Source organism: Podarcis muralis, chromosome 1 (assembly GCF_964188315.1).
Source record: "Podarcis muralis chromosome 1, rPodMur119.hap1.1, whole genome shotgun sequence".
Classification (NCBI taxonomy): domain Eukaryota; kingdom Metazoa; phylum Chordata; class Lepidosauria; order Squamata; family Lacertidae; genus Podarcis; species Podarcis muralis.
In genome coordinates, this window is record NC_135655.1 from 112700556 (window position 1) to 112761503 (window position 60948).

Consider the following 60948-nt stretch of genomic DNA (forward strand, 5'->3'; position numbering starts at 1 on the left):
TGCACTTTGCAGTGAATTTTAATGGTCCCGTTCGACTCCCTGCTGGATGAAACCAAAGACCCATCTAGTCCAGCATTCTGTTCCCACAATGGCCAACCACAATGCCATATAGTGACATAAGATACTGATTTCTATTGAGTCAAACCATTGGCCCATCTAACTCAGTACTGTCTACACTGACCAGCAGCACCTCCTCTGAGCTTCAGGCAGGGTTCTTTAATCTGGGGATTCCAGGAATTGAAGCTGAGACCTTCTACAAGCAATAGAGATTATCTACCAATATGCTGGGACGCGGGTGGCGCTATGGGTAAAAGCCTCAGCGCCTAGCGCTTGCCGATCGAAAGGTCGGTGGTTCGAATCCCCGCGGCGGGGTGTGCTCCCGTTGCTCGGTCCCAGCGCCTGCCAACCTAGCAGTTCGAAAGCACCCCCGGGTGCAAGTAGATAAATAGGGACCATTTACTAGAGGGAAGGTAAACGGCGTTTCCGTGTGTGGCTCTGGCTCGCCAGAGCAGCGATGTCACGCTGGCCACGTGACCCGGAAGCGCTGGCCCCCAGCCTCTTGAGTGAGATGGGCGCACAACCCGAGTCTGGCAAGACTGGCCCGTACGGGCAGGGGTACCTTTACCTTACCAATATGCTGTCCAGCTTGTGTTCCACTGCAACTGTCATTCAGAGGCAATACATATGCCATCAATGACTGGTAGCCACTGATAGCCTTATCCTCTGTAGCTTTGCTTTCAGACTGTATAGCAGGGTCTTTTGGAAGTGAATGAATATACAGACAGGGAACAGACATGACACAGCTGAGACTGCTTTGCAGACATCTGATTTGTGGGGAGCAGGTCTGGTGGCCACCTTTGTCAGGGTTGTAGGTTTGAGCCCCACGTTGGGCAAAATATTCCTGTACTGCAGGGGATTGAACTAGATGGCCCTCATGGTTCCTTTTCAACTCTACTGTACAATTCTTTGAATCCTGGCAGGACAGAATGAGCAGAAAGCCAACAGGTAAAGTTTTCCCCATTCTCCATGCCCTTTCCAGATGAAAATACAGCTATTTCAACTATAGTTGGTAGAACCTGAAGTGCAACCTTCACCGTCCTGACATAATTTGGGCTCAAACTATCAGCTTGGATTTCTCTTGAACTGAGGCAAGCTCATTCAAATCTGAAAACAGCTGTGTTGCGTCAAAAATATTGCTTCCTCCGCCCTCATTGATCATGTAATATTTCAGCTGTCAAAACATTTAACTCCAAGCCACCAAGTGAATCATCAAAACAGACAGGACATTAACTAGACAGTCATGTGAGGTTAGAGACCAAAAATGGTTAACTGCCTTTACCTGAATCTTCATGCTCATCCCCATAGTGCAATGCTCCCTAGTTTAAAGGCAGCAAATGCAGATAATGTTTAGAGTTCTCCAAAATTGCTCTGCAAGAAATATTCCTTTTTCTTGCCCCATGCTGCGAACAGGTGTCCACAGATATAGGGCCATATGGCCATCAGTGAAGCAATTTCATTTCCCAATAAGGATTCCCTGCTTGGTGTGTGGGTGAGAGAGAAACATACAGTGTTACCAAGCTGTCCAACCCAACATCAGAGAAAAAAGGAACAAACAATCTCATGAAAAAACCGTAAGGACATAACAGTAGCCCAGGGTGGTATGTTGTGACTGATTGTGAATCTTCCTTTCAAGAACTGATCATAGTTTATATGGGGTTTTCAATCCAGCCACTGATGAGTTTAGTCAATGGGAAGGAAGCATAAGTAGCTATAATTAGCTTTACCATGAGTTATCTAGAAAGAAAAATAAATTATCATTTGCAAGTAGGTCACCAAGCACCAGCTATAACCATGATTTTTACATGACAACATTGTTCATCCTCCAAGTTCCTAAATTCTCAGGGATGCAGGACCCACCAAACTGCACTGGCTCTATTCAAATACAGTATCTTGAGGTTGCCTCATGCAAATCTGGCTCACTGAACACCCTAAAAGCTGGACAGTCAGTATTCATCCCAAACAAAGGTGCAGCGCTAAACTGGTACAGACAAACCGGGATTGTTCTAATCTTCTTAAGTTGCTGCTGCATAGGGGTCCATGGCTGCCCGCACCAAAGCAGAACAAGCTCCTTACATAAGAACCAGCACAATACAACCATTTCTCCTGCAGCATTGTCATCATCACAATACTTGGTAGAGACTGACCAATAGTCTTCTTACACTATCACATGAGACCTTTATGCCTCATCACTGCTTGTTCATAAGCTCCCATTTAATTCAACAAAACTGAACCCATTATGCGGAATTATTGATATTTGTTAATTCATTTACAGTCTTTATCGCATTCCCTGTCACTGCCCTCTGGCATATGCGACTTCCCATTTCACAGAGAGCTGTAACTTCCCTGCTAGAATAGCTGTAACTTGCCTGCTAGAATAGAAGGTTGTTATTCAGCCAGCCAATGCTATTTTAAAATTGCATAGAAGCACTCTCTTCCTTTTAAAATTGCACAAGTCAATTCTGCCTTCAATTACATCAGCATAAATCAGGGGTGAGAGCATTATCCTGATAAGTCAGAACTACTCTGGTATAAAATCAGCAGAAAGGTCAGAAACATTGGGATTAAATGACACAAAGGATTGAAGATAAAATGGGAACCTGTTTTAATTCCAGGGCACCATTTCAAAAGCAAGCTATTAACCATCTAACTGCAGCTCCACCAGCCTGTGGGAGTGACCTGATGTTTCATTAAGGACGAGCAAAGTCATTTTGTTTCATTTCAAATTTACTTTAAGTAAACTTACTTAAAGCATCACAGTTAAAAACCAAGACACAAACTAGCAGAATGGTACATTTTATGTTACAGAATGGTGTTTGCCTTTCAATCTGTTCCGAAAACATCTGGCTCTGAGTAAAATTATGTCCTTCTGTCAGAATATTTGATTTGACGTGACACAGTACCAGGTGGTAGGGCCAAACTCATGTTAATACAACATGATTTAAATAGGTTAACATGGCAAATTCTATATTAATGCATTGCTGTTATCCCCTGAAGAAGCATGTATCATACATCAGAGCACACTGTTTTCATATCAAATAAACACAGCACTGGACTTCGCAACGTTGTAGAAAATCCAAGAAGCAGCAAGTGTGTTGAGCTTCCTGTTCCTCTGGATCTTTATTTTGTCTGAAACAGAATTATCACATGTTCCCCATACCTGGAATATGGTCATCTCCTATGACAATTCTATATAAATCAAGATGGAGGTGCAGAGGAACAGGAAGCACAATACACTTGCACTTCCTGTTCCTTCTGAAACACCATCTCACTGAAAACGACTGAAGCTCAAGGCCAACTGTACCACACAGAGAGCTCCAGTTTCCCTGGTTGCCTTGCGTGCTAAGGTCACCTAGGTAAGTGGAAGGCAAATGCTCTCATCTGGATACTAGATAATGGAGCTGTCAACATGACTAGTTAAATGAGCAGCACTGAGTTTTTTTAATACTGCAAGCCATTTTAAAGGTCTTCAAGTGGAACAGTAGACTATAAATAAAGAATATTAGTATAAAGAATATTCTCTGCCCACAGGAATCCATGAGCAGGTACCAACTTCATAAAGAATAAAACATGTCAGAAAAAAAATGTAAAGTTAGTTATGAATAACTACGAGGTTATACAGTTGACCGGAACATACAGCATGCAGATGGCCATCCCCATACTAAGAAGCTGATTTATTAATTTACATTATATCCCACCTTTTCCCTCAAACTGAGATTCAAGACAAATACACCTTGTCTCTATCGCACAAACATCTAAATCAGAGATGGGGAGCTTGTGGTCCTCCAGACATTGTTGGACTCCCATAATCCATGACCATTGGATGTGTTGCTTGTAGCTGATGGTCACAGGTTGCCCATCTCTGATCTCAGAGTGTGCATCTGACTAATATGGCACCATACGGTGCACATCTTGCAATTTCTCACAATGCAGGTGCTGAGATATATTTTTAATTATCCATAGCATATTGTGGAATCATTAGGTTTTATACAAAGCAGAACTAAGTAGACCTTGCATTGTGCAAGCAGAAAGATTTCTGTTTGCATAATGGAGTATTTACCTGCTCTCTTCATGGCACATCACCCTAAATCTGTCCTGGGGATTCCCCCAACCCTCTGGAGCAGATTTGGGGATGTGGGGGACACATCATTCTGCTCACACAAATATTTTGCTGAATATCACCCACTATATTATTCTGGTATATTTTTCAGCCTGAAGAAGAAACACCCGTTTGATTTTTAAAATCAACGGAGGTAAGGTTTTTACATAGGAAAAGAATACAAAATACAGCAGAAATAATAGGACCTTTAGCAAATAGCAAAAGTGGAGAAGGTGGCTTTTGGCTTTCATCCTTGGTTTGTCCTTGAAAGATCAGTCGCTATGGCTGAGCAGAATTTTTGTGTAGGTTTTAGAAAAACAAATCCAGAGCTTATTAAAATATGTGGATAAGCTAAACTTGTACATTTCTAGGTGCTGGGAAATGTTTTGCCACTGCTGACTTCAGTAAAGTGAACTGGGCTTGTACTGGTAAATATGAGGTCAGAGAAATACAACTAAAGGACAGGCACATTTATGCATTCTGCTGTCACAAAATAATTTTGCAAATGAATCTTTCTTCTAAGTCAGATTTCTATAGACAGTTTCTACAGATGCTTTCTGTATATACCCACAGCATATTTGGTCTCGCCTTTCAGAAAGAAACTGCAAAGGGTAGCATTCTTGCAGTGAAAGAGCCTGCTGCTTCATCAGCAAAACGGGTTATAGCTATAGCATCTAAGCAGACGGTTGTTATATTTCCTCCTATGAGATAGGTGTTAAAACAGCGCTTCTGCCAGACTGTTGAATTGGGGCAATTTCATCAACAACTCACTGTGTTTAAATAAAAATGCTAATTAGCAACCCCAGCATATTCACCACAAACGAGTTGTTTGAAAAGCAGCTCATTGAAAGGATAATTATCATTCTTTTATTATCATTCTTGTTATTTCTGTTGTTATCTGCATTTCAGATTAGACGTGGGGCTTTTTGGGCTACGGGTCCTCCCCCTCCCGTCGAGTCTGGTTGCAAAATGTTCAGATGGCAACCTTTTTTTTTTTTTTACTTTAAAATATGAAATATAAATGGAACAAAAATAAAGTCTTAACACTGACTTAACATACTTTCGAAGCCCAGCGCTTTGCCATGTTTACCATTGTCTCTGAGGCAAAGTCACAGGCTGCTAACCTAAGAATTATGCTTAAATAGGAATTGACGCTTAAATGAGAATAAGCCCTGTAGAACATATCATGGGTCTTAAGTCTGGGGTTGCCACACCTGTGGGCACAATGGCACCCTCGCGGATTCGTACAACTTGACAGGTGCAACGCCCCAAGGAATGCTGGGAAACGTGGCCGACGCCGCCGGCAAAGGATGCCGGGAACTGTAGCTTCATTAAGAGCCGCTCGAGGAGATCCACCTTCGCTGTTAACAGCCGACTTGGTGACGTCAGCGCCCGCCTCCTCCCCCCTCCCCAAAGGTTCCCGCGCGGGGCCGGAATATCTCCTCATAAAACGGGTACCGCTCTAACTAAACGTTCATAGATAGATAAATAGATAGCTAGATATAGATATCCCAAGAGGAGGAGAAAGAAGCCCAACGGCTCCTCCCCGCCTCACCCGCGCGCCCGGAAGTCTCGCTCGGGCCAGGCCCGCGAGGCAGCGGAAGTGACGTCGTGGCCATATTATGGGCGCATGTTATGGCGGAACCCGTGAGGCAGAGGTAGGTTTTAAGGAAGGGGAGCGGGGCGGGAGGGAGGATAGACTTCTCCTCTCACACCCCTCCCTTTAGAATCTTCGGTTCTGCTCCGTTCCATCCCCCTCCCTCCGATTTATCGCGGGGAGGGGGGGGAAGGATGGCGCGTTCCTCTCGGCCGCCGCTCTTCCTGGCCTTCGATTGGGTAAGGGCGGAAGGCCCGGCTCCTTCGCTTCTCCTCCGACTCCTGGCGGGGCGGCTCTTCTACGACACGCGTGTGGGCCCGCGTTCACACGTGAACGTGCCCAACGAGGCCGGGTCCTGGCGCCTTGTGGGGATTGCCAGCTGGCTGCCTTGTCACCCTGCCACAATGCCCTGTGGGGTTGTGTCAGCCGGCTTCTCTCCCTTCATTGGCAAAAACCAGCTGCCAACTCGTGCTCCCCTTACTGGCGGGCTCGCACACCCCTCCCCATCTCCCCTTTTGGGGACGGTGGGGTTTGGTGGCCTGCCAGCATCTGGATGGTTATGGGGCCCCCCACTTGAGGTACACACCTTTGTATTTCCACATATGTCACCACCAGCCCCACCTCGGGAAACCTAGAGTTCATATATATATAACTTTGCTGATTTTACTGGAGGCTTTTGCAGCTGCTTATTCTTTTGCAGGATCTATATGCCACTTGATCAACAAAACAAATCAATGTTTTATTGCACTTGTTATTTCAGGCTGTATGTTGCCCTAGGCTGCTGCTGTTGCTTCTTTTTTCACAGAAGGGCGGCTTGTAAATGGACCAAAGATGTACAGCTTTAGTTCTAGTCCTGATGTTAACAACCGCCCTGTTTTAGAGATACCTGTAGCATATGGCGATGGTGGCTGACAAGTGGTGTAATCTGCATCTTTGTTGTCTTACTTTCCTGTAGGTTAATTACACCCGATAATTGTTCAGATACTTAACTTACAAAACTACAAAGTGATGGTACTGTACTAGCTTCAAAAAGACACTAACCAAATTCATTTGTTGTACAAACCAGGTGATTTAATCTTTGTTAATAGAAATATTAGCTTGTTCAGGTCTGCTTTATTTTCAAAGTGCTCTTATTTCAGAAAGTCGCATCTTTTTTCCCCTTTCTAGATGAGCTATTTTTTTCTGGAAGAATAACAGGATTTCCCCATATTGATTTTTGTACATTGACATTAGTAATTCGGAGCTTGAAGTGGATTGACAGAAAAAATGAAGAGTGGAGTAACACAGATAAATGTAAGTATTTTAAAGAGTATGCTCTATGCTGGCTCCAGGATTTGGGGGCATTCTCAGACAAGACACTTTTCAGTGAGTCCACATCACCTAGTCTGCATGGTGGTGCTGTGGTCTAAACCACTAAGCCTCTTGGACTTGCTGATCAGAAGGTTGGCGGTTCGAATCCATGTGACGAGGTGAGCTCCAGTTGCTCTGTCCCAGCTTAAGCACACCAGTGCAAATAGATAAATAGGTACCGCTGTGGTGGGAAGGTAAACAGCATTTCCGTGCGCTCTGGCTTCCGTCATGGAGTCCCATTGCACCAGAAGCGGTTTAGTCATGCTGGCCACATGATCCGGAAAGTTGTCTGTGGACGAACGCCAGCTCCCTCTGCCTAAAGCGAGATGAGCACTGCACCTCATAGTCAAATTCAACTGGAGTTAACTGTCCAGGGGTCCTTTACTTTTACCTTTTTAGCTGGTCATGGTAACTCCTGCTTTCCAGAGATAGATGGCAGAGGAACCATAGTAGTAACATATATTGGTCGTTAGCTTCCATGTAAAATAGGAAAAGTTGTTCTGTACCAGGTCAGAACATGCAGTAAAGAATTGTCCATGTTGATTGGCAGCTTTCTCAACCCAACATGGATACCAGAATTGAACCTGGCGGACCTTTTGCATCCAAAGCATGTGCTCTGCGAATGAGCTGTGACTCTTTCCTTATAGAAGAGCTACATGTATATGTGGTCAATACACATTCTACTTTCACACATAGTGGTGTGAATATTTTCCCCATCACTCTGTAGGTAAGCAGGCATCAGTGAAACAGTTTGAGCCTATGAAAGCATGTATCGTATGAACAAAAGCTAGCCATTAAGTGTCTTATCTCTTTGTCGCTCTTTGTGTAATATAAAAATGACATTTTGCATGTCTAATATGGATATAGCATTTTGTGGATGGTATACAGATACAGGGGTAAGAGGGTTTCACAAATAATGGCCTTTCTCCCCTGTTCTGTTAAAGGACTCATTTTCCCAATTGGATGCCACCTTTTCTGTTTGGGACTTAGTGAATTGTGAGAATTGAGTTGATATCAAATACTGACAAATACCAGGGTGTGAAGGGGAATAGGGCAGTACTCAGTGAAGTAGTTCTGTTCCTTCAAGGACTTCTGACTGTGCAACAGAATCTCTCTTCCCTCTCCACTCCCTGTTCTGTTCTGAGAAACTACTTGGTTGGATGCTGTCCTTTGGTGATATACAGAAACAGCTTGCATAAAATGCTGGTGGCAGCACAGCTGGAGTTGCTGTGTCCTGCATTGCACCACTTTTTAAGAAAATACGGTGGCTAGAATCCAATAAGCCTTCTATCTGAGTGAAAAGGGCTTTTTCTTATAATGGAAGGAGTTGCCTTTTTTAATTTTCAAACTGAAGCCCATTGTCTGGCAGCAAATCCCCCTTCAGAACATTCATCGGTTGTGTGGAGCAGCTTTATTGGAGTGTGCAAGGAAAAGTTTTGTTAAGTGACTGGAAGTTGCATACACATTCATTTAGTTTCTATGTAAACTAAGGCTTTTACTTTAATGGGACCAGTACTTTGGAATTCTCTCCCATCAACATAAGTTGTGCACCTATAATTTGATATTTCATCTAATGAATGAAATGGTTTTGTTTCTCCAAGCATCTTTAAGAGAAGAGGGTTTGAAAATACTGTTAGAAATAAATGAAATACTGTTCTTAGCATTCTGGCTGGTACTTCTCATCCTTGAAATGTCTAATTTATTTTGTATTTAAAGTCTGGTTCTAGTTATGAAAGGAAGGAAGATTACAATCTTCGCCGGAGAAGTTCCTCTCCAGAAGACAGGTATAAACATTTTTTTATGATTAGTTATGTAGCTAACATTTGATAGAAACAGCAACATGGGTGTGGGGAGAAGTATTTTCTTGTTATTATAAAAGCTCTGAACCTAATTAAAACAATAGCAGTATTTGGGTTTCAGACTTTTGCGGAATAAGTATCACGTGTCCTCTGTTTTAACCAATGAAAACAAAGATCAGTATCGCAACAGGAAAATAATTTTTGGCGAGAAAGTAAGTCTGAACCAGTTTAAGGATGGCGTGCAGGGGAGAAGAGTTGCTGGGAAACCCTTTGTACTAGCAGGAGTCCTAGTGCTGGCTCCAGCCTCTAGCTTCGAAAGCTGTGTGGTGTCCACAGATACAACAATGTGTGTTTGTGTGTAGGGGGGAGACTTTGTTTTTAAATAGCTGCTAACTTTTGCTCTCAATCTATGCATAGGCACATGGAACGTCAAAGGTCTCAGTCACCGCAAGGCAGAAGTCATTCAGATTACAGGAGATCTGACCAAAAACATTCCGAAAGGGGACGTTATGGAGACAAATACAGTGAGTCAAGGTGAATGTCTGGAGCTGCTAAAAACAAACACTAAAATGTTCAGGTTGCAGTTGGTTGCTTCTGTTCTCTAACGTGATTTATAAACAAAATCAAAGCTACAGCATGTTACATACTAATGTATGTGATTGTCAGCTGTTTCTGTACTTAATAAATCTTTGGAATTTTCTGTCTATTAGTGGGAGAGAGAGGCATGAAAGAGAGAGGGAGTCTGACTGGAGAAAGTACCGAAGATCCCCTTCGCCCGACAGAAGAAATGCGGCTGAGAGAGCAACACCACAGAGCTCTCTTTCTCATGAGGAACCCCCTCCAAAGAAGAAGAAAGAGGATGTGGATCCAATTCTCACCCGCACTGGGGGTGCCTACATTCCTCCAGCCAAGCTTCGGATGATGCAAGCACAAATCACTGATAAAAATAGGTGGGTCAAACAAAGACATTTCACATTTGTGCTTAACTGATGAATAGTATTGGGCAAGATATCATTTAAAGGTGGGGAGAAAAACAAAACAGTATAAGATTTAGTACTTCCTCCTTGTCTCTCTGACACACACATATACATACATACCCCTTTGGTGCAGCATCATGCCCATTGAAAAGTTCAGAATTAAAAAGTTTGCCATAATTTTGTGACATTCTGGTTGGTCCTAATAAAGATACTGCTCAGCTGTCGACTGGGGAATTTTTAACCGGCCCTGCCCAAAAAACTTGCAGAAATTGGCTAACCAGGAGCTGCCATCTTAGAGGGAAGAGACAGAACTGAGATGGCAAGGTTGGCTGCAGACTTGCTGAGCAGACCCATTGAAATGAGTAATGACCCAGTCACTTCAGTGAGTCTACTCTGACAAGGGTGGCGCTGTGGTCTAAACCACTGAGCCTCTTGGGCTTGTCGATTAGAAGGTCTGGTTCGAATCCCTGTGACGGGGTGAGCTCCCTTTGCTCTGTCCCAGCTCCTGCCAACCTAGCAGTTTGAAAGCATGCCAGTGCAAATAGATAAATAGGTACTGCTGCGGTGGGGAGGTAAATGGCATTTCCGTGCGCTCTGGTTTCTGTCACGGTGTTTTGTTGCGCCAGAAGCGGTTAAGTCATGGCTAGCCACGACCTGTGGACAAACGCTGGCTCCCTCAGCCTGAAAGCAAGATGAGTGCCACACCCCATAGTTGCCTTTGACTGGACTTTACCTTTACCTTCTGACGGTTTAACTTTATTTCGAATTCACCTTGGGAGTTTCAGATAACCCAAAAACAAACCTGTGTATCTCCTTTTTTAAAAACAATTTTTTATTCAAAATTAAAACAAAACATATTATCCAAAAACATATCAACCTTATTTTTCCTCCCTCGCCCCACCCTCCCACACAAAACCCACCCACCCCCACCCCCGACTTCCCTCAGTTCCAGTCTTTGGTTTCTCTGAGAATGCTGTTTTCTGCATGTTACAAAGTTGTATAGATCCTCAAACTATTTAGCTGATTATTATCAATAAAAAGTTTGTGAATGTTTATTCAAAGCCAGCCAAGGAGTCCAGTTTGCTTTGTTGCATCTTCAAGTACTTTGTAAAGGGTTCCCATTCATCTTTAAAGTCACAGTTATCCTCTGTGTATCTCAAAATTGCTCGTTCTTTGGAACTTTTGACTTCACTTTTTGGTACCTGCAAAAAATAGTTCATATAGAAGCTGTTACGTGTTTTAATCTTGTTTTAGCATATTGTTGATACAAATTGAATGTTTTAAATGTTTGTCGGAAATTATTTTTTGCTGATACGTTATTGTTTTATTATTTTTGTAAATGGCTTTGAGGTTTTATTACAATCGAGCGGTGTGGAAATGTTACGAAATAAATGACAAATGCTTTAGGTTCTGGCGTTCGTCACGTGAGAATAAAACCAAAGCTTTAAATAGAGTTCATAGAATCATAGACTGTTGAGTTGGAAGGGACCAACCCCCTGGATCTCAGGAATCTTTTGCCCCTTGTGGGGCTCGAACCCAGAATCCTGAGGTTAAGAGTCTCATTCTCTACCGACTGAGCTATCCTAGCTGCTGGGAGTCCTGATTGGTTCTGGAACATGCCAACCATATGTGTGAGGCACTCTGGGGTGCCATGTAAATGGGAAAAGTTGCCCTTTCTGGTTGTCTCTTGTCATGGTTTTCTTATTCTGATTATTGCAAAAGACAGATCACTATTCGGTGGTGTAACTATTCTGAAAATCATTTATTCTGGTAAAATTGAAGTGAAAGGAGGTAGGTGGATATTTATTTTTGCACACCATTCTTGCAATACACTAACTGAAAAGTGCTATTGCATATTTGGTATTCTACCTGAACAAGCAAATGCATTCCTTTCTTGTTCTCTTGATTTTTATCAATGATTTGTTTTGAAAACAGTTTAGCATATCAAAGGATGAGTTGGGAAGCGCTGAAGAAATCCATAAATGGTCTCGTCAACAAGGTGAACGTTTCAAATATTGAGAATATTATCCATGAGCTTCTTCAGGAAAATATTGTCAGAGGGAGGTAAGCATCAAGTTCTTGATATGCAGTCTTCTGCTCATCTGAGAGTTATTGATTAAGTCTCAAGTCACTTGTTAGAAGTAGTCTGATACTCTCTTGGTCAGCTGCTGTTTGAGTCATGTTAGGATTTTCATTTTAAATATGAATGACTTGTTGAGGGTTTGCAGAATGATCAAAGTATAATCCTATGCAGACTTACCTGGGAGTAAGTCCTTTTGAACTTAGAAGGTTTTGATCATATTTGTTTTTAGAGGCTTTTTCACTCATGAAAAATTTGATGTATGGTTGAAACCAGGTTTTCTGAAGCAAACGTACCAAGTGATTTCTATTTGTGTGTTGCATAATTATTATTTTTAAAAGGTTTTGCTTTTTTTCTAATCGAGAATTTTGCTGCAAAACTTTAGGAAATAAGTTTTCATCTTGTTATAGTTATTTTTTAAAGAAAAATAAGTTATTAAATATTTTCTTGGTTTACAAAAGTGCATGCCTTGTCTCTTTTTCAGGTTGTAGAATCTTTCTTTTACATTTGAAGTGAGACGTTAATGTCGTATACAGAATAAAGTTGGGGGGGAGAGAGAAGGGTGGGGTGGTAATACTTGGTGTATATGTAGGGTTTTTAATTTCAGCTTCACTTAGGTAGGTTCTCTCTCTATTCATTATATTTCCCTGGTAGTGAGAGAGGTTGAGGGAGTTTTCTGATCCGTGATAATGAGCATAGTTTGTGGTCACTGGAGCACCTAGGACAGGAACCATTAATGTTTTGGCTACATTATATTTTACAAAAAGAAAGAAAAGTGAAGATGTCAAGAATGAACTGGGGCTTTCTGCATGCAAAGCATTACCATTTAAGTGTGCCATGCATTGCAAAGTTTACTGTGTTAAACTGTTTGGGTTTTCCTTCGATATACGCCAGCAGTGCTGGCCTGCTGACTGCTCCTGGCTCCTGGATCACAGTAGATTGAGGGACCAGTTGGTGTGAAATATAAATTTTATAAATCTAGTGTAGTGGCTTGAGTGTTGACCAGTGAACAAAGAGAATTCTCTGCTCAGCCGTGAAACTCCTTAGGTAACCTTGGTCTAGTCATTCTTAGCCTGTCCTGTTTGTTGCCCTGGGTTCCTTGGAGGAAGAGTGGAATACAAACCAATACTTTGCAGAGTTCAGTCGTCTGAAAAGTAGGACTTGTGATTAAATTGGCCGCCTCTTGTTCTCAAGAGCCCTTCCACTGATTTTTCCAGAAAATGGCAATCAAATGGAAATAAGACCCATGTTCCGTATAACGTTTGCTCCCGTAGTGAAGCGTTTGGCCATTTGGGCTCCCACTCTCTTCTTAAGTCATGATTAGAGGCACGGGAAAGTGACTGTTCAGTCGCAGTTACTCCTTCTGTAGAGGAGTAAACAGTGGCATCAAATGAACTCCTAATCCAGGAAGATTTTCTCCCGACAGATTGCCTAAGTACGGTGATTAAAACATAGATTGTCAGCAAACATTTTTCTGCATGATGTCAGTGGCTTGGTAAATATCTACCGTCCTGAAAATAACTATGTGCTTTACTTGGGGAACAAATTATATTTGCTGTAATTAATTGACTCTTACATCTTTAACATTTAACACACCACTGGTTTTCAGATATCATGTTTCTTTGAGAAGACATTTTGTGTGTGTGCTGTAGCTGTGCGATTTTTCTAATGGATCCATACAGCAGGATTGTGTTATTGTTTCCTTAAAATCCCACGGGTAATAATTTGGGCTCTTTCTTGCCTATATTTTTTAAAAAACTATTTTATAGCAATTTTCTCCAGTAGAGCAATGATGATGTTTTTACAGTAATAGTGCTGCAGCTGGTTTTACCTAGGTCTGTATTCTTTGGGGGAAAAGCAGTAGATTGTGAAACGAAACTTAATCTGTTAAATGGAAACATTAATGCACACTTGAATAATGAGAGAGTAGTTCTCCAGTGATTTGGGAATATTTCCAATAATGTTTACTTGTTACTGATTAGGATTTGTGTATGAGAGGTTTTTGTTTGGTTTTTTTGCTTTTTAGCAGTGATTTTTTTCATCAACTGTTGCTTCTTGAAACATGATTGTAGATTAATCTGGCCTATTCACAGAATAACATCTGAGCTTTTGAAAGGCTAATTTTAATACAGACATGTATTGGGGGATAGTGGAGCAGGAAAGAAGATGGAAACCCAAAAGCATATGGGCTGGGAGACCTGCTCCCTGCCTTGCAGGCCTTTTTCCACCTAGCCTGGGAGGGTGGGGCGCGGACTGACTCCAGCTACAAAAGCTGTGGCTGCTAAACAGACTCTCAGGTTGGAGTGTTGTTTGAAGGTGTTGTCTTGGGGGCAGGGTTGTTGTTGGGTTTTTGTATCTTTATTTTAATTCTTGTTGTGATTTATATTGAAACCGTTCTGTTTGTGTATTTTTTTATGTTTTAGTCTTTATTTATAACCCCTTTCATTAGGTTGTTATGTATTTTTCTTTTCATGTTGCAAGCTGCCGTGAGCGTGGTTTGAACTGTGGAAAGGTGGCAAGCAAATAAAATTATGTTTGTATGTATAAGTGAGCACGATCTAGCTGTGGATGGCGGTTCCATGTTGGTGGAATTGAGTTCCAGAATAATGCAATCTAGAAAAGTCACCGGCCATCCCTCAAGCTGCTGGGATAAATGCTACTGTATAAATCACATCGTTTTTGTAATTTTTGGTAAAGCTGCTTCAGCACGTCTGTATTTTCATTCATAGGGGATTGCTTTCAAGATCTATTTTGCAAGCCCAGAGTGCTTCACCTATCTTCACTCATGTTTATGCAGCGGTTGTAGCAATCATCAATTCAAAGTTTCCAAATATCGGAGAACTGATTCTCAAGAGGCTCATTTTAAATTTTCGCAAAGGATATAGAAGAAATGATAAGGTATGTATTATTACCACGCAGGTGATAGGGTAAGATTTATTGTGCTTCTCTCTTGCTTATAGCCTGAGATTCTGTTTTGGGGAAGTGTCATTGTGTTCACTGAGATTTATTTCTGCGTTAGTGTATTTAGGATTTGAGTACAAATTATGTGGGTATCAGGAGAGCTGAAAGTCATAAAATGTCTGAAAATTTTGAGGCCATGGGGAGAAAACGGGTACTGGGAGTGGGGGAGAGAATAAAAAGGGAAAAAAATTGGGGAAATGTGATATAAGTAGTACTTATTTTCTTATTAATTCTGAGTTAACTTTACTGCTTTAAGAACATAATATTTAATGGCTTGGATCGAAAGGTTTCTTGTGCTAACAGAAAGGCAGTAACACTTGCACAAAATAGACTCTTGGGGGGTGTTTAGTTAGAGAGCCAGGGTCTCTTATGGGGAGAACAGAGTTCTTTCCTGCATTCAACCCATTTGATATAACTTAGCACAATTTCCCCCCTCTTTTCTATATATATATTACATTTTAAATTATAAATTCCTTAAATTTAACATTCAGAGTAAGTCCAAATACGTTCAGTGTAGAGATGGAGTAGGAAGCTGTTGAACCCTAAGGTGCTGAGTATTTATTGGAACTTGTTGGTTTGAAAAATAAAGAATTTAAAATGGAAAAATAGTAAGCAGAACAGTGTTCTTATTACAATGGGCTTCGAAACAGCCCCTCCAATCAGCATTTTCCAGAAGAAGTTATACAGAAAGTTCTGTAATTCCGTGAGGTAACAGTGGGGTGGCTATTGGTGTCAAAAGCTATAATCCCTCTTTCAAACTGTTTCCACATCTCTTACAATAAGTAGTTTCTGTCTACAACAGGTTTGCATTTGAATTGTACGTATCTGCAATATACAGCGTTTGTAACTTCCTCCTGCTGTAGATTATCTTACATAGTTGTTCTAGAAAACATTTTGAGGGAGTAAATGACAGCTAAAAACAATATTTTAACCATAGCTTTCCCTTATATGCCCATCTAGTAAAAATGGTTTGTGAAAACACCCCTACAAAATGAGACTGCAGTTGACTTCATCCTGATAGCCAGTCCCCCACCCCCCAAAAAAAGCAGTTTTCTGAAATAGGGCTAGTTTGAGTTAAAATGATTCCACCTTAACAACGTTATTGTGTGACTAGGGAAGTGCTCTGTGTAGCAGCATTTCTACATCAAAAAATGATATTGGACTTGATCTCCTAAGTAATGAGAATCCAATAGTGCAGATCATCTAAAAGTTTCCTGAGCTCTCATCTGCAGCAAGATACATTATTTGCAGCTTCCGCAAAGCTTGTTCTCTGAGCTCACTGCATGGCAAATATCCTGAAACGACCTACTTCCATTTAATCTTCGTCACCTGTTCACTCCAAAGTAATCCTATGTTTGGAGGAAGACAAATAGCCATCAGATGCATGTTTCTGGCGAAAGTTGTAGCCTTCCTGAGGAAGAAGAGGGGCTGCTGGCACATCTCCTTTCTCACCTGCTCAAAATAATAGTAATAAGAATAATGCCAGCAAGAGGAAGCCCTTTAAATGATTTGTGCAAGTCACATAGAACCTCTGGGGCAGTTTGGGATTCAAAGCTATGCTAATAGACATATCACTTGCAGTAATACCTATGAAATGGACTTATCACTTGCAGAAATACGTAGCTTTTCATTTTGTTTTGCAGCAACTTTGCCTGACAGCTTCCAAGTTTGTGGCACATCTTATGAATCAGAATGTGGTAAGATGCTCTGTACTACTGATAATATATTTGCAGGGATTTTGGCTTTTAACATTGCAAGGGTTTCTGATGGGATTTTGTCATCAAATATGTTTATGGCATTTGCATTCCTCCCCCATAGCGTGAGGCTATCTGGGCAGCTTTCAGTAAATGAATAAGAAAGCACTTTAAATAGAAAATAGAACTACAAAAGCAAAATATAAAAAATTAACAACCCCCAATTCATTGTACTATGGCTCTTGCTAAATATTACTTGCAAACCTTTGCTCTAGGGCAGACTTTCCCAGCTCACATCAGCCGTGGCCAGCATAACTAGTGGTCAGGGATTACAGGCCGCTTATGCATGTTCAATATGTGAGTGACTGCGTATTGCACCAAACCCAGAAGTGACCCGGAAACAACATGATGTCACTGAAAGGGCAGAACGGGGTGTTTGCAGACTTTTTAACTGGCTTTTCAATTATATGTTATTTCACCGACACACACGTGCCTCAGAACATAACCCCCACATAAACATGGGGGGGTGCCTATATTATGTTATTCGTTAATTTATATGCCACCCAATTGCTAAGATGGCTTCTGAGTGGTTGATCCACCATCATCTTGGTGAATGATGACGGTCATATTCCCAACAACACCTAGAAATTTTGGGGTTTTCTCTGTTTGGTTTTATGTTGTTTCTAATGTACATGTTATCTAATTATTGTTGTACATCGTTTTGAGTTACTTTTGTAAAAAACAAGTGACCAATAAGTCTTAATAATTATATGCAGAATAATAATAATAATACTATAATGATGATGATGGGGCACCAGGTTGGACAAGGCTTATATAGAGAACTATTTCAGGCACACCCATTGTAATGGGTATGAGTTACTCGTGCATAAACTGCCGCCTCTCTAGGCTAAATTGCCTTGTTAAACCGTTCGGACTGCACAGCCCATCTCAACGTGGCTGCCTCAGTTGCTAGCAGAATCCGTCAGTGGGCGTTTCTTAAACCTCTTCCAACATAAAAGCTGTTTGACTCCCAGTCTCCTCCTCCTCTCACTGTGCGGGAGTCTTCTGCGCAGGGAGGGCGTGGGTAGCGGGGGACCTGTGCTCTCCTCACTGATGTCCAGTGAAGAGTCCTGGAGCCCTCTCTCCGCTTCCCCCATCTGCTCCCCTTCATCCCTGGTGTTGCGCTGATTTCCTTCCCCCTCTCCTGAGCTGCTTCTCCCCCTTCTGCTGGGTCCTTCGCCAGCATCATCTGGGGGCCTCCCCTTCGCCTCTCGCTCCGATGTCAGTTCCCTGACACCCATATACCAAGTGGGGATTGACTTTGAGCAGTAAGTTTTGTAGCCTAAACTGGAGGGCTGACCTTTAAGAAGCACATCCAAAGCTCCTTTTGGGACGCTGAACTTGTAGTGCCTTTCTCTGAAATGGTGCTGCGCTTGTTTTGTTGAGTACATATGCCAGATACATGCAGTCAAGGAAATTATTTTGTTAAAACAAAAAAGGTATTTGTGTTGTTATCTTCTTCCTGCTAAGGCTCACGAGGTTTTATGCTTGGAAATGCTCACATTGCTTTTGGAGAGACCGACAGATGACAGCATTGAAGTAGCAATTGGCTTCCTAAAGGAATGCGGCCTCAAATTGACTGAAGTGTCTCCTAGGGGTGTTAACGGTATGTATTTATTGCTGCTTTATTTCCTTCCTGATCATTAGTTTTGTAGGAATTAGATTCACCTCCGTTTTTTTCTCTCCCCCCCCCCCCCCAGCTATCTTTGACCGCCTTCGTCATGTCCTGCATGAATCTGAAACCGACAAGCGAGTTCAGTACATGATTGAAGTCATGTTTGCTGTGCGTAAAGACGGGTTCAAAGATCACCCGATAATTCCAGATGGACTGGATCTTGTGGAAGAAGAGGATCAGTTTACCCATATGCTGCCTTTGGAAGATGACTATAATCCAGAAGATGTTCTTAGTAAGTATGAATAAGGAATGTTGGAATGAACTTTTCAGTCTGAATTTTTTGTTGTTTTGTTTTTTAAAAAAATGGCTCTGCTATAATTTTGGTAACTTGTTTTTCTGTTTCTGTGAAGATGTGTTCAAGATGGATCCAGATTTTATGGAGAATGAAGAGAAGTACCAAACTCTGAAGAAAGGTATGTACGCCTAGCTAATTTGAGTTTGCACAGCTGTTCTAATGCAGGGATGGAGAGCTGTCAGCTGTTAGGCGGGGAGGCCAAGCAGCCTCAACAAAGCCTATGGCTCACGAGGAGACCCTCCCTGGAGCCCAAAGAGGATGTCCTCACAAGCCACAAGGACTTTGCAGTTCTCTTCCCCGCCTCTGGGTTCCTACATGTGCGGTCACCCACAAGTGGGGAGTTGCTGCTTCCCACACCCCTCAGCGAACCCTTATTATCATGTCCTAGCACTCCAGTCTTTTGTATCTAAAATTCTAATTCCTGTGGTTTTCTGGGAAACCTGCTATGCAATCCTGTGCATGTCTGCTCAGTTGTAGGCTCCATTGAGTTCAGTGGGACTTACTCTCAGGCAACTGAGCAAGACTGCAATGTTTCCTGTTTTGATGTTGAAGCATCTTCTTCCATATACACGACTTTCTGATACAGACTAGCCCCTCTAACCAACCCAGCCTGGTATTGGTGTTCACTTAAACGTGTTTTTTCTCTTTTGTAGAAATTCTTGACGAAGGTGACAGTGACTCAGAAAGTGGTCAGGATGCTGCAAGCAGTGAAGAGGAGGAGGAAGAGGATGATGATAAGGAGGAGGAGGACGAAGAAGGTAAAGCTGCAATTTAAAGAAACAGTTTTATGCACTCCTCGCTACTGTGGAAGTTAGCGTGACAAAACAGTAAACTGATTTTAGTTAGTATTAAAATGTTGCTTCTATTTACTCCAGTGCAACTTCTTTAGCCATTATACAAATAGTGCATGTCCCATAGTCTCTGCCAGAGCATTTGCATTTTGGGTTGGTAGCAATAGCAAGGCTGAATTTAGGGGACTGTATTCATAGTACATTATTTAGTTGCCCTTACTCTTCTAGATGGCAACCCAGCCAGATGAGTGGGCTATAAATAATAAAATTATTATTACTGTTATTATTTAATCAGGACATTTCCAATATTTTATCTTCGTGAAGTCTTTCAATCCAGTTGTTGTTTGCTTAAATTTGGACCTAGAAAGTCCAGTGGGAGGTATTTTTTTTTTAACTTAGCCAACAGATTCCTGTTCCATGTCACAATCTGCATTTTGAAAGTCCTCTCATCTTCAAAAGTGGTTTGCTATTTGATGTGAGGCACTGGTGTTTGAATAAGCCCAAACCCAATGCTTCCCTGGGTATTCAGAGCTACCTGTGTGGGTTTTTGTTCCAGCCTTTGACGTCCTTCAAATATCAGTGGTTGGGTTTTTTGTTTTTTACCACTTGTCTGTGTTGTCATAATGAAATTATACACATTTTGTGGGTTTTTTTGTCTTGAATTGTAGCAGGGTTTCCTGTCCCCCCTCCCGTTTCCTGGTGCTGGTTAATTCTTTGTATAATTCTTAACACTATTTCTGAAAGGTGTTTTTATTTTCGTATGTGTGTGTGTCAGTCTTTTTCCTTTCCTCCCAAGCATGAATGTATTTCATGCCTCCTTGGGATTCCTCTGAGTCTTTTCCTGGTTTCCTTAAATGCTTTGTAAGAATATTCTCAGTCTTTGTTACTCTGGAAATGTGAGAAGTAGCATATAGCATGTTAGCCAACAAGCTGATAAACTGAAGTTGTTGCAAGCAGAGAGAGCTGGATTGCGTTTACAAACAAACTTTGAGACAGGTCTTTAGCATTTTCAGACTCTTCCTGAGTGCGCTGTCTCTTCAGTAGGACTGTTGGGAAAGGAAAATAAACTTTTGCTTTCAAATGAAAAGATGGTAATTACAGCACCCTGCCATTACTTGCATTGCTCCTATGGAAAATCTGAAATCCACCTCCATAAACAGTAGGACATTAATTCATTTCAGAGCAGCTAGTTTAGGTCTTGGTTCCTGCATGACCAGCCAGATATACAGCTCTGTTTGTAGGCCTAAACCATGGAATTATTACCAGTACAGGAGAATTCTCTCTCTCTCTCTCTCTCTTTCTCTCTCCCCAGTCCTCCCAAACTGTCAAGGGTTTTAACCATTAATCTCAATATGAAACCAGATTTACATTCCTAAATCACAGCTCCTTTTTGAAATTAATGAGGCAAGGCTCATTAAGCAGTATTAGTTTGGTTCCTATGCACGAGGACACTGATAGGTTTGATATGCCTTTGTTGTGCTGTGAGCATGGCTGAGTGATACCTGGTTTTCAACATCATCAGCTAAACATTGTAATATACTGATGATATATCACGATGTCTGAAATAAGGATGTAACTACATAGAGGCGAACGGGATAATGTTCTGGCAACTGCTACTGCTTAGGGGGTCTAAAACTGATAGCTCTTACTTCACGGTACAGAGCAACAGGGGCAGAAGGAATCATGAGAGAAGCGATGACTGGCTTCACAGTTTTTCCCATCTTGCAATTTTTTTACATAGCACGCACACACATCGTGATTCATGACATATTGCCATGTCAAATATTACAAAACAGTTATCACAATGTGGACTTCAAACCGATTTTGGATGGCGTATCAGTACATTGCCCAGCTGTGACTGTGAGGGGACACTAAGTCAGGTTGCCTATTGTGCTGGAATTTCAATGCTTTCTTTTAACTTGAAATTAAATAAATACTGCCGTTTATTCCTTCACAAATAGTTCATTTGCATTTGTATATTCAATAGTATATTAGCAGTCTTTGAAGTAATCAACCATTCCTGATTTTTTTTTAACCATGAAACCTATGTCTCTCTCTCTCTCTCTCTCTCTCTCTCTCTCTCTCCTGCTCTGAATCTTCAAGGGCAAAAAGTGACTATCCATGATAAAACGGAAATCAACTTGGTCTCCTTCCGACGAACCATTTACCTAGCAATTCAGTCAAGGTAAAATGAAACGTAATTTTTGTTTGAAATGTGGCTCCCTTGCACAATGATTGCAAATACTTTTGGGAAGCTAGCAAGTTTTAGATCAGAGCGGCCCAACTTTTCATACCAAGGGGGCCGCAAGAGTCCTTTGAAATGAAACCCATGGGCTACATGTGGCTTTGTCCCGTCCGGGAATGGGGCGAGGCCAAAATTTGGCAGGCCCCCTCCCAGCCTTTGTGCTACCTTCCCAAAGCCGTGTAAGTGAGGCACTGGGATTTGTGAAGGAGACACGAGGCTCTGGCAGAGCTCTAGTGCTCTCCCACCTCCTTCCCAAGGCTGGGAAAGAGCTAACTAGGCTTTGGGAAGGAGGAGGGAGGACTCTAGAACCCTGTTATAGATGCTCATGTGAGGCAGAATTCTTAGAGCTAAATCTTTAGAATAACGTATTTCTCATTGCTATAGATGCTGCTATAATGAATCTCTAGGTGAAAACTGAGATGGTATGGTTTAAATGGTATGGCTTTGTTCACACATAAAGCAGAAACATGGTTTAGCGCTATGCTGATGACCCCAAACAAGCCTGTTTAAACATCTCCTTCTCCCCCCCAGCTGAGAAGAGAACCTGGTCAGAATTTAGTTTCCCTTTTTAAAGAAGCGTGACTTGGCTTGCAGTCAAACCCTGCTTTAGAACTAGCACTAGTCATTATCAAATTTCAGTTTGTTTCGAACCAGGCCTCCCTAGTTTGAACTTAATGCTCAGGATTCCTTTAAAAATGAAACTAACTCTGGCAAAGTTCTCTTTCGAGTCCCATGGGATTTGGGGGTGAAGGTGTGGAGAGAAAAATATAAATGGGGTGCTTTGCTCAAGCCCTTTCAGGCTCCTCCACCTCGTACTAAACAATGATTTAGTGTTATGTCTGTCTTTCTGTCTGTCTGTGTGTAAGAGGGAGAGAAGGAAAAAGGTTTGCTTAGTGTAAGGAAACATTGTTAAATGACAGGTTGTTTATAGTGTCCCCCTTTCATCAAATATTAATGCTTTCTGTGGGAGGACATTCTGAAACAACATTTTAAGATTTTTCAAAGAAGGACATCATGTTCTCATTTGCTTAATTGCTAGACTTTCTGCTTTCTGTTTAACATGATGTTATAGCAACCGTGACTCACGAATGGGAGTCACCTTGTTTTTAAACTGTCTGAAAATTATTGATTTTGGACATAGTTCATATAAAAATGTGAAATGGCTAAAATACATGTTTTTTTCAACACTGAAAAAGATTAAAAGTCTGCTGCATTCTTTATACTTTTTAAAATAAAATAACAGATTTTATTTTTTTTATGCTGTGGTGGACTTTCAGTTGCCATCTGTAACAGTACTGATCAATACAGTTTTCTTTTTAATGAACTTCTTGCAACTGTACCCATGCTAGCATCCAGCAGATCTAAAGTCCATGGAGCAGTGATGATTGTTGGGATTATGTCTGATGAGTGAAATTGAAGGAGATTTTGGAAGTTCTTATACTCATAAGGATTCTCACACCCAAAAACACTGAAGCACAGCCGATTTAATTCTAAGCCTGGAAGACTAGCTGAACCCGGTATTGCTTGGGTATTTCAACAAAGTCTGTTTCAGGAACACAATTTTTAGGCTTTCTAATGCAGAAAATACTGTTGTCAGCATAGAAATGTTTTAAGCTGCTGTGGTTCTGGAGACAAATTCCCCCCTCCCTTTTACAGTTTAGACTTTGAAGAATGTGCTCATAAATTGCTGAAGATGGATTTTCCTGAAAGCCAGACAGTAAGTCTTCCTAATTCCTTTTTTCTTTTCTTTCCCATTTCTGGAATAAGCATCTTTCCCCACCCCCCTCATTCAGATATTGATGTAACTAATCGTATAGTATACTGGATAATGCATAGCAGATCAGCTAAAATGCAATTAAAGTGGTACCTCTGGTTACATACTTAATTCGTTCTGGAGGGCCGTTCTTAACCTGAAACTGTTCTTAACCTGAAGCACCACTTTAGCTAATGGGGCCTCCCACTGCCACCGTGTGATTTCTGTTCTCATCCTGAGGTAAAGTTCTTAACCCAAGGTAATATTTCTGGGTAAGCGGAGTCTGTAACCTGAAGCGTATGTAACCCGAGGTACCATTGTAAAGCTGTTTCTTCCAGAGGATGATGGTGATGATTCTAGTATTTATAGTACAGTCATACCTTGGTTTTCGAACAGCTTAGTTCTCGAATGTTTTGGCTCCCGAATGCCGCAAACCCAGAAGGGACTGTTCCGGTTTGCAAACTGTTTTTTGAAGCTGAACGTCCGAGGCGGCTTCCATGGCTCCTGCAGCCAAACTGAAGCTGTGCCTTGGTTTTCGAAAGCCGAACGGACTTCCAGAACGGATTCCATTTGAGAACCAAGGTACGAATGTAAAGCAAATTTTGGTCGCTAACATTGTTGGTTTTCCTTCATACTCCTAACATCCCCTCAGAATGGAATAAATAAGGTTCTGTGCTTTAAAATGTTTTCTGTGCTGAAATGCAGTTTTGTCGTTGAACGAGAAACACTGCAGCTGAGCAGTTCTGAGTGCAAAAGAAAATAGTCCGACAAAGTTGAACTGTGTGTGTTGTTTTGCTGAAACAAGTATTAAATGGTCCTATGGAGGTTTTCACCTTCATGGATCACTGCCTTGCTGTGGCGAAGGGGCTTAAATAATTCAGAGAAGCTATGAGCTATGCTGTGCAGGGCCACCCAAGATGGACAGGTCATAGTGGAGAGTTTTGACCAAACGTGATCCACCTGGAGCAGGAACTGGCAAGCCACTCCAGTATCCCTGCCAAGAAAACTCCATGGGCAAAGACAGGAGTGCCTGGCGTGCTCTGGTCCATGAGGTCACGAAGAGTCGGACATGACTAAACAACTAAACAACAACAACATGGAGGAAAGAGAGAAAGGGAAGAAAACCGGAGTTGTGAAAGTTCCCCCTCTGGAACATGTGCATACTTTCTTTGTGCCCTCCTGGTGGGTCAGGGGATGCAAACATATACCGGAACATAAATTGAGCCTGTGGCCCATCTAGTCTAGCTTCCTGTTCTCACAATGGCCAACCCGATGCCTGTAGGAAGCCTGGAGATTTCATGGCGCTTGACAGACCTTCTCCACATTAATCATGGGAGAAGAGAGGTGCCCGGTTCTTCCTTGGCCTTTCCCCCCTTTATGAACAAGTAGCCCATTTCATAGTTCTGCCACATGAGAGCAAAACCTCAGGCTGAAACTCGCCTATCATCTGGTACCAGCCTTGAGGAACGCACTGGAAGCACATAGTTTCCATTTTCCTTGTTAATTGCAGTTTATTGTTTAAGAAGCAGAGACATCACCTTGCCAAGAAAGGTCCGTATAGTTAAAGCTATGGTTTCCCCAGTAGTGATGTATGGAAGTGAAAGCTGGACCATAAAGAAGGCTTATCGCCAAAGAATTGATGCTTTTGAATTATGGTGCTGGAGGAGACTCTTGAGAGCCCCATGGACTGCAAGAAGATCAAACCTATCCATTCTGAAGGAAATCAGCCCCGAGTGCTCACTGGAAGGACAGATCCTGAAGCTGAGGCTCCAGTACTTTGGCCACCTCATGAAAAGAGAAGACAACCTGGAAAAGACCCTGATGTTGGGAAAGATTGAGGGCACAAGGAGAAGCGGACGACAGAGGATGAGATGGTTGGATAGTGTTCTCAAAGCTACAAACATGAGTTTGACCAAACTGTGGGAGGCAGTGGAAGACAAGAGTGCCTGGCGTGCTCTGGTCCATGGGGTCACAAAGAGTCGGACACAACTAAACAACAACATCATTGTTGCACACCTGAAGTATAATAAACCACGATCTCTTAGAACAAAGCAGGAATATGCCGTTTCTTATCATCATGACTTGTTAGTAAATTGTTACTTTAAATTATCCGCAGTTTGCCCATTTGGGCTGCAGCGATAAACCACTGTTGGTGGAAAACGGAACGTGGATGCTTCCATTCTCTTTACGGCTTCGCTAGATGGGAGAGGGAGAGGGACCACACAAGTTCAAGTCTCATGCCTGCTCATTTACATAGCATTAAACCAAGACTATGCCATGTCCAAATCAGGCTGGATTTTAGGACTGCACACTGCAAAATCTGTACCCTTTTCTATCCCCATGTCTTCCCACTTATTTTTGTAAGCAGCCTTCTAAGTTCATTTCTGACAGCATAACCATTACTCTCTTTTGCAGTAGAACTTTCTGCCATTGAAAGAGCAACGTGCTTCTAGTTGATCAGGGACATGTTAGGCACTTCCTTGTAGTGGCTTCAAACATCTTGGAAAGTGGTGGAGGAGACTAGGAGTCATGTATGGGAGTTTGCCTTATGTGAACTAGCTACAGAGAAATTAAATACTTGCCAAACTACGTGGCAAGCCTACACTGAACTCTATTTCATAACCTTGTAAATGAACAAAACCTATGAATGTCTCCCCCTAACAGTTGCACTCTGCCCCAATTCCGGTTTTATTTTAGCTTCCATTCTCCCCCCCCCCCCCCCCCGCTGTACTGATAGAACGTAAACTATTCAATACAACATTAATATTAAAAATGGAGTTTATTTTAAAGATGAGGGACTGTGATCACTCTTCCACAATTGAAAGGGCCATCTGTCCATTAGAGTTATCCTGGTAGCCCCAGGCCATAGCAGAACAGAGAAAACAGGTCTTTTAATCTAGAGTCAAGTCTGATCAATCCAACTTAAATCATTCCAGCTTTTTGTTTTGCAAATATACGTGACTAGGCATACTGTGATATAAGATTGTGCCACGATGATTCTGCCTAAGCTTTAATTTTATACATTTTGCTTTTTTACATAAAATACTCTTACGCAACTGCGTCTCGTCACTGCTGACCCTACAAATTCAATAGATTAAAAATAGTTCCTTCTCAGTGAATTGCTAAAAATGTTAAGTCTGATTAGCAAGTGCAGGAAAGGGGATGGCAGCATGGTTCTGTTTTGCACCACTTAGTCTCAAATGGAGAATCAGGTCGCTTTTAAGTAAAAAATATATATATATATACTGTAAGAAAATGGTCAGCAGAACTAAGCAGATGAGAGAGAGCCAACACGGTTGCCTGCAAACTTTGCCAAGGAGCCAGATGCTGTTAGAAGATTGCCTTTGACAATTTTGTCTGCTTTCATCTGAGGAACATCCTTGATGCCTAGAGAGAGAGAGAAGCGATCTGGTGGTAAAAAGCCTTCGGGGTAAATAGAAGCAGGTGGTGGTGACTTTGGATTAAAACTTGAGAGGGAGAATTTAGAAATGGCGGAAGATCTGCAGTCGTAAAACCCTCTGCATCTTCTGCCTTCGCTCTTCGGAATTTGCAACTTCGTTACCTGTTTCTGCGTCAGTTGCCTTGAGATGTGTTGATCTTCTGCAGAAAAAATGGCAACGATGAAAGAATCTTGTTGCACCTAAAGAAATCAATACATTTATATTACTTATAATTAACCTGTTATGTTTTAAGGTGCCACAAGACTGCTCTTTTGTTGATAGTTCTTTTTCTAGTTGTCCAGCTGGGATAAACACAGTGCTCATCCTTTAACCAGAGGCTGGATGGCCATCTGTCATGGATGCTTTAGTTGAGATTTCTGCATTGCAGGGAGTTGAACTAGATGACCTTTGGAGGGTCTCTGTGATTCTAATTTTTTTTATTTGGGGGGGGGATATAGCTGGCTAAGTTATACTCAAGAGTAGATCCATTTTAATTAATAGATTACTAGTCAGTTATTAATATTAGAAACAGCAGGAGAGAACCCCAAATTTTTTTTATAGGCAGCTTTGGGTATCTTCACCATAAGGCTCGTTTCACAGAACTATTCAGTTTCCTCAGAAGGAAATAGAAAAATCATGAACTTTAAATGACTAAAATTCAAAAAAGGGTAGAACCCCCCCCAAAATTCTGAAGTATTATAATCCTAGCTCGACCTAGGTAAAGCAAAGCGCAGCAATAAAGGATAGAGGACTCAAAAGTACAGTTACTAACACTGAATTTACAAAAATGGTTTGAAAACCTAAATGGCAAGTTTTAAACAAAGCCCGACTTGAAGAAAGCAAAGCACAGTAATAAAGGGTTGAGGACTCAGCTGTGAAAATTCTAGTGCTGCTTTTACAAAAAGGTTTAAAAACCTAAATGGCTATTCAGCTTTGAAGCTGCCACTGAATCCCTGCCTTCCATCATATACAATAATTAAAAACATGCTAACGTTTAATCTTGAAGACGGGCACTTTGGTCCCAGCCTCTCGTCCTTTTGGAAGGTGGAAGCAGGAGTGTCTTTATAGGCAAATTTGTTTTCCTGCACGTGGCTACTCAAGATATCTGCTAGGAATCATTGTAATATTTAATTAAAATGTTAAAATATTTAATTACTTTAACCCACAGGGGATATTAAAATGTTGTAACTGCAGTTAAGGGAGCAGAAAGTAATTTGTTCTGCAAGTCATGCTGACTCCACCAGTAACAACATCAGCACTTTGCCCTGTTTTATTGTATGGAAACTGATTGACTGCAACATTACAATAATAAAACAATGTAAGAAAGTTAATATGCGCCCTGATATATTAAACTAATGACATATATTAGAAAAGAAAGCTTTTAAGAGACGGATTAGTTTGCCCTCTCCACCACCACCACAAAGTAACAGTCTCTTTCTGAATATATTTTTGGTTTTGGTATTGTTTAATATAGAGTAACTGTAAAACCGGCTTGTGTTCTGTCAACACAGTGTGTTGAAGAGAAATGTTTCAGTATGCCATATTGTAGCAAAAAGAATTAAAAGGCTAGGTCGTAATCCTTTACTAGTGGAAGATTATATTATTTTAAAAAATCCCCTTTAAGAGTGATTTCCTGTTCTGAAAGTAAGTCAGGGTAGGTTGATATATGTAGAATTGCTATTATTGAATCCCGCAGCGTTGTCATTTAACCTATAATTTATTTCTAATGTGTTTCTAATGTATTTCACACTTTCATTAGGTGTGCAAATAAATCTCTGGCTTCCTATTTTCAGTATGTGTTGCTGCAATATTATTTTTTTAAAAAGAAAAGAAAAGTACTGTAATTAATTTCAGTTGATACATGAGTTTTTCCTCCTTCTCCCAACAGAAAGAATTGTGCAACATGATCCTTGACTGTTGCGCTCAGCAGAGAACATACGAGAAATTCTTTGGTTTACTGGCTGGGGTGAGTTGCTTGTTCCGTAGATGGCACACATAATGCACAAACGTCCCATTCAGCACCCTGCAAAAAGGGCTGGTTTACAAATGCAGTTTCGGCGTTTGCGGAATGCAAGGTTGAGCCGTCGTAGATAAAATATCACAGGCAGAAGAACATGGATACCGCTGAATTTCACCTTGGCTCAGGCTAGCGTCGGCTCACGCATCAAGCACTGAATCAAGAGTGTGCGGCTCAGTCCTTAAAGAAGCATGTTCATCCCATAGAACAGACTGTAGATTGGCACCATTCATGTGCAACCTTTTATTGAAATCTAGCAGGACGAGGTTAGTTAAGCAGAAGTGTTTTGTTACACCAGATATTCAAGGGAAACATTTCCTTTCAGGATTAGTTGGGAAATCACATGATGTAAAAGCTAGCCAAGATGTGTTGCATTTTTTCCTTTTTGTTTCCGAGTCGGGCCGGCTAGCTGACATTGGCTTCCAGGGAGCTGAACTAGATCAGGGCAGCCCAACTTTTCCTACCAAGTGGCGGCAAGAGCACTTCAACACAGAACCCATGGGCCACACACTGCTTTGTTGTGCCTGGGAGAAGGGAGGGAGCCCAAAATTTGATGCTCCACCCCTTAGGCTGCATTCCCGAAGTCAACTTAGCAAGGCACTGGCTTTCGGCAGGAGGCCTGAGGGCTCCACAGGATCCTCCCACTGCCTTTCCAAAGCTGGGAAAGTGCTAACTAGGCTTTGGGAAGGGGTTGGGAGGGCTGGGGCAGGTGTCCAATGTTGCCGAGGGCCGCAAAAAAAGACCTAGAGACCGCCCTGAGCTAGATTACCGTTAAGGTTTTCTCCTTTGTTTTTGAGCCTTCCCTTAGCAACCGTGATTTTAAAACTCAAAACCTGGTTTTTATTTGGAGTCTACAAAGCTATAAGAAGCTCATCTTTAACTAGTGTGGAATTCTATGCCGTCCATGGAAAGGAAATTAGGATCCAAGCCATTTTTTTCAGCACTGTTTCTATAGGAGTTTGAAGTGTTTTCTCTGAACAGAGAAGCATGGAGGACAGCAGTGCATTAGGTCTTAGGCCTGAGGCTCCCCACTTGCTGCTTGAAAGGCAGGCACTGCTGCCCACCTGCAATTTACTGACTTTCCCATTCATTCGTGTTCCCCATAACCTTGCAAAGTACTACCCCAACCATGGGGCAGAAGTGTCTTTGCTTTGCCCCCAAGGAGCTTTAGGACCCAAGTCAATATTTGAAAATTAAGATTTATACAGTCTCTTCGTTGTTTTCCTGTTTTGGTCCGCCATACTTCTATATTCAGTTTCTAAACTCTTTCTTTCCCCTTCTTAACTGTGTCCTGCATTTTCAGCGCTTCTGTATGTTGAAAAAAGAATACATGGAAGCATTTGAAGCCATTTTCAAAGAGCAGTATGACACAATACACCGGCTGGAAACAAACAAGTTGAGGAACGTTGCCAAGATGTTTGCGCATCTTTTATATACAGATTCGCTTCCGTGGAGTGTGAGTAGAAAATGCTTCTAGGCATGGGTTGTCCATTTGCTTTCTGAAAAGGCAAAATTGATCTGTCTTGCAACAGTTAAAAATGTAGGTGGGATCTGCCAGAAGACATACCCTGAGCTGAGCGCCAGGTTTGTTTTGGCACTGACAGGTGGGAGCTTTGAAGCCTCATTTCAGGAACAAGTTCAGATAAACTGGAATTGAGACCGGATGTTAAATGAACGGAAAGTGTCAAAGCTATGTGATGGCAGCTGTGAAGTCATCTGAAGTTTGTATGAATTTGTTATTTAAAAGAAAGACCACGCATGTGAGCCGGATCCAGGCATCGCCGTCTCTAGGCAGAAAGATGCCTCTTGTCCAGATAAGGCTTTTAATCTGGAGGAATCCCACTAGGAAGTTTCCCAACTCCCCCTGCCTCTTCCCTCACTGTTTCCCAGCATTCCAGAACCATGTAGAGGCGGGTACTGTGAGGTCACAAGTGGAGGGAAGAATAGGCCAGAGTTGTCTCTGTCAGCTGGAGCAAAGTCTAGAACTTGCTATTTGGGGAAGAAATAAAAAACTAGATTGTTTTAAAGCGGGGGGAGGGGATGTTTAGCATTAACCCACTATTACTTTGACTTGTAGGTTCTTGAATGCATAACGCTAAGCGAAGAAACTACAACGTCCTCCAGTAGGATTTTTGTTAAAATCTTCTTCCAGGGACTCAGTGAATACATGGGACTTCCTAATCTTAATGCAAGATTGAAAGATGAGTAAGTAGAAGCTTCACACTGCAAACTAGTTTTACGGTGTCTTGATGTGAGCAAGCCCTGGTCACTGTAATCCTTTGGAGCCGATGGATGCATTGGTGACCTGAAGACTTGATTCCTGCAAAGCACTCTAGGTGGGGCTACCCTTGGGACTGATTGGGAAGCTCTGGTTGGCACAAAATGCTGTGGCTGTAGTGTTGACAAAGGTCCAGGCTGTTGCCGCCACATAACACTGGTGTTTAACAGTTTGCACAGGCAGCCCTTTCACCACCATGCCTGCTTAAGGGTCTCAAATTTATTTGTAAAGCCCTAAAGCAGTGGTTCCCAATTAGGGGTCTGGGGATCCCTGGGGGGTCTGCAGAATGCACCCAGGGGGTCTGTGGTCTCATCTCTTGCCTCTCTCCCAAAACTAAATCTTTCCATGGTGATATCACAAATGTATGGTCTTATGTGCTGTTTAGTATACAGTCATACCTCAGGTTAAAGTCGCTTCAGGTTGAGCATTTTCAGATTACGCTCTGTGGTGACCCGGAAGTAACGGAGCACATTACTTCCAGGTTTCGTTGCTCACGCATGCGCAGACACTCAAAATGACATCACGCATGCGCGGAAGTGGCAAATCGTGGCAGACGCAGATTGCATTTGCTTCAGGATGCGAACGGGGCTCCAGAACGGATCCCGTTCACATCCAGAGGTACCCCTGTACCTAAAATCCTTTGCTTATTAGGGGCTACCCCACATTTTGTTCAAAAGATTGCTTTGCAGAGGTAACTACCATAGAGTTATCTAAGTTTTCAAAAGTAGAAGGTCCGTGGTTTGGCTTTGTTTTTGAGACTCATAATATACTTGCGTTCATCAGAAAATGGGCAGGGTGTAATATTCTTTAGTATGATGTAAGACAGACATAGGGAAGTAGAGTGAAATATGGAAAACACCCCCTTAAAAATAAGACAGGTGAAAAACCTAATACATGCTAAAAATTTCCTAACAGCCTCCCCAAACCAGATGGAACCCAGATTCCAAATACTACCCCAAGAGAGAACCACACATCCTCCAAGCCATCATTATTTCAGTGGAATCTAGATTCTGGCTCACCCATATTTATGACCAGACCGTAATTACTAGACTAGCCTCATCCTTAATTAACCCACAAATGCCTGGCATTTACCACTGATCTTGTGTCAAAAAACAGCACATCAACACATCAACATTCTGGAGAAGCACAATAGCCATCACTTCATCTACCTCATTTTTTTTCCTCCCACTGCCAGACCATCTACTTTTAGTTGGCTTCTTGTTTTTATTTTTTTCCCATCTGCACCCTTCACTTCATACGTTCATGGTAACACATGTTCCAAACCTTTCATTAAATTCCTGGCAAAATTCTTTTTTTATGGAAGCATCTTTTTAAGAGGTTGTAAATTATGATGAATCTAACCATCTTGTTGCTGTGTTGGCCCCAAAGAATGAGATGCAAAATAATATGAAGAGCCAACATATGTTAGTGTAGAAATTTGGACAGTTGAAAAATGCAGAGGAGTTTTGATTGAGCAAAGTGGGTAGATACTAACAATTCTTGCATTATTGACCAGTACTGTCTTAAGACTGGTAGATGAATATCATTCTTAATTTCAGAATGTTTAAATGCCTGTTTTGTTTCAGTGCTCAGATGCTTTGGGGGGAAACATGGGCAACTTCCCCGAGCCCAAGCATTTGGCAGTAAATATATATATATCTTTATAGCAATTCTCAAATTAGAGCAACTGTCAGAGATTTTAAGACTTGTTTAGGTACATGGTAAATTGGAGATAGCCTTGCTGTGCATTATTGATTTTGAAATGTTTAATCACAAAACACCTGTTTCTTTTGGACAGAGCTGATCTATTGGCTAGCTTGACATTACTTATTGTAGTAAAGAGAAATATATTGATCCAGGCCCATTATTTTTGGACTTACAAAATTAAATTTTATTATCCCTAATTGTTTTAAGTTTGATATGAGAGACAGTTAGTTGTCTATGGACCTAGTTGCCTTAAATCTCTGGCAGTTTAATATATGTTTACATTTTAAAAGGACCATAGATTCTATCTGTATGTGTACTGCTGCATAAATAGAACCATCCTGTTTTTGCTTCTTTCAGAATTAAAGTAGCTCAGAATATTTTTTTTAATGACATTTCTAAATCGCCTCTGGATCAAAATTGAATGTATATTTTTAGTTTACAGCTATCCAGCATTTTAAAGTATTGTTGCCATGTTTCATCTTTAACAGAACTCTGCAGCCATTCTTTGAAGGTTTGCTACCTCGGGATAACCCAAGAAATACTAGATTCGCCATCAATTTCTTCACTTCGATTGGTCTTGGAGGACTGACGTAAGGAAATCCATTTTGTTACACAATAAAAGCAGTCAGGGTTAACAGCGAGATGTTAACAGTTCCATGAACTGGCCCATATACATGCTAGGTAGATAACAAACTTCTTCTCTGCCTTCCCTGCCTTTGATGTCTGCACAGAGGCCCATTGTTCAGCTACGGCCTGCATGTGTAGAATCCAATGTGCGTAACCCAGATTGTGCGATTGATATCATAGGGAATCCCCCAGAGTGTGGAAATCGCCAGTGTAACCGGTACTACCTGCCCAGGTCCTTTTCAAACACACGTGGGCATGTAGAAGTATTGGATTGGGGGGAGGGGGGAGAGTTCTCAGTCCATGTCTGCAGACCACATCGTACGCCATGTCTGCAGGACAAATCAGCGGCAGGTGCCATATAATCCAGTCCACACCCCGGTACCATATTTCGTCATCTCAAAAAGAAACAGATGGTGTGATGGGGCTTCACAGAGCAGAAAACAGAGGGTGGGGCTTTGCTGATAGCGACTGGCTCAGTGGTACTTGGGTCAGTTTTGTGAAGCAAAAACAAACAAACGAGTTCACATTTGGGACACACAGCTGAGAGAAGTAACGCTTTGCCTTTGCACCAGCCAATTAAATTATAACGTGCTAAATGTGTTTTAACTAGCGATGAGCTACGTGAACATCTGAAGAATGCACCAAAAATTATCATGACGCAGAAGCAAGATGTGGAGTCCTCAGATTCGTCTTCATCTTCAGAATCTGATTCGTCCGGTTCAGAGGATGACAGTAGCGACAGCAGCAGCAGCAGCAGTTCAGAGTCCTCCAGTGAAAGTGAATCATCATCTGACAGTGAGCACAGCAGTGACTCTGGTACTCACTTCCACCTTTCTTTTCTTTTCTTTTTACTCTGCATGCCCTGGTGCACATTAACTGAGGAAAAAAATAGCAGTGTCTATTTACTCATTTATTAGTTCCTGTGTGCTGTTGATTTTAGCTATTTGAAACTTGCAGGAGTCTTTTCAACAATGCATTGTCAGCCTGAAAACGGCACGTATAACTCTTTCCCAGACTAATCTGGATAATGTTAGGTATTTTATTGCAAAACAAAGCCGACGTTTTAAATCTAGGCAAATGCAAATGTTTCCATTTCAACCACAGCCCCATGTGATTTCAATAAGTCAGATCACCTTGTTGGGAGACTGGTTTACGATTATTTTCATAATTATTTACACATGGAGTTGTTAGCTTGAAAATGAAAAGGATACATGGTAAAAAGAAAGAAAGAAATATTGATAACTAGCCCTTTCCTTGTTTGGAAAAAAAAGTTTTATCCCAGGGTAAGCCCTGCTGTGTTTAAATGGGTCATAGTCCCTAGTAGGTGTGTTTGGAATTGCAGCTTGAGCGTACTTGTGAGTGGCTAGTCTGCAGAAAAACCTCGTTTGCACAATTGAAGGTTTCGAAATGTGAGCACCTGGATAATTAGAATGGCTCATGTCGTGCCTTGTAATAGGCAGCCAAACAAGCCTATTGCATGGCCATCGTATCATAGTGACGCAGAAGAACTCACTTCAAGCTGTTCAGCAGTGAGATACTGAACTACCAATGTGGACAATGGTGTGTTTGGAGCTAAAGGGTCACCTTTAAATCCTCTCTCCCCGCCTTAGGCAGTGCCGGTGTGTAAACAAGTTATTTTCTCCGCCTGTTTTGTCAGCTTAACAAACAATAAGCAGCTCTTTCTCTTTTGCTGTGTACGTGTGTGTCAGATATGTGTATCTGAAGCAGAAAATATTTATGGTAGCATTCTACCATTATTATGACTGAACGTAAAACAGCTTGTATTGTGTTTTTCTTTCTGGGTCCAAGGTACTTTTGCTGACAGCAGCGCAGTATATCTAGTAACTTCCATTCTATAATTAGTATTTTTGAGCGAGTGTTTCTACTGACTTTTCATTCCAACTAGTTGATATGAATTATATAATTGAACCTTATTAAGTCCAATAGTGCCTGCTAGCCCAGTCTGGATCACGCACGCAGTTAGCTGTGAGAGCAGATGATCGCCCAGCATGAGCTTATGCAGGCAAGAAGCATGCTGACTTAAAATAAATTAGATTTATCGGTGGGTTTTAAGAGCAGAAGTCTTCTGATTCACAAAAACCCAGTGTAGGTTATGAATGCATGAAAAGCAGCCCTCTGTAATTTGCGGCGTTTGCTTTTTATTGCTATTACCAGGCAACTCATCAGTAACACCAGAGCAGTAAAGGAAGGCAGAATGGAAGCGGGGTCAGGGAAGTGGCATTTCAGCAGAGAGCCAGATGGCTCCTGCATAGACAGCTGCAGCAAGATGGGAACCAGGGAGGTCCTTGGTGACAAATTAACGGATTCTGCTAGAGTGCGCAGGGCTTTCTTTCTTTCTTTTTGCTGTTCGGTTTTAATTTAATACGTTCTCTTCTAATGTTTTATCCTTTCTCCCATTGGAGGGGAAAAAAAGATACCCTAATGAAATGATTTGATAGTCTCAGCGGTATGCTCTGAATTGTTACGATTTCTCTCATTTTTTTGTACACCACAAGCAGAAATATTGCCAAAATGATGAAAAGCCAGGGGTACTTAGACTGTTTGATTCAAGAGTCAGCTTCTATTTTACTTGCAAAGTTTTGTGAAGAGAACTTCAGGCTAGTAGTTTGCTGCTGTTCAAATTGTACTTTTTATCTTCGTGTAATTCTGCAACAATGAAGATGTTGCATTATTTTAGAGGAGTGCTTCCAGAATGTCTGGCAGAGGATATCTAGAATGTCTATCTAGCAGTAGTAGTGGGAGTCAAAACTTTGTTTTCAGCAACATTCAGACCTCAGGGTTGTGCCAGAAAACTCAAGAAGATACTACTATAAAACTTGACTATTGTGCTAAAGCTTCATTGGTTTTACCCTACTGTATCTTTTTGTAAAGGGGAATGCAGGTCTTTATATTTTAACAGATACTTAAGTTTGCTATATGCCTCTATACAAATGCCACTGGGCTTTCCTTGATGTATCTCCTTTAAAATCCCAGTGTCTCCAAACCACATTGAATTACTTCTCAAAATGCCCAGCATGTTAAATTTGTACTCCAGCATAAGGTTGGGTGGGCAGGGGCAAAACTGCACTAAAATTAACTTACAGTCCTACAATCAAGGGAAAATCGAAGACTTAAATTTGAGAGGTCAAACGACTGAAAATAAATACAGTAGTACCTCTGGTTATGTACTTAATTGGTTCCGAAGGTCCGTTCTTAACCTGAAACTGTTCTTAACCTGAGGTACCACTTTAGCTAATGGGGCCTGCCGCTGCTGCTGCGCCGTTGCGCGATTTCTGTTCTCATCCTGAAGTACTATTTCTGGGTTAGCGGAGTCTAACCTGAAGCGTATGTAACCTGAAGCGTATGTAACCCGAGGTACCACTGTAATCTGAAGGATCATCACCCTTTTGAAACTTCATTGTAACTTTCAGTTAAAAGTCAGACCATGGGACAGTTACTGTCAACTTAATTCATCATATCACAACACAGCATTAAAGCTGCTGTGTTGAGAGCATTATGGTCAGGAACTGCTCATTTTATTGGTATAGTATAGAAGTTAAGAACATGCGTAGGAAGCCCAGCACATGTTACTTTATCACTGGATGATTCTAGGCAAGTTATGTCTGTGATAGGGGGATAACAATACCTTACTGCTTCGTTGCAAGGACCATAGAGGCAATGTATATGAAGTATGGTGATTTTGATCCAAAGTATTGTGAGACTCTTTCTGCTCATATAAGGAGACATTTCTGCTCCCCCTTTCCCCCACTCCAGATCCTCCAAAGGCAGGTGGCTTAACATTTTGGCATGACTGTCCACTTCAAGGAGGGCTTTTTTGCCACTGAAGACAGATCAGCCAATTCCTTGTTATCTAAAAACAGGAAGACGAATCTGGTCAGCATGTTGTACAATGCATGCAGTAGGAAGAAGTACGGTCAGTTTTCAGTGATGTGCTGTGTAGTCATCTTTTCGTCCCAACAGCGAGTCTGTTTAGCATATTATTGCTGATGGTGAATATACCTTGGCAGCTCATATTTTAAGTCCCAATTTCTAGTTGCAAATTCTTAAAATAGTACAAAGAAAGAACTGCATGCACATCCATTAGTCTAGGGCACATGCAAGGGCTCATGTTGCAGCACGGAAGTTACCTTGAGTACTAAGAACTTGAGTAAAGGTAAAGAATATGCGTCTCCTAAGATACTTTTTACATGGTCTAGAGTTCCAGTTCCCATGTTAAATATTCCGCCCTCCCTTTCCTACCTGTTTACTGATCTAAATGTATAAATGAAGCCAGTACACAGATGGGGAATAAAATTATTTTTAAGTAGTCCAAATTATTTGGCCCTCTGGATTTTGAGAGGAAAGTAAAATGGAGCTGAATTGAACTGTCTTTCCTGACTTTTAAAATCTAATAAAGTCTGTAGGAAATAGTAGTATGAGCAATGTTGACATTACATAGATTTCTCTCTCTTTTTCTCTGAGTGGTTGTCCAAATAACAGAGCAAGCTAAATATCTGCCACAAGTTTTGGAAAAACCTTCAGCAAAGAGAAGGAAATGAACACATCCACAGTTACTAACTCAAGCTCAGTACCCAGAGCACAACTTGATAATATGATTGTCAAAGTATCTGTAAAATTTTCTGTAGCTTGGATCGAAAGGTCTCACTGCATGAGAAGAAAATATTCCTTGTTGTCTATTTAGGTTTATTTCCCTCCTGTCTGCAGCTCAGTTTGCTCCAGAGAGTTGAGAGACCCCACCAGAATGGCTTAAATGTCTTTGTTGCAGTGGGGAATTGGTGGTCCTTCCCCTTACTGTAGGCCAGGCTTCCTCAACCTCGGCCCTCCAGATGTTTTTGTCCTACAACTCCCATGATCCATAGCTAGAAGGAGCAGTGGTTGGGGAAGATGGGAATTGTTGTCTCAAAACATCTGGAGGGCCAAGGTTGAGGAAGCCTGCTGTAGGTTCTTTAAATAAAGCCAATATATTTTGACGTGCGAATAAAGGAATGTGAATATATTAAAAGGGTAAATTCTGTTTATGATCCTTTCAGATGTGAGAAAGCGGAAATCACAGAAGAAGAAAGCATCGGACAGAGACGCCAAGAGAAAGCAAGGAAGTCGAAAGAAACAGCTTGACAGGAAAAAAGAGAAGAGGCAGCCTGAGAGGGAAAACGGTGCTGAGAGGAATGCTGACAAGAATTCAAGAGACTTAAGTCGGAGAGATGATGCATCACAGAAACTCTCCCATGACAGAGATTATTCCGCTGACAGGAACACCTACAGCGGTGGAAAGGACAGGGATCAGGAAAGAAATACGCCTTCGGAAAGCAAAAGTAGCCAATCTAAGAAGAAGAGGGCCGAAAGGCAGAATTCTTTTTCTGATAACGAAGGGAGGGACAGTCGCCGTGATAAGGATGGTGAACTCCACAGACGGAGGAAAGACAGATCAAAGTCTAGAGAGAGACCCCGTAACTATCCCAATCCCAGGATGGATGAGCCCAGGCAATATCCGGACCAATTTAAAGAGTCAAGGAGAGACGAGGGCAGGCGAAAGCACAGGGGCGATTCCCCACATAGGCGCAAATGACTCTAGTAGACTGCTTTTGAAATGCAAATACTTCTGTCTTGTGGCGAAAGCAGTATTTTTTGCAACATACGGAACATCTTTAAAGGACTTTTTGTACAAAGTACTTGTAAACATCATTGGAATTTTGAATGTTTCCAGTAACCCATCTTTTTATGATCGCTGCTTACAGGTTTTTGACTCCAGGAGCAATCAAATGTAGTTTATTTTGATAATAAAACAGTCAAGCAGTTTGTTTTACTGAAATATTAGTGCTTTACAAACTTGTTTGTAAATTTTATTTATGTTCTTTAAAAGTGCTACACATTCCTTAGTTTTCGTTCTTTAGGTGATTTTCCAATTATGATACAGACGTTAAAAGGTTTCACGTCAGAAATAACAAATCCCCTGTATGTGTTTGTACTGCAGAACAACATTGATAGTGGTTTTTTATTTGTTTTGATGAGAAAACTGCAACCTGTTGCTTAGAATTTAGACATTACAGAACTCAGTTGTGTGTGTTTACACCTGATAATCCCACATTGTTCACATTCAGAGCTTCAAAAAAGTTCAGAAAACTAATGTGAGGCTTTGGTTTCATCAGATCTGGAGGAACTAAGCATCAACTATGTTAAAAATCTGATAATGGATCAAGTTCTGCTCTTGGGAATGCAGTTGAATATAGATGACAATTTTTAAAAGCTGGCCTACACAGCTGATAACATTTTATTTTATTTTTCTTTAGATTTTAAAAACGTGTAGTTCAGTAAGTGCCAATACCAGAGTTCTCTTCTAGTTGAAACAGAACAGTATCTTAGATGTTTTCAGCATATTTGGGGCAAGATTGGATATGTCATTTGAATTAGGACTAAAATAACCAAAGATTGCTGGATGTTTATCAGTTTCTTTTTTTAAAAAAAATGGATTCATGTGTTTGGAGAGATTTATATCAAGATGGCATGTGGATTTCTCAAGTATTATTTCACTACCACTGAAAAGTGTATAATTATGGAAAATGAGAGATGGTTGATATTTTGAATTACTTTCTTTCAAGGCTCAATGCGTCTTGCCTGTACAATGGATTTCCTCTTTCTTTGCTTCCCCCCAGCAATCTCAAAGAATCTGCTTGGGGTGGTTGGTGGACCAACCAGAGATATGGGGGGTGGGAGAGAGAGATGCAGAGAGGCAGGAGAAATCCCATTGTATTTGCTCACATGATGCTGGATCTTGCTCAGGGTTTTTTCCTCTTCTGATTTTAAGATCACAACCCCCCCTTTTTTAAAAAAAACTTTTTAATGTGGTTTTGATGACCATTTCAACTGCTGCATCAAAATCAGAACTAAATACTTAAAGATAATGGCAAACCTTCTGGATACCAGCCATATAGATAATGGTATTGCTCTATAATCTCTTTGAATAATTGACTCCCCCCCCCAGTAAACATGAACAATCACTTCGGCTTTTCCAACACTGAGGGTAGCACAAGTGAAGCGGCTTTGAAAATTGTTCTATCTCCGTCAAACATAAATGTGAATTGGGGGAGGGAATCAATTCTCCCGCCAATTTGGGTGGAATTCAACATTGCTGTCTTTTGACCCTTCCATCAGAGCAAGCATTTCTGATTGCCAAACAGAATGATTCCACCCTCCTCCCCTCTGTGCACTGTTCTGGTGGTTTTTTTTCTGACTACGAGGAGCAGAACAGCTATTAGCAGACCAGAAGTCTGTGTAAACTGCAAGTTGGCCTTTTTTAAATTCTCTCCCACTTCCCCATAATGCCAGTTGTTGGCCAAAATTCTCATATTATGAAGTTGTGATTAAATATAAAACTTGACTTCAACTAGGACAACTCAGATCTGAAGCGCTTGAATTAATGGAATGGCAAACTCCCGTTTATTCCTTTCCCTCTTTGTACTTCTCTTCGTGTAGATTTATAGGGTGGGATTCACCTAATTTATCTGCAGACGCTGTACACACCTGGCCAGCTGAAATGCTCGTGCAGATGCAATGTTTTCTCATAGCGCAGTATTGAATTCCCCCCGCAGTCTGCCAAACGAGAACAGCATTTTTTACATCAGACATGGTGAAACTCTAGTCCATGAAGTAAATGTTTCTTTTAGCCTTATAAGTGCCATTTAAGATACTCTTCATTATAACTGACTAATACAGCTTATCCCTCTGGGGCAGAAATCTGTGTGACTTCTTTCACAGAATGTAATGGACACTGCGATGCAAAAAAAAATAAATGGGAGGGAATCTAATGCACCTTAATTGATGCAGACCAAGATGCAGTAACAGCTGTCACAAAACTGGTTAGCCATTACTTGCCCCAGGGACCTTAGTGTGAAAGGGGCTGGTAATAAATGTGCTACGAAGGCTTCTTGTTAAAGAACTGAAAACCCGAAAGCCCTCCGATCTGCAGTTCTGGTTGTGCAGCCACTGTCTTAACAGGTATTCCAAATTTTTCTCTGTGCCTATTTCTGTTTTCAGATTTGGAATTCATTTCCCTAAATAAAATCTCTAATCTGGACATGAGCAGACTTAGAACATCTTGCTTGTTTATCAGAATAATTGTATTTTGATAGGATTTATATAATGCTTGGGACGCGGGTGGCGCTGTGGGTAAAAGCCTCAGCGCCTAGGGCTTGCCGATCGAAAGGTCGGCGGTTCGAATCCCCACGGCGGGGTGCGCTCCCGCTCCTCGGTCCCAGCGCCTGCCAACCTAGCAGTTCGAAAGCACCCCCGGGTGCAAGTAGATAAATAGGGACCGCTTACTGGCGGGAAGGTAAACGGCGTTTCCGTGTGCGGCTCTGGCTAGCCAGAGCAGCGATGTCACGCTGGCCACGTGACCCGGAAGTGTCTGCGGACAGCGCTGGCCCCCGGCCTATAGAGTGAGATGGGCGCACAACCCTAGAGTCTGTCAAGACTGGCCCGTACAGGCAGGGGTACCTTATATAATGCTTAATCGTCAAAACCTCTAAGCTGTCCATATAAAGTACAGTGGTACCTCAGGTTAAGTACTTCATTCGTTCTGGAGGTCTGTTCTTAACCTGAAACTGTTCTTAACCTGAAGCACCACTTTAGCTAATGGGGCTTCCTGCTGCTGCCGTGCTGCCGGAGCACGATTTCTGTTCTCATCCTGAAGCAAAATTCTTAACCTGAGGTAATACTTCTGGTTAACAGAGTCTGTAACCTGAAGCGTATGTAACCCAAGGTACCACTATATATGTCAAAATTATTGACCCTTCCAACTCTACAATTCTAAATTGTAAATCAGATGTTTTAGAAACAATATCCCCCACCGAATATTAACAAAATCCATTTTAAAAATACACATTGTAAAAATCAAATGGCATATTAAAATACATGTCAAATATATGTGTTTGGATAGGCTTAGTTTAAAAAGTTTTTAAGAGGTGCCAAAAACTGCAGCAAAGGAACCTGCCTAATCTGGTATATCATCTACCAGCTACTAATCAAAACAAAATACCTTTATGTGTATTGGTGAAATATGTCCATTGAAAGCCTGAAAACACTAAACCCGTCTGTCACAATCATTTTAACCATCAGCCTTAGTTGTATCATTTGAATAGATTTCCTAGAGTGGTCACTAAAAGTGCATGAATGTACAGCTAAACACGGTAACAATTTAAATAATCATCATCACCATCTTGTTTTAATTATGCAGTGTGAATTGCCGTATTTTTCTGTGTATAACACACACACACACACACACACACACCCGTGTATAAGATGCCCCCTATTTTGGGGGACTCAGCATTAAGAAAATAGGGGGAGATTGCCAAGAATTGTTAAGCTTTTTTAAGGAGAATTGCCCAGAGTTGCTGATCTTTTTTAGGTGGGGGGGGCGGATACTGCCGACTCGCAGTCGCACTTCACCTCTTAGCACTACCTGGTCTATAAGACGAGCAAATTTTTTAAACATAATTTTTAATAAAATACCCTCGTCTAATACACAGAAAAAACAGTAGATGTAAAAATTATATCATTCCGGCAGTGAGCCGTCTTAAAGTATGCACAGCCACAATTGGTTCTTCAAGTGTGTAGTTTTGAAAATTCAGTTTACATATTTGCAGGGGTGTGTGTGTTGTCACCCCCGATTTTTGCAAGGCTAGAAGGTAACCTGTACAAATTTAAGAGCCGCATCCATTGTTCTGCCCGCTTTTGCCCTTTTCGTCCACCCCCATCCTCGGTATGCAGCCCCAAAAGGTTCCCCGTGTGGCTCTGAGGCTAGAAAAAGATTCCTCACCACTGCTATACAGACCTAAAGGTAAAGGGACCCCTGACCATTAGGTCCAGTCGTGGACGACTCTGGGGTTGTGGCTTTATTGGCCGAGGGAGCCAGTGTACAGCTTCCGGGTCATGTGTCCAGCATGACTAAGCCGCTTCTGGAGAACCAGAGCAGCGCACGGAAACGCCGTTTACCTTCCCGCCAGAGCAGTACCTATTTATCTACTTGCACTTTGACGTGCTTTCGAACTGCTAGGTTGGCAGGAGCAGGGACCAAGCAACGGGAGCTCACCCCGTCGCGGGGATTCAAACCGCCAACCTTGGGGTAAGTCCCACTGATCACCAATGGGTCTTACTGATGAGTAAATGCGTTTATGGGGTTGCACTGTTTGTGGCTTTGAAACATGGCCTCCTTTTGCAAAGCATTGCGTTTCTCTCATTGACCTGCTGCCTTTGGAACTTTTGCAGGAGTCATCTGAGGCTATAGCTAATTGCAGGTGGGTGCGCACGTCAAGATGGGATTGAGCCGACCATGTACCCGTGGCAGTGTGTGCCACATTCTGCAATCTGCCTTCCCTTTGATTACAAATGTGGAGGTAATTGCCGGTTTGGGTAGAAAGGGCAGAAAATTATAAGTACTGTAGAGGTTACTTCGCTTTGCGGGCCTGTATAATCTAAACTGCTCTCAATTTCACACTATTTATAGCATATCTTATTTCCATAATTGCATTGGTTGTAGGTTTGTGTAGAAGAAACGTAAGCGCAGAAAGCCTTGGAAGTGAGCTGCATGGAGTGCCCTGGTTGACCATTTACAAGGTCAGCTCTGCAGTCTTTTGTTAAATCATTGCCTTCCTGAAAGTCAAGATTAATGTCCGTTTTAACTCTAGCTCAAACTTTCAACATTCGCTTCCCAGCTAAAGTTGTCAGGGCTATGGATGCCATGCAGACCTTTATCAGTTAAGCCCCAATGGCATACCCTCCAAAAATGTCCAGGCCCAAAACCAGGATGCGTCTTCCGGGCCACGGTCCCGGGTGAGTCACGTTACCTGCATGAGGTTGCAGCCCCTAAAAATAATAAATTAATATTAAATTTTATTTATACCCCGCCCTCCCCGGCCAGAGCCAGGCTCAGGGCACCTAACACCAGTAAAATTACAGTAAAAACATAAGGGGGGGGGGCAATTTAAAATACAGGTTAAAATGCAATTTAAAATGCAGCCTCATTTTAAAGTAGCCGATAAATCAAGACCATAAGGGGAGGGAAATATAAGGGTCAGACTGAGTCCAAACCAAAGGCCAGGCGGAACAGCTCTGTCTTGCAGGCCCTGCAGAAAGATGTCAAGTCCTGCAGGGCCCTAGTCTCTTGTGACAGAGCGTTCCACCAAGTTGGGGCCAGTACTGAAAAAGCCCTGGCCCTAGTTGAGACCAATCTAACCACCTTGTGACTTGGGACCTCCAAAATGTTGTCATTTGTGGACCTTATGGTCCTCCGCAGGGCGTACCAGGAGAGGCGGTCCCATAGGTACGTGGGTCCTATGCCTCATAGGACTTTAAAGGTCAAAACCAGCCCCTTAAACCTAACCCTGTACTCCACCGGGAGCCAGTGCAGTTGGTAAAGCACTGGATGAATGTGATCCCACAGCAAGGACCCCGTACGGAGCCTCGCCGCGGCATTCAGCACCCGCTGGAGTTTCTGGGTCAGCTTCAAGAGCAGCCCCGCGTAGAGCGAGTTACAATAATCAAGCCTGCTGGCAAGATCATGCCACCCAAAATGGCTTTGGTGTTCTCATGCAAAAAAACAATGTCCCAGTTTTTCCAGCATAGTTGAGGGGTATGCAATGAATGAAGCCTGTTGCAGTTACCCAGTGGTTGGGAAAGCATGTTCTGCCTATGCCCACTTGTGATGAATGTGTGACCCACTGGACTACATCACCCCTGACCCTTAGCCATGCTGGATTGTGGGGGGAGGGGAGGGTGATGGGAACTGCAGTCCTACAGCTTAAATCTGAGTGGGCATGTGTAGGACTGCATAGTACGTTCCCAGAAAACAACAGGAATTGACATACAGGCAGCAGTACATGGACATGAACGTAATGGGTTCATTAAACACCAACAGGAATTCCTAAACTAGCTAAACCGATTTCAACTTTCAACCAAAATAGAATCAAAACTTTTTTTTTTCTGAAACAGGTACAGCTACTTGCATAAAACAGGGTGGTCTATATAACCAATACAAACAAATACAGTCGTACCTTGGAAGTCGAACAAAATCCGTTCTGGAAGTTCATTTGACTTCCAAAACCAAATTGCGGCTTCTGATTGGCTGCAGGAAGGTCCTGCAGCCAATCAGAAGCCGTGGAAGCCCTGCCGGATGTTCAGGTTCCAAAAGAATGTTTGCAAACTGGATCAGTCACTTGCGGTATTCGGGAGACAACATCCGAGTTGCAGGGCGTTTGGGATCCAAGGTACGACCGTAACAAGATTTTTTATTTTTTTGAAGCAGCATTTGAGCTTAAGTACACCATGTGCTTGGGTGACTGGCAATGTAATCCCAAGGTCTGTGCCATTCCTCTTAGGTGCTTAACTACTATTAGATATATAACTAAAGCTTACTTACTTGGCACAAGCCAACATTACGATTAAGCTCAGTCAACAGGAGGAATTGTGTAAGCCATGGAGAAGCCACCTAGATTTCTCCTAAAACAATGAGCCAATTACTTTAGCTTTTATTTACTGACCACCCTTGTGTGGGTTACTGTGGGTGTGGGGTACTGGAGATCAGAAAGTTGTGAATCGAGTATGTCATTTGTCAATGATCGCCACTAGAAACTAGGATAATATGCACTGTGACGTCACTGAGATGCTTTCAGGGGTCTGTCTTAGGATATTTTACATCAAATCAGCTAGCCCATGCTTTGCGGCTTGGGTAGGCAAACTAAGGCCCGGGGGCCACATCTGGCCCAACTGCCCTCTAAATCCGGCCCGCGGACGGTCCGGGAATCAGCGTGTTTTTACATGAGTAGAATGTGTCCTTTTATTTAAAATGCAGCTCTGGCTTATTTGTGGAGCATAGGAATTCGTTCTTCTTCCTTTTTTCAAAATATAGTCTGGCCCCTCACAAGGTCTGAGGGACAGTGGACCGGCCCCCTGCTGAAAAAGTTTGCTGACCCCTGCTTTACGGTCTCCAGAATGGCATAGGACACTTAGGCTGCGAACATACAAGTTTTTATTCTAGAATCAATAGAGAGCAAGTACTTGTTTTTTTCTATGTAGTCCACACACAATATAGAGTTATTGCTATTCTTTTTTGCCCCTGAAAAGTGCTTCTTGAGGAATGGGTTTTATTTCAAAAATGAAAGCTCCCTGCTGATTGGTCCTTCATTACCCCACAATGGGGAGTGTGCCCAATGGCATTGTGGTTGGAGGTATACCAATATAACAATTGCTAGTTCCTTCTTCATACACCTGGAGCATGTACAGGGAGGGGAAAGTGTGGATAATCTAACCAAGGGATGGGTTTTCAAATGCATATCAAGTAACCACATTCATCTCTGTGGACAGCAGGATCTGGAATCAACCTAGATTGAAAGCAACATGTTGAGAACAGGCATGTCTGATTCTGGTTGAGAAAAACAACATTTTTGTGCTACAAATGGGTTAGTGCGTGCACAGCCTTACAACAGTACAACTCTATGCATGTATTTCTGCAGTGCAATCCTATGTACACTTACCTGAGAGCAAGCCCTACTGAACTCAGTGGGACTTGCTTCTGAACAGACAGTATTAGATTTGCACTGTTAATGAATGAAGTACACAGTTGCACAGGTTATCCAAGACCACCTTTGCAAGTGAGCATCCTCATCCATTTCAGTGTAGGGAGCAATTACACACATGTGTGCACACATACACACACCGGCTCCTCCATTAAAATGGATGTTCTGAATGTGTCCCCTTTGCATATGGGAAATTACTAGATTAAGGATGATGCGTTCATCATAAAAAACATGAAATTGTCAATGTCAGGATGAATCTCGTAACAGTGCTCTTTTGTGCATGCTTACTCAGAAGTAAGCCCCAGTGTTTTCAATGGGTTTGCTTCCACATAGGAGTGCAAATGATGTAGTGTAAAGTAAAACTGTTTTTTTTTTTAAATGCTAGCCCTATTATTTCTTTTACAATTAAAACCAGTTTTAAATTATTACATGAAAACCATTCATTCGGTTATACTTTTGCTTGCTTGGGAGATGGCAGCGAAAATCATTGCTAATGGAAAACCAAGATAAATAAGGTGCAGTCGAGTGTAGCACACCAAGTTGTAAAAATGTAGTTATGAAGGATTCTTGACCAGTCACGTTGGGTTAGATCCAAACTGAGTTGGTTGAATGTCGGTCCCATTGAAATCAATGGAGCGAGTTAGCCATGAGCCATTGCCCGATGATTTAAATGCACACTTAAACTAATGCACACTTACAGTCCAGGCCTATTTGTGTCTACTCAGAAGTAAATCCCATTGAGTTCAGTGGGGCTTACAGGCAAAAGGGTTTATTACAGCACTGGTTTGGATTGGATTGACTTCAGTGGAACTGAGTGCGTTTAAACAGAAATACCCTGGATGAAATCATTTGTGTCATACCTACGGCCAATTTTCCTCCCATTTGCTGCAGTAGTGAATCCTTCACTGGGCGTGACATGCTGACTGTTACACCAGCATTATGTTAGAAAACGATTAAGTTAGAAAGCAATGTGTTTGCACAAATGTTTAATATGAGAGTGCCAAGCTCATATACTGCTGCATACTATTCATAAACTAAAAGAGTGTTGAAGGTCACATGGGCCCCACTACATATATACACTTGATAGAGCAATATGACTGTGATGCAGAACACTGTTTCTCTGAACAATGTGTAGCTGAGTTATTCATGTCAGTGAGCTGACATTTGGAGGCCGTTTTAAGCAATAGGGCATGCAATCCAACCCACATTGTTCAATGACATTTACTTCCGAGTAAGGGTATATACAAAGGTCCGTATAGTTAAAGCCATGGTTTTGCCAGTAGTGATGTATGGAAGTGAGAGCTGGACCATAAAGAAGGCTGATCGCCGAAGAATTGATGCTTTTGAATTATGGTGCTGGAGGAGACTCTTGAGAGTCCCATGGACTGCAAGAAGATCAAACGCATCCATTCTTAAGGAAATCAGACCTGAGTGCTCACTGGAAGGACAGATCGTGAAGTTGAGGCTCCAATACTTTGGCCACCTCATGAGAAGAGAAGACTCCCTGGAAAAGACCCTGATGTTGGGAAAGATGGAGGGCACAAGGAGAAGGGGACGACAGAGGATGAGATGGTTGGATAGTGTTCTCGAAGCTACAAACATGAGCCTGACCAAACTGCGGGAGGCGGTGGAAGACAGGAGTGCCTGGCGTGCTCTGGTCCATGGGGTCACGAAGAGTCGGACACGACTAAACGACTAAACAACAACAAGGGTATATAGATCTAACGCCTTACAGTGCAATCCTATGCATGCTTACATACAAATTCGTCCTCCTGAGTTCAGTGTGGTGTCCTCCTAGGTACCTGCGTGGAAGGTTGCGATCTTCCGTGCTTAACTGCGAAGTTAATTTCCACCGCTTTACTTGAGATGCAAGTATGTGTGACTTGATCTGGATGGTTCAGTGTGAATGCAAACTATTTTTGAATGGCGGAAGTAAACAGTATACGCTTAGGAATCGATATTCAGAATACCTTGTATAACTAATCCGATCTATAGCAAATACTCTTAACTTCCAATGTACAATCAGTGGCCTGGTTTGCACAAAACACTTGTTTGGGTTGTGGAGCAAGCGAAACACAGGCTCTTGAAGAAAAGGTTACAGCTACTTCGGTCCTTCCTTGTTCTGCTGCTGTGTTTTGCTAAGCCGAGCCATGGTTTTACTTAGTGTATGGTCCTGGTTTAGTGAATAAACCTGGTTTATCTCGCTCCAGACAAACCACATCCTGTAGCAAAGGTTTGTTCTATGTTTTATAGCTTGTGGCTTGTTTGTTTGTTTGTTTGTTTGTGAGAGCTAAACCATGTAGCCTGGATTTAGATGGCATGCTAAGCCAAACCATGGGTTAGCTCAGCATAGCATAACTGGAGCGGGGAGCAAAGTGGCTGCAATCTCTCTAGGGGCCCACATGTTTGCTCTTTTATGCTAAGTCTTGGTTTGACTTAGTGTTATATGTGAACAATTCTGATGACTCTTCAGCCTGCAGTAATAATGTAGTGTATCGATGGAGACGAATGTGAACAGTTAGTAGGATTGAAGTGCAATGTAGATTCTAGGTTATGATAGCAAAAAAAATGCTTTATAATGCATTAAACTTTCAGATATAACCCATGTTATATTAATGAATGTGTTACAGTAATAATATTGTACAGCAGGGGTGTTATCATATAGGAACAAAAAGCATTGCATATACATTTTAAATTATATAGAGAGATATATAATGTAATGGCAATAACAAGCATTTTCTCAGTGGAAAAGCAATTCAAGACACAAATGTATAAACAATTATGTTTGAATCAATATTCTAAGCTACCTTTAGACTTGTTCACGATTGCATCCCAACATGTGGACAGGCTGGGAGCAGGCCCAGCATGTCTCAAGCTGGCCCCATTCTGCCCATCATCTAAAACCGCTGGGGATAGGTTTGAAGAGACCAGCCTGTTCTATCTACATGGGTTCCCTGCACAATTCAGAGCCCTCTGACTGTCCCAGATTCTAAATCACACGATACTCTGTGTTTCAGAGCAAGCTCCCTGCTTTAGACCTTGCCCACCAAACACACACGTATGCAGTGTGGGAGGTGGCGAGGGATGGAACAGCAGGAGTAGCCCTTTATGAAAAAGAGAATCAGTAAATGGCCAAATAACTACAGTATTATTTTTTACATACTGTATTTTTTGCTCTATAAGACTCACTTTTTCCTTCCTAAAAAGTGTGTGCGTCTTATGGAGCAAATGCACGCTGTGCAGCTATCCCAGAAGCCAGAACAGCAAGAGGGACCGCTGCTTTCACTGCGCAGCGATCCCTCTTGCTGTACAGGCTTCTGAGATTCAGAATATTTTTTTTTCTTGTTTTCCTCCTCCAAAAACTAGGTGCGTCTTGTGGTCTGGTGCGTCCTATAGAGCAAAAAATACGTTAGATAATTAAAATCTCCATCCAGTGGTCAGAGTGAGTGGTACAACTCATACAGCTTTGGAGCAGCCAAGTACACGCTTAACTAAAGTGCATGAAATTTCACCCAGGGCTGGAATTTGGAAGTCAGTCCCTTTGAACTCCATAGGGCTTACTCCCAGAGAGTTGGAGACATTGGCTGTTTACACATTGCACATTTAAAGAATGTTGCTTTCCACAAAGAATTCTGGGAACTGTAGTTTACTCCCCACAGAGCTGCAGCTATCCCCACCCTTAACAAACTACAGCTCCCAGGAAGTCATATGTTTAAAAGCATGGTGCGTGCACAAAACTAGTGATGCGGGCAAGGCCATCAGTTTGCGTTATGGTTAAATGGGGATTTGTCTCCTGCAGTCCTGAACCAACAGCCTATCTTCCACAACACAATTACTTCATCTGTTGGTGGAGATAATAGGTGAAGAAGACTGTATCTCGATTAGGAAGAGGCCAAAGACCAGAAATATTTCACCATAAACTTTAAGCGAGAGGGATTTTTGTCATAGTTACACGTGGAACTGTAAACAGCATGTGATGTGATTCCCCCCCCCCCCATGCTATTAAGGAGAACTACCATCTTCCAAAAGCAGAGATTGAAGTACTGTACAATGGAAGTGTTATCCAATCAGTGCTAAAGTGTTTTTCTTTTCTGCTGCCGAGCAGCAACAAAAAATGGATTAAGCATGGTACTTCTGTCCCTGCCATTTAGAATCACATTCCCTAGACAGCCTAAATATTTGTCTGACTCGTCTGATTTCAATTCAGCCTCTGATTGTCTTCCACTCTGGGCTTTGCTCAAGCACAGTCCTCTCCGACTTTGCTTCCAAGGGCACACTTGTGAAAATTAGTTTCTCTCTCTCCCCCCCCCCCCCCCCCGAATCCTTAATACAGTACTTCCTTTTCTGTGAGTGTAAGCTGGCTTCAGAACTGGAATGAAGCATGGGTTACAAAACGGCCAGGTGAATGTCTACAGCCAGGAAACTAGCAGTACTTTGAAGAGTAGTAAAAAGTTAAATGTGGGAATAATAATAATAATAATAATAATAATAATTTATTTATACCCAGCCACTCTAGGCAGCTTCCAACAAAATATTAAAATACAGTAATGCATCAAACATTAAAAGCTTCCCTAAACAGGGCTGCCCTTCAGATGTCTTCTAAAAGTCTGGCAGTTGTTCTTCTCTTTGACATCTGGTGGGAGGGCGCTCCACAGAGCAGGCGCCACTACTGAGAAGGCCCTCTGCCTGGTTCCCTGTAACTTGGCTTATCGCAGTGAGGGAACCGTCAGAAGGCCCTCGAAGCTGGATCTCAGTGTCCAGGCTGAACGATGGGGGGTGGAGACGCTCCTTCAGGTATACTGGACCAAGGCCGTTTAGGGCTTTAAAGGGGATTAAAGAAGGAGATATTGGGGTTGCATCAAACCAGCTTTTACTTGGAATAAACCCATTGAAGATAATAGCCCTGACATACTTAGGTCCATTAATTTCAATGCATCTACTCTGAGTAAATGTTAGGGACAAACCTGGGGTTTTAATAAACTATGTAATTAAATGAAAACAAAATATGTGTATGCTGGTTACTCTATAAGACACATCTGAAGTGGACTGCATTGCTATCATTTTAAAAAACAATTATTATCAACACATAACAACAAAACCAAGCTAGCACTGAGACAACCTCTAACCATATAAAAGGTATATAAAAATAACATGCAAAAAACCCAAACAATACTAAAAACAGAAACCATCCATCACCCATTAAGAACCCTGGCCTCCATCAGTCATTATTATATGTTTGTTTGTTTGTATACCACCCTGTATCCGCAAGTCTCAGGGCGCTTCACAAGATAAAACCACAAAATACATAAAAATAAAAATAAACCCAAGAACCCGATAATCTCTGCTTCCTCCCCTCTCCCCCCCCCCCCCCCGTTATCTCAGCAATGAAAGAGTTCATGCTAGTTGGGCCTTCTCACATAGCGTTCCAAAACCAGGGAGCCTTGCACTCTTGCAACTAAAGATTTATACATGTGTCTATATAAAAGAAGGACACTCAGGTGGAATCTAGACACGTATTTAAAAATGCTGTGAAGATACTTTTTTAAAAAAGTGTTTATATAGAGAGAGAGCAGGGGTCAGCAACCTTTTTCAGCAGGGGGCCGGTCCACCGTCCCTCAGACCCTGTGGGGGGCCGGACTATTTTTTTTCGGGGGGGGGGGAATGAACGAATTCCTATGCCCCACAAATAACCCAGAGATGCATTTTAAATAAAAGCACACATTCTACTCATGTAAAAACACCAGGCAGGCCCCACAAATAACCCAGAGATGCATTTTAAACAAAAGGACACATTCTACTCATGTAAAAACACGCTGCTTCCCGGACCGTCCGCGGGCTGGATTTAGAAGGCGGTTGGGCCACATCCAGCCCCCGGGCCTTAGGTGCCTACCCCAGAGAGAGAGAGAGAGAATTTGCCATTAAGCTCACCACCGCCATCTAGCGTCACATGTGTATAATGCACTTTAAACGCACTTAAAATGTTTTATTTGCCCTTGTATAGCTGAGACCCCGGTGTCAACCTCTCTGTAGGGCTAGAGCAGCAATCAGTTTTGTAGCATGGTGCTGGTTCAACATGTCACACTTTGCAAAGAATCTGTTAGTGGAGCAGCTCTTTATGAACAGACCGTAGGTGTGACGCAAATGATTTCAATTAAAGTGGAGGGGATGAAGGTAGATAAAAGTGATGGGGTGCATAAGCTTTTACGATGAACAATTTTGTATTGCCCTGATCCTCAGTGATTTCCTGAGGATGTTGCAGTAAACATACACAGAACTGGTCTGCAGTATTTTTGGTGCAAGGTTATTTCAGTCAGGCATTATTTTTAAGCACTAGTCTGGGGAGTATTTTGGCAAAAGAATTCTTAGAAGCATCAGAAAAAGTTGACGGTCGTTGCTCCAGTGCACAACCTCTAGCTTTGCCAGGAGAAACAAAATGTATGAAGACAGTGTCTTTTCTCTCTCTTATTCTGAGTAATCTTTGAAGCAGCTGCTCCAACATTTGCCTTGGATGTGCACCACTTTACTGTAAAAAACCCCAACTATGTTAATACTCTCTTCTACTACCATTAATGGTTTAAAACAGTCAGGCACGCTTGCTTCTCAAATCACTTGCTTTGGATTTGTTTGAGAGAACTTATAAATACTGCAATAGTGACCCAAAGCTCTGCACACAGTGTGCAAGAGCCAACTCAAATTAAGCACATTGGAAGTTCATAGAATCATATTGTTGGAAGGGACTATGAGGATCATCTAGTTGTTGTTGTTGTTGTTGTTATACCCTGCCCATCTGGCTGAGTTTCCCCAGCCACTCTGGGGGGCTTACAGCATATCTTAAAAACATAATAAAAACACCTAACTCCCTGAAATGCATGAATCTTTTACCCAACTGATGGATTTCACTGGAAGAAACAAAATAAAAAAAATCCTTCTAGTAGCACCTTAGAGACCAACTAAGTTTGTTATTGATATGAGCTCACGTGTGCATGCACACTTCTTCAGATACCTAGTTGGTCTCTAAGGTGCTACTGGAAGGAATTTTTAAATTTTGTTTTGACAATGGCAGACCCACACGGCTACCTACCTGTAACTTCACTGGAAGAGTTCAACATGAGTGGAAGGCAGGCTTCTGGGTAATTTTGAAGCCAAGCACTGTACATCACTAGGCTATATAAGCTCAGCAGGGTGCATGCATCTCAACTATCAACGCATGTGGCATGGGGCTACATCACTTTGACCCCATGTGCAGCGAACAAGGGGCATACCTTGGGAATGGGGACTTTGGTGATGGAGGGATTCCATCACAGGCCTTCATTTAGTCTGCTCCTGTAGCTATGTTGCTACAGAGTAGTTCTGTAGAGTGAGAGCTCAAGCTACTGTGGTGCAATGGGTGAGTGAGAGCTCAAGTACTGTGGTGCAATGGGTCAGTGTGTCTGGCTGTCACCCAGAAGGCTGGTGGTTCATGCCCACCCAGGGACAGCTGTGGGCAAGATTCCTGCATTGCAGGGGTTTGGACCAGATGACTCTCAGGGTGCCTTCCAGCTCTACAACTCTATTATTTTGGGTTCTGGTCTTGCTGTGCTTCTCTTTTTCCATGTAAACTTGCTGTTACAAGCAGGGCCCCCAAAAGGCACATGGATTGGTGCCTTGTGGAGACACTAACTCACAACTTCATAGATGCAAAGTTTTGGGCAGTGTTTTATGCATTTTATTCCCACTATGAAATTTCAACCTCTCTTCTGGTACACCTCTGAATTTTCCGTACAGGTCTCCTACCTGCAGTGCCATCTGTGGCTTATTTCTAGCCGCCAGGTTGCGTGTGCATGAACAAAGGATACAGGCACTGACGTCAGCATTGATTTCCAAGGGTGGCCAGGGCCCTCAAACCAACAGAGGACTTACTGCCCCTAGCAGTTCCACTTTACACAATGTCCCAGAAGATCAGACGCAGCCTAAGAGAATTGTCAGTTTGCATGTCCCGTCTCTTCCAAGTAGGGGTGGTGATGCCATGCTCCCCAAATCCTGGAGCCAGCACTAGATGACATCATGAGGTTTACTTGACCATTGCTGTTTATCGATTGACCGCTTCAATCCCTAGATGTTATGGCCATATTGTCAATTGCACATGGCCGTTGTGTGGCACTGAAATTGCCAGAAGAACCTATGTAAGCTTTAGTTCCTACCTGGGCTTTTTTTCTGGGGGAAATTACAGGGAGACAGTTCTGGCACCTCTCAGGTGGGCGCCATTGCCATTATAAGAGAACGAGGGGGGTGACTATGGTGAGTTCCGGCCCCTCTTTATCTAGAAATAATAGCGCCGGGCTTCCTACAGATGTTTTTGTCTCTGTGTCAAGTTGAGCATAATCGTACAACTCTCTGATGCTGGCATTAGCCCTGCTGCAGTGACTGCCCCTTTCAAATGCGTTTTAAGGGCAAAGCAGGTACACAGCAGTTCATTGGCTGCAGAGGGCAGCGTGTCACAGCATGCATGCCCCTGGCGGCATCTCACTTTGCTCATTTTCGTTCACTTCACAAACCCATAACTGATTGAGCAAGCTTATTTATTATCCTCCGTCAAATGTGTAGGGGCAGGGGTGCCAACTTGAATAAAACATTGGGGGGGGCCAGGTAAGAACCACCCCACATAACTGACCACAAGACGCGGCACACGCAAACCATTTGAATGGCAATGCCCACCAACTTGGGGGGGCAGCCCCTTCAAATATTTTATTGGGGGAGCCATGGGCATAGACTGCATTTATTTTAGGGGTGCAGAACTGCGACGCAGTTGGTCAGTTAAGTATTTTTATTTATTTACTTGATGGGGGGGAGCTGCATCCCTTGCTACGCCCATAGGGAGCCGAAGGGCCCTCCTTCCCTGGGAGTTGGCTCCTATGGGGCAGGGGCGCAGGGTATATTTCAAAGGCAGCCGGAAGCGACGGAATTACCGTGAGAATCCCCCTTCTCTTCAATCCAACATCCTTCACAGTTATCCTTAAACAGATTCACATTTTTGGCGGTCATACTAACCCCCAAATACCTCTCTTTCTCAACCGATGTGTCAGACCTCACCTGAGTACTGTGTCCAGTTCTGGGCACCACAGTTCAAGGACGACACTGACAAACTGGAACGTGTCCAGAGGAGGGCAACCAAAATGGTCAAAGGTCTGGAAACGATGCCTTATGAGGAACGGCTAAGGGAGCTGGGCATGTTTAGCCTGGAGAAGAGGAGGTTAAGGGGTGATATGATAGCCATGTTCAAATATATAAAAGGATGTCACATAGAGGAGGGAGAAAGGTTGTTTTCTGCTGCTCCAGAGAAGCGGACACGGAGCAATGGATCCAAACTACAAGAAAGAAGATTCCACCTAAACATTAGGAAGAACTTCCTGACAGTAAGAGCTGTTCGACAGTAGAATTTGCTGCCAAGGAGTGTGGTGGAGTCTCCTTCTTTGGAGGTCTTTAAGCAGAGGCTTGGCAACCATATGTCAGGAGTGCTCTGATGGTGTTTCCTGCTTGGCAGGGGGTTGGACTCGATGGCCCTTGTGGTCTATTCCAACTCTATGATTCTATGATTCTAAAAGAAGAGTCCCGCGCAGCTTTTGGGCACCATGGAGCCCTCTTGGAACAGGTGCAGGAGGAGGAAAAGTTGCAGAAGGGCTCACTCACTCAGCGTCTTCAGGAGCGCAAGACGGTGGCAAAGGTGGGGCTTCCCTTTCCCACCCGCCTCCCGTCTACATTCTGACTCCCCCCCCCCCCCTCAGCCCCCTGCGCGCGCCTTCTCCCCTCACCTGCTTGGCGAGGGTCGTTCGGGGGCCCAGGCTGTGGCGGGCGCATGCGCTTGGCGGGGACCAAGCCGGCGCCGTCCCCCCCTCCGAGGTTGGGGCTGGCGGCTTGCTGTTGGGACGGGCAGCTCCCCCACCCCCCCACCCCGGCCCTCCGCGCGCCAAAGAGCTCACGCGCCCTGACACTCACACATGCGGACCGGCTGCGGAAACGGGCAGCAGCAGCAGCAGCGCCTGGTGGAGGTAAGAGGGGCTGGGCAGGCGGGAGCGCACCTGGCAGAATCTGCTCGCCTCAACTTTGACGCGCTGAGGGGAGGAAGAGCCGCGGTTGGGAATGGTGCCTCTTTCGCCTGCTTGCTTTGCCTTCGAGGACAGGCGGGAGGCGAACCCCCCCCCCCAAAAAAAAAACCCCACCCCACCCCTTGCCCTCTCCCCCGTCTGTCCCGGCGACGCGAAAGCGAGGCTAGCCCACCGAGCCGCGAGCCAACCCAGGCGGTGATTTGTCCGCTGGCGAGGCTGCGCGAAGGGCGCCCAGCTGCTGCTCCTGCAGGCAGCCGGAGAGCGAGCGAGCGAGCGAGCAGCATCCCGGGGCGGAGTGTGAGGGGAAGAGACGGCAAAGAGGCACCGGCGGCGGCAGGTCAGTGCAGGCGGCTGTTGTGGGGGCGCCTGGCCGCGCCTTCTTCGTCCCTCTCAGCGCCGGGCGCGCTGCCTTTCCTCGGAAAGTTTTGGCTGCGTCGGGCAAAAGCGTAAGAGCCGCTTCTTCCTCCCTTGGACTCGGCGGGTGGGAAATTCCCGCGTCCCCCGCATCTCTCTCTCTCTCTCTCTCTCTCTCTCTCTCTCTCTCTCCCCCCCCCCCCGGTGATATCTCCTCCTCGCTTGTTCCAGGCGGGCGCGGAGTTCATCATTTCTCATGTCTCTAAATAGGTCAGTGTCTGCAAACCGTGTCAGGTTTGCAGAGCCCACGGGTGTGTCGCTGAAAGGTAGGAGAACTTAAGGGGGAGAACTGAAGAAGCATGGGATTTATATCGGCGTGGGGGGGGGGTGTAGCAGGTCACCCACCTGTCATCTTCCTCTGTCTGGCTCTGCCTAGCCGATTGGGAAGGAAAGGTCTAGACAACAATTGTTTAAAATTACTTCCTTTTGACCCCGAGTGGTCAGAAAAAACCTGTCAAAATCTTTCTACAAATTCTACTTTTAGTTAACTATTTTTATTTATTTCCTTGATTTTTTTGGAGAGGCAGCTGCCCCCTGCCCCCCTGGCCACACCCATGGGGAGAAAAGTGTGTGTGTGTTTACAAAAGAGAGAGAAGAATCTTTGCTTAGAGGTTTCTTGTAGACTTTGGTTTTCATGTTGAAGGAGAGAGAGTTCCTTTTGGCAGTTCTGTTAGCCTCACTTGACTCCTAGCGCTTTTTTTTTTTTTAAAGCTCTGGTTGTTCTTGGAAGGAGGAATTTCCTTCGCAAATGAGGAATTAGCCTACTTTGAGGAATCATCCTTGATGATCTAATTACAGTGCAGAGATGTGTGTGTGTGTGTGTGTGTTTGAGGTTTGAAGCTTTCGCAGAGAGGAAGGTGCACGTAGTTGCCGGACCACAGGCCATGGGTCTTGATGCCAGGGCTGGCCCAAGACATTTTGGCACCTGAGGCGGACCCCCAAATGGCACCCCCTTCCCGCCAGTGAAGAAGGGGTCAGGGAAGATCTACATCAGGAACAAGGTGGTGTGTGTTGGGTGGAGAGATTGACAGCAGGATCTGCTGCCTTGGTTGACCCTGCTGCCTGAGGCGTTGGTCTCACCTTGCCTCATGGGTGGGCCGGCCCTGCCTTGTGATTTAGCTGTCGATTTCAAGGGGCATAATGGTAAAGAAGAATGTGATATCTTGCTACCAATTGCGCTTTCTCTGGAGGAGGATTTCTCAGAAACACGTGGCTCTCAGTAAGGGAACAAATCAAAAAGTGGAAGCTTGTTGCTGTTTATTATGCTTTCAATAAGTTTTTTTTTTAAAAAAAGGCCCATGAGCATAAGAGATTTCAGAAACAGCTGATGCAGCAGCAAGCTCTGTGCAGGATTATTCCGCAATAGTGCCTTCTCATCTACCAAGATGCACTAATTCGATGCCAGCAGCAACAACAAAAAGTTATTTCCCACCAACCACCCTAGCTGTGTCGTCGAGAAAAGTCTGAAGGTTATGGAGGATTTGTAACCTTATAATCAATTCAATAGAGGGAACATGGGAAGGCAGCCAGCTGTTGACAAAATAAGTTCAGGATAAATTTAGAAATGTTTATCTCTTGCTGAAACTGATGCATTTTTATTTTAACTTTCTCTTTGATGTCTCATGGCTTATAAATAAAAAACGAAGAATAAAATAGTGAGCTGCTGTTATCAGGATTGTAAGATACATGCACTCGTGGCAAACATCATTACTGATTTATCTAAGAATACATTTGCACTGACTTGATTTATAAAATGTAATGTTTAGCATAAGGTGTTTGCATATCAGGTGCGTGTTGATTTGGAGGTGAGATATCATTGGGAAATGCAGCACTCCCAGTGTGAGGGCTCCGGGACTAGAAGGGAATGCTCTGGTGGAGAAGCTCAAATAATTGGATAAAAGGTAGTACAGCATGCTGTCTCTGGATCCCTGCTTAGGAAACATCTGGCTAGTAAGCAATTGCAACACATGGTCTTCCGGACTCCACTTTAGTTAATTGCTCAAAGAAAGAGTACACGAGCTTCTCCCTTTTAGTTAATAGAACTCCTTCAGAGCTGTAAATTAATGAGGAGAGGGTCTCTAACATACTGCCCATCTCCTAGTCTTTGGCCAGTGTAATCATGCAATTGTGGAAAGGTTGTTTGCTTAGCAATAGCTGTACCATCAATGTCCAGTATAGATTACAGTGATTTTTGTTCTCATAAAATGCAAATTCCTGTTTCAAAGGGTGCGAGGAAATAACTTTGTCAGAAATATACAGGGACTTTACACAGCTGTTTAGTAGGACTCTCCAAATTTAAAAAGGTAAAATGTATGAATTCACGCAATTATGCTAATAGCAAACATTTCATGCCTATGGCGCAAGGTCAGACAACATTAATGTTTACATTTTCCAGATAGCTATATTATTAGAATGAAGAAATGGGAAAATTGAGTTGAAAAAGTGTACTGATATGATAGTAACTATGGAGGTCAAGTGGGTTGTCTGACTAGACCATGTACCTTGTTGAGTTATTAAACATAAAAGTTTCTTGCCTTTAGTGTGGGTAGAGAATAAATATTTCAAATGTTTTAAATATTTCAGATATTAAGGTGGTGTTGACCTGCAGTTGGTAACAATTTGCTATCCTCTCCTGTGCATTCTCTTATCAGAGATAGGTAGTTTAGCTATCATTCCCATCTATTTCTCAGGAGTGAGTGCTGTTCATTAATTAGACCAGGTGTGGGGAAACTTTGATCCTCCACAAGTTGCTGAACAACAACACCAGAGGATAGCTCAGTTGTTGGAGCATGAGACTCTTAATCTCAGCGTCATGGGTTTGAGCCCTACGTTGGGTGAGATTCCTGCATTGCAGGGGGTTGGACTAGATGATCCTTGTGGTCCCTTCCAATTCTGTTATTATACCTTCTATCCAACTCTTCTCATCCCTGGCAATTAGCCATGCTTGCTGGGACTGATTCAGACCTGTAGTTCAGCAACATCTGGAGGGCCAAAGCTGATGTCAACCAAACAGATCCATCTAAGCACAAGAGAGAGGCATCATCAGGTTCACGAGAGCCCTGACATGTACACAATTACATAAACATTTAAAATGAAAATTGCAGGGCAAAAACCCCAACACAGGGGAAAAGAGAGAGAGAGAGAGAGAGAGAGAGAGAGAGAGAGAGAGAGAGAGAGAGCGCCCATGTGTGCAGTTGCATGGAAGAAAGCAAAGGGAAAGAAGGAAGGAAGGGACACAGGAACAATAATCTCTCCTCAAGTGGTGTGACTTTCCTGCTATGGGCAACCACCCTGCCTGAGAAGGGGTGGCTTTGAAGCTGCGGATCAGGCCAGCTAATAGCTTCAAAGGTTTTTTTTCCTCAAG

The 60948-nt window shown here is 42.7% G+C and overlaps 1 protein-coding gene across 2 annotated transcripts; it reads left to right on the top strand.

The window, feature by feature from the left end:
- Positions 1 to 5678: 5678 nt before the first annotated feature.
- On the top strand, positions 5679 to 39332 carry CWC22 (CWC22 spliceosome associated protein). Of its 2 annotated transcripts, none has more exons than XM_028748270.2 (20): positions 5679 to 5814; positions 6921 to 7046; positions 8820 to 8887; positions 9320 to 9436; positions 9613 to 9852; positions 11815 to 11943; positions 14689 to 14857; positions 16564 to 16617; positions 18145 to 18280; positions 18375 to 18581; positions 18700 to 18762; positions 19298 to 19402; positions 21539 to 21620; positions 23337 to 23397; positions 28762 to 28839; positions 30194 to 30346; positions 30968 to 31095; positions 33364 to 33465; positions 34113 to 34318; positions 38554 to 39332. In XM_028748270.2, the coding sequence occupies exons 2-20, from the start codon at positions 7020 to 7022 to the stop codon at positions 39087 to 39089; spliced, it is 2661 nt and encodes an 886-aa protein (XP_028604103.2). In that variant the 5' UTR covers positions 5679 to 5814; positions 6921 to 7019; the 3' UTR covers positions 39090 to 39332. The 2 variants fall into 2 exon arrangements, with proteins under 2 accessions (XP_028604103.2, XP_077772595.1); XM_077916469.1 differs by lacking the exon at positions 5679 to 5814 and adding an exon at positions 7654 to 7830.
- Positions 39333 to 60948: the final 21616 nt, after the last annotated feature.

Coding starts and splice junctions, on each gene's coding strand:
- CWC22 (XM_028748270.2), top strand. CDS start 7,020: ATGAAGAGTGGAGTAACACAGATAAAT. Junction 7,047..8,819: donor GTGGAGTAACACAGATAAAT/GTAAGTATTTTA, acceptor TTGTATTTAAAG/TCTGGTTCTAGTTATGAAAG. Junction 33,466..34,112: donor ATTGGTCTTGGAGGACTGAC/GTAAGGAAATCC, acceptor TGTTTTAACTAG/CGATGAGCTACGTGAACATC.